We start from the raw sequence: 72,089 nt of genomic DNA, 5'->3' as shown, positions 1-72,089 counted from the left end.
CCATTGAGTAGTTGTAGGGACTAACACTCCTGCCTCAACACATTCTCTTATAGTGTTGGCAATTTCATCTTGCCCACCTGGCACACGATATTGCCTCAAAGTAATTACTTCAGAAGGTTCGGGCAAAGTGATTGGATCCATCTTGATTTTCCCCACTAAGACTGCATTAATGCCTATTTTCCTCACAGCAAATTGGTATTTCCCTTCAGGTAAATTTAAGGTCATACCCTTCAAAATGTCTATTCCAATGATGTATTCAGGAATAGGCACAATAACCACACTATATTCTTTCTTGGGCAACTGTCCAATTTTCATCATCAATTTAACTTGTCTGGCTGATATTTCAGTCCCTCCTAGTCCTGTGATGGTAATAGGAGTTCCATGGCTGAATTTGTCTGGATTCCCATAGATAAGGGTGGCCTCGGCCCCAGTGTCTATCAATGCCCTAGTTACTGTACTTGACCCATTTTTCCAATATATGGTCAAGTTAATGTGAGGTCTGCAATCCAGCTTACGTATTTCCTTAATTTGGCCTGGGGCCTGGCCTGTTTCCTAGTATTCCCTGGCATGTGATTCACTTGGGTAAGAAGGTTCACCATCTGTAGCATTTGCAGGAGCAGTTCTTATTTCCCTGTCTCTCCTGTTATCGAGTCCTTTATCTCGGTACATCCTGTACAATTCATTGGTTGGAATGCCATCTATCATTTCAAAACCTACCCCTGCTCTCAATAGAGCAGTAAACATTTCTTTTCTTGTCACTCCATATTGGCGCCAAGTTTGCTGGCTGTTCACCCTTCTCTCTCGAGGAGATCTATCCCTTCCCCAGTCTCCTAAGTCATGTAACTGTAAAATCTTATTTATCACCTCTGTAAGATGGCTCCCTACTTCCCCAAGTAACAGATTCAAAATTAGTTGTTTATAAGCTGTCCTAATTATTAAATTCCTATGAGGGATTCCTATGGGATCATTGTAATATTTGTCTGCAGTTCCTGTCATAATAGCAGTCTTCATTACCTTCTCCTTTAGTCTCATGATACAATCTTTAAGTGAATACCAGGGTCTGTGCTCAGTGGGCCACATAGAATCATTAGTATATCTCTTATTGCATCCCGCAGCAGCTAATGCCAACAGAGTAGTCCTGCTAGCATCATCTCCTTGCTGATGATGTTCCCTAAAGGCTTGCTGAACTAGAGGATCGTGGCTGATACCTGTGAATCTCATACAGTCCCTCTTATCTACTAATATTCCACTGGCCCCTTGATCACTGAGCCTTACCATCCAAGATATTAATGGTTCTCCTACTCTTTGGCTGAATCTACTCAAAATATCTGTGACCTCTTGTGGTGAGAAATCTTCCTGAAATTCCCTCGTAACTAAATTGCCACCTCGGGTTTCTGTCCTCCTTCTCTCTATGGGACGAACGCTTGTCTGAGTATTTAACCATCTCCCATTCTCTGTGCGAGGGATGTCCTGAACCCTAGTAGCATTTTCTCTCTCAGCCCCTAACATTGTCTCATTTTCCCCCCACTCGCTTCCCCTGCCACCATGGCAAGGACAAAGCAGGCAGTCAGGCTTGGTCTGGGCTAAGTTGGGATGCACTCTTGACTTATTTGGCCTCCTGTTGCTCCTAGCCACATTAATAGAAAAGTTCTCATCTGAGTCAGTGGGTTCTTGAGCAGCAATTTGTTCTCCTGCTATCTGAGATTCCCCTTCTTGCTGTGGGGTAGGAGTGCCCCCATCTCTTTCACTTAATCTTAATCTTTCATATACTAGCCGGTAGGCTGATAACACTATCCAGCTTTGCCTAGATAGTGATGCCCCTGACTGAATCCCAACCTCTTGTAAACACCTTTCCAAATCCTTAGGATCTCCTCTCTGTAGCCTTGGTTCCCAGTTTTCACAGGGTCCGGCTTTTTTAGCCAATTCCTTTGCTAAGGAGGAATAAAATGGATCCTCCCACCCTGGGATATTATCTCTTCCTCTGAAGTTCTTCTGCTTCTGAACAGAGATCTTATATCTAGCGATCCCATCCGCCTCGTCGCCAAATATATTAGGAAGGCAGAATTTATGATTTTAAAGAGAATCTCATATGTGCCTAAAAGGTCCGGAACCGCAGGATATAAGGAATTCTCTAGGCAGAAGGCAGGAGAACTAAAGCATGTATTTACACTCCACAATAACAAGCCCACAAACCAGCGTCCCCATTTTGATATTTTCATCAAAAGCTTCCAGGCCCAATAAGTCCGCCTTACAAGGATAATCAGAAGGCCACAGAGAAGCGAGATGGTATAAGGCAAAATCGTATACATGCTTCCCCTCTACGGTAAGAAGATTACCCACTAGCCTCTAGTCAGCTCTGCTACCGGCAGCTCAGCTTCGGCTGTAGGTGTCTCTGGCTCCAACCGGAAAAGGAAAGGAGGATCTTCAAGCTGTCCTCTCCCCTCTTATAGAGTTTTTGACATCATCAAGCGCCGCCTGAATGACCAGGGCCGATTGGTTCTTGACTTGGCCCCTCCCCCAGCGTAGACCACGTTAACACACCTCCCCTCAGCCAGCGCCATGACTCATCACACAGGAAGCTCTGGTCCTGCCCCGGAAGAGCAAGCCCCAGCGTCCAGGGAAGCTCAACGAGGCAAGCTGAGTCATTCAAAGAAAACGAAGTCCATTCTGGCTACAGACGGTCTTGTGAAACCCATGGACTCCTTCTCAGAAGAATGTTTTTAAATGCAAAACAAAATACAGAGGATTATAAAGGAAACTAAAGGTTAGTGAATATAAAGGTGTAATATTTTTTCCCATCCAAGATCATGGACACCCCTGAAATCTATACATGGACCCAAAGGGGTCCTTGAACCTCAGGTTAAGGAACCTTTCTTCTAAAGGAAAGATACAAATTAGCCATGAAAGAGAGAGTGCACTGACACCAGACCTAATAAAGCTGTTTGGGAAAACAGCATATGAAGTATTCGATGCTATATCTGGATACATTTGTCCAGAAAATTAAATGGTAATTAAGATTCACCAAGTAAACTGAGTATATTGGTTTATGTTTCATCACCTTAAAGGATTATAGAAAGTCAAAGTGGATGAAAACAAAATTGAACTTTATTATTATAATGAAGTTATAAAACAGAGGGAGACAGAGAGGTAGACAGATATAGAGAAAGAGAAGCTCCAAGTATGATTCCATCAACAGTTTATGCCTACTTTCCAAGGTAAGGATAGAGAGGCTCAACAGTAGGTTAGCAACTTGTCAAAGAATACTTCAACCATCACAATTCATGAAACAAAGGAAAATACAAAAATCCCCAGTCACAATTTGTGCTGACAGCAGAAATGGTAGAAAAGCAGGTCAGAGGGTGCTGAGAATCATACAACTTCATATCATCTTAAACATTAGTAGCTGTAGGCACTCTAAATATGAGATAAAATGAAATTATATATGGAAAACGCTTTGCAAGCCTTAATGTGTTATATAAATGCCATAAATCATCATCATTACTACTATTATCCTTGTCAAATGACCAATGAGTAGACATACTCCTGGAGGAGCTGAATTGTTTCAGTCTGGACAGTTTTCATATAAAGAAAATCAGAATGCTTTATGATTGAGAAAGAAAATGGGCTAGTCACAGGACAAGAGTAGGAATAAACAATAATGCTCCATTGGGGAAGGGACTAAGCATTTATAAAACACGTACTATGTGCCAGGCACTGTGCTAAGTACTTTTGACAATTATTATCTCATTCGATCTTCACAACTATCCCCATTTTACAGCTGAGGAAACTGAAGCAAATGGAGGTTAAGTGACTCACTCAGGGTCACGCAGCCACTAAATGTCTGAGACTGGATTTGAACTCAGTCTTTCTGACTTCGGTGCTCTCTATCCACTGTACCACCAGTTACCAATGATATCTTTTTGATGTCAAAAGTACTTCAGGAAGGCTCCCAGTATGTTGAGTAGATTCCCTGAGGTAAATTTAGAGGAGGACACGGAAAGAGAGTTCCAAAAGATGGGTAGGAATGGGTGGGTTGCTAAATGCATCATTGGAAGGACTACTCAAATCACTGAAATCACAGATCTGTTAGAATAGTGGAGAATTAGAGTTAAAATGATAAAATTGAACTTTATCAGGGCTATGGAGAAACATACTTTGCTGGTAGAGGGGTAAATTGATACAATTTGGGGGGAAAGGTAATACGGCATTATATAATAAGAGACACAAATTTGTTTATCAGCCAATCGATAAACATTTATTAAGCACTTACTATGTGCCAAGAGGCAGCTGGGTGGCTTTGCATAGAGAGCTGGGCCTGGAGTCAGGAAGACCTGAGTTCAAATTTGGCTTCAGACACTCACTATCTGTGTGACTGTGAACAAGTCACTTAACCTCTGTTTGCCTTAACCCAGTGGAGAAGGAAATGGCAAATCACTCCTGTATCTTTGCCAGGAAAACCCCATGGACAGTATTGGCATGCTATGGTCCCCAAGATTGGGAAGGAACAGATATAACTAATCGACAACAACTACAATAACATCCCAAGCACTCTACCAATCTATGGAAATACAAAAAGAGGCAAAGGACAGGGCAAAGTCTGCCCTCAAGGAGCTCACAATCTAACAAACTCACATTCTTTAATCTTGTAATCTCACTGTTAGTTAGGGTCATTAGGTGGTATAAATAGGTAAAATGAGGTCAGAGGAGGGAGAAAATATCATGGTGGAGAGTAGTCTTAGTAGAAATAATAGATAAGAAGGACTTGAATTTGACCTTGAAAGACAGGTAGGGTAGCACTAAACCCTATCCACCACCAACTATCCAACCTACTCCAAATACTCCCCCAGTGCATCCAAAATCGTCATTTAAAATTTGTTTGAGCTGGTTTTCCACAACTCTACGTTCCTTATTCTAATATCAGAGGCTTCATCTTCACCTCATCCCCAACTGATTTATAATTAAAATATACACAGTTAAAACTAGTGAATGGACAAAACCCACAAGCTAAGGAAAGCTCCATCCATTTTCCAAGCTAAAAGAGGCTAAGTGTTTTCTGTTCTTTTGAAAATCCCATTAAGACTCTGACAGTTATTGGGGATCCCCAACCTTTGTGATCTGGAGGAGTAAAAATATGACCTTTTGCCTGGCCTGGCAGAAAGAGGGATCTTTTCATTTAGCTTAACCCCTGAAATTTGTTTGAATTTGTTTGACCGTTCTCCAGGGACTAAGGTCTTGGCAGCTGCGCTCTATTGGCATTGCATTCACTTGCCTGACAGCCACCTGCATAGGCCTAGCATGTGTCAACAGTAGCCCGGCTCTTATGGGCTCTAGAGGTGATGACATGGCAAGAAACAGTTTGGAGGCAAACAAGCCAAAAAACAAGTGAATGAATCATTTACTAGGGGCAGAGGGATTTTTAATAGCCTTGGAAGCCAATGTGTAGCTGATGTTGGAAAGTTCTCGCTTGCAGTATCCCTACGGAGACCTCAATGGCTAAAGAAATAAACAAATAAATAGGAAATGGATTTTTCTCTTCTCGGTGCACTGCTCTCTGACTCCCACTTCAGCCTAGAACTGGTTTTTTCTGAAATAGCTGAGCAGGAGATGGAAGTAGTAATTTGATGTGGAACGCCTGTGTGCCCTCTCTCCATGAAGTAGCATTTACCCATCTTTACCCTCAGTTATCCTCAGTCTCAGCCTCATCTAGATCTACCTCTAACACTGTGAGATCCTAAAAGATACTACTTCATTTCAGCCTAGCTCCTAGCTTTGTTTCAAGTAGATCAGGAGTTCCCAAAGTGGGTGATACCATTGCGTGGGGGGCACTGAAACGATGAGGGATGTAGTAGCCTTGGGTGCAATTGGGGAGCATTGAATGAAAATAAGGGGTGGCAGAAGCATAAGGAAAAAAGCAAAGATAAGAAAATTTTGAAAAACTCTCCGGACATGTTTCATCTGTTGTATAACAGAGTTAAAGTAGTAGAGATTACATTATTTTCCAAATAAACACACGAAATGCAACTTATAACTGATCAGTGGTTAAGTCCACCTACAGGTCTTAACAAGCAAGTGTTGGCAGGCAAGCATGTGGGGCATTGTCGGGAAGTCCAGCATGCGTGGGCAGGGATATGTGCATGTAATGACTTGTTTACAATGCAATATTATACAGTTACATGATGCAATATTGCATCATTAAAATTTCAATGCAGAAAAAACTCACAAATTTACAATAAATTATTAAATATAAGATGCATCATTTAAAAAAAATTATATTTTTTAATTGGCACAAATTTTAAAAAAATCATTAAAAGTTAAATATTTCCAGGGGAACACTGAGTAATTTTTTTAGAAGGGGGTAGTGGTAGTCCAAATAAGTCTGGGAACCTCTGAAGTAAATAAAAATGTGCTATAGCATATGACTCTTGTTGTTGAGTTCTTTTCAGTCGTGTCTGACTCTTCGTGACCCCATCTGGGGTTTTCTTGGCAGAGATACTGGAGTGATTTGCCATTTCCTTCTCTAGCTCATTTTCCAGGTGAGGAAACTGAGCTTAAGTGGTTTGCCTAGGGTCACCCAGCTAGGAAGTGTCTGAGGCCAGAATTCAATTCAGGAAGATGAGTCTTCCTGATTCCAGCCCTGGAGCTCTAACCACTGTGCCACCTAGCTGACTCTTTTACTATTCTCATAATCCCCACACTTTTCTCTGAGTTGTGTTAGGACACTACCTTTTTAATCCCTGGAGCTCCCTAGAACAAAGTTCCCAGGATACACTTTTTTCCTTCTCCTTGTGAGTATATTTATTTTTAAAAACTTTTTAAAATAATATTTTATTTTCCCCATTTGCATATAAAAACAAATTTTAATATTCATTTTTTAAAATTTTGAGTTCCAAATTTTCTCCCTCTCTCCTCTCCCTCTCTTTCCCCCTCCCTGAGACAGTAAGCAATTTGATATAGGTTATACATGTACAATCATGCAAAACATATTTCCATATTAGTCATGTTGTATAAGAAAACACAGCCAAAAAAAAACCTATAAAAAAAAGTGAAAAACAGTATGCTTTAATCTGCATTCAAACTCCATCAATTCTTTCTCTGGAGGTGGATACCAGCATAAACTTAGAGAGGATGTCATAGCCAGAGATATGAGCCTTAATTTGATATCCATGAATCAGCCCCATTCATTTTGCAAACTCCAGGATATCATAATAATAGCTAGGATTTATAGAGCTCTTTAAGGTTTGCAAAGTGCCTTTCAAAATAGCATCCAATTTTATCCTCTTAACCCTAGGAGAGAGATGTTATTAATATCCCCATTTTATAGGCATTTTACTGCCCCATCTGAAGAAGATAGAGGTTAAGTGATTTGCCTAGGGAAACACAACTAGGAAGTAGCTAAGACTGGATTTAAACACAGGTCACCCTAACTCCAGGCCCAGCACTCTAACCACTGCATCACCTAGCTGCCTCTTGGCCCTAAATGGTAGAACATTGAGCTGAATCTGATAAGATTGAATTCAGCAGGGATAAAGGTAAGATTTTAAATTGAGTTCCAAAAATCTGTTTCCTAAGTATAATTTGGGGGAGGTATGTTTACACAGCCGTTTGTCTGAAAAAAATATCCGGATGTTTTGATGGACTACAAACTCAACATAAGTCAGCGGTGTGATGGGAGCCAAAAATATTTATGATATCTAGGGCCATACTAAGAAAGCCATAAATAAACAAATAAATAAATAAGTAAAGAAAGAAAGCCATAGCTTCCAGGAATAAAGAGGGGATAGTCCAATCTTTTTTTTTTTTTGGAGGGGGGAAGGCAGGGCAATTGGGGTTAAGTGACTTGCCCAAGGTCACACAGCTAGTACATGTGTCAAGTGTCTGAGGGCAGATTTGAACTCAGGTCCTCCTGACTCCAGGTCTCGTGCTCTACTCACCATGCCACCTAGCTGCCCCTGGGATAGTCCACTCTTACTCTGCCCTACTCAGTCCACACTTTGGAGGGCTGTTATCTGTACCTAGTGCTACAGTTTAGAAAAGTATTAACAAGCTGGAGAGTACCCAGAGGAGGCCAACTAGAAAGTGAAGGGCCTTTAGGCTTGAGTCACGTTATCTTGAGTCCATGGCCTACAATCTATTTCATCTGAGAATCAACCGAAGGAACTAAGGATGGTTAGCCCAGAGAAGACTCATGGAGAATGAGATAGCTGGGTTCAAATATTCAAAGGGTTGTCATTTGAAAGGAGTAGACATTTAGTTTGGGGCTAGAGGGAAGAAGCAAAGAATGGAAATAGAAAAAAAAGGAGAAAGAAAGAAAAAGAAAAAAAGATAGAAAATTTAAGTTTGATGTTAGGAAAAATGTTAGAACTGTCTAAAAGTAAAAGAGGCAGTTTTGGGAGGGAGTAGGTTTCCCCTTATCAGAAATCTTTCAGCAGAGGTCAAAGGTGTCTAATGCCCTGGAAAACGATTTGGAGTTTGAGGAAAGTCTGAACTGTGGCTGTCAGTTTCCCTTACTTTCTAATTAACATACTCTGTTGTATATTTCTATGTAGAAAGACTTAATTCGTGGAAGATTTGTGAAAGCTGTATCTAGGTAATAATGGCAGGAATTTGGAACAAAGAATTGAAGCAGAGGGAAATGTTTAGAAGCAGCTCCACTTGCCTTGTTTGTTTTTTTGGTTTTTTTTTTTTCCTTTGGTTGTTCTTGCCTTCCTCTCTCTCATTTATTTGCATGGTAGCCTCAGAGGATCTTGGGCTGAGGGAAAACCGAGGTGCTTCTTCATGCATAGGTATTATTTAGCAGACACCTCCACAAACAAAAAAAAAAATCATTGTGAGAGCACAGGATCTTAATGGAGTCAAATGAAAGTGACAAGGAATTTCTAATTCTACATCAGATAAAGGCTTGGGACAAAGATATTGCCACTAAATAAGCAGGAAGGAGAGGTTAAAAGCTGTGGGCTCTACTTGGTGACTGAAAAGAGCTTGATCCATTGAGGAAGACTCTCCTTCTGGAGAGAAAGCAGCTAAAATTCGGAAATCAAAAGGTTCTTCTTCTTATGGAAAATAGGTTTGTTTTTTTTTTCTGAGTCTGAAGGAGGGAACAGACGGACTTACCTCCATCACTAAAAGAGCTGGAGATTAGGCTTGTAGGCTGAAAGTTAGCAGAGATAGCAGAGCCCATTCCTCCCCTTTTAGGGAAGTGATCCTATCTCGGCTGAAGACCCCAGCCCTCAGAAGAGGGCCACAACCATGTACCTAGTGGAGCAACAGCTAGCAACAACCACTACCCAAATCCTGTATAGCAGTGCTACATGTCACACAAGATAGCTAGAGAGAAGGCCCAGTGGGAGCAATTAGATGATATCACCAGAAAACACCAGAGGTAGGAATTACCCTTCCACGCTTGTGTACTGGCCACATGTGTGTGGACCCTCCATACATTTACCCGGGCCAGCTAAAATCCCACTTTCTGCAAGAAGCCTTTCCTGACCCCCTTAGGAACTTCCCCTTGAGATTTAACTCCAATTTATCCTGAATCTCTTTTGTTAGTACATGTTGTCGTCATTTCAGTGGTGTCAGCATATTCTTGAGTCCATTTGGGCTTTTCTTGGTACTAGAGTGGTTTGTCAATTCCTTCTCCAGCTTATTTTACAGATGAGGAAACTGAGGCAAACAGGGTTAAGTGACTTGTCCAGAGTCACACAGCTAGTAAGCGTCTGAGGCCGAATTTGAACTGAGGACTCACGGACTCCAGACCTGGCATTCCATCCATTGCGACACCTAACTGCCCTGTTTGTACATGTGTTTGAATTTTATCTCCCTCAATCGATTGTAAATTCCTTGAGAGCCATGACTTCATTTTTGCCTTTCTGTCCTTAGCAGTTAGAATAGTGCCTAGTACACAGTAGGTTCTTTCAAAATGTTTGTTGACATGACTTGACTGGCCACATGCTCCCTTTGTTTGTGCCTTTTCTATATGTGTATCTTGGCCATATGTATTTCTTTTGTGCATGTTCTTCCGTATGCTTTCCTTAGGCATGTCTCACTTATGGTATGTGTTTTGTAGGAAAATGTGCCCCAGTTTTCCTGAGAAAAAAATTCTATTAATACTTTTTTACTATAACATGTCATTAATTTTTATTTATTATTAGTTACTATTATTTGCTTATAAAAAGAAAGGGAAATGTCTTTAAATTAATTGTGTCCCCTGGCTAACTAGTAAAAGCAAACACATAGGTAGGAGCTCTTGAGCTATGGTTTTTCAGTGGATGTGGACCCACGGAGTACCTCGGTCTGGGGTATCTTTTCTGAGTTTTCACATATATAGGAAAGAGGATGTCTGAGGTGCAACAGGGGGCGGTCCCAGGTGCTACATCTGAACTGATAAGCTCTTTTCCTTGGTGAACAAACATCTTTGTTTAAATCTATAATGGCTTAGATGTGGCCAGGGGAAGAGTGTGGGTGCCAGCATTAGGAACCAATATATACTGACAAAAGAATGGAGAAAGGTAATGGAGGATTAGGCATAGCCAAGGGTGTGCTGGTAAATATTTAACAACCAGCTGTGGGGGAGGGGCGGGGGTAGTATTTTCACATATATATGTTATATATATAATCTATATGTACATATACACACATTATACATGTATATGTATACATGTATGTGTGTATACGTGTATGTATATATGTATGTATACATGTGTGTACGAATACTACACACATAAGTTTCACCTGCGTTGCTAACATTTTCTCCATAATTTTCTTAAGTTTAAACAATCAATAAAACAATAAATCAAGTCCAGATTCATAGAATTTGCCTATTTGCCAGGTATAAAGGCTCACACTGAAAACTCCACAATAGGCTCTCACAAACTAGTTCCAAGTTCACCCCCGCACACCTCTGGGCATACCTATTTTCTAACTCAGCGATCTAAGGGGGCTCAGCAACCGACAACGCAAAGGGGACTTAGTGCTTCAGGTTGGAGTTTAGAAATCAATCAAAGTCTAGAAAGTATTAAAGAATAAAGCCAAGCACAAAGTTTACTACACTGATCCAAAGAAAGTACTAGAATTCTTAGGAAGCTGGCCATAATTAGCCCAGCATAAAGTCAAGGACAGAACCCTTTAGAGGACTTCTGTGGAATATTGATTTAGGAGACAAAACTTCAAATTTAAGTTATAGAGACAGTTATCAGGTCCTCTGGTGGAATTTGAGTGGTTGTAAAAAGAGGGAAGAGAAAAAGAGAAAGAAGAATAGAAAGATAATGAATTAGAGCTGCCTGATATACTCTAAAGAGGATTTATTTCTGTGAGAATGGTTGTTTCCGGTGTATAGCAAACTTCGGGATGAACATAAAAATCAACCAATCAATAAACATTTATGAAGCACTTACTATATGCTAAGTGCTGGGGATGTAAAAAGAGGCTAAAGACAGTTCTTGCCTTCAAGAAGTTCACAATCTAATAGGGGAGACAACATGAAAACAACCATATACAGAACAAGCTATATACAGGGTAAATAGGACATTATTAACAGAGGGAAGACACTAGAATTAAGAACGGCTAAGGAAGGCTTCCTGTAAAAGATAGGATTTTAGTTGGGACTTAAAGGAAACTAGGGAGGTCAATAGTGAAAGTGGAGGAGGGAGAATGTTCCAGGTATGGGGAACAGCCAAAGAAAATGCCGAGCACCCAGAGATGGAGAATCTTGTTTGTGGAACAGCCATGAGGCCAGTGTCACTGGATGGAAGCTTACCTGTCAGGGAGTAAGGTGTAACAAGATTGGGAAGTTAGGAAGGTGCTAGGTTATGAAGGGCTTTGAATGCCAAACAGAGCATTTTTTATTTGCACATGGAGGCAGTAGGGAGCTATTGGAGTTTATTGAGTAGGGGAGTGATGTAGTCAGACCTGTGCTTTAGGAAAACCACTTTAGTGGTTGAATGGAGGATGGATTGGAGTAGGGAGAGACTTGAGGCAGGCACAACCTCCAGCAGGCTATTACAGAACTAAATGATCTAAATGCTAGAGCACCGAGGTGAATGCTCTTTCCAAAGCTAGAATTTTAGCCTTCCCTTATTCCTCGGGGTCACCAAGGAAAAGGGACTAGCTTTTAGAGAGTGTACCACACATAGTAAGCGTTTAATAAATCTTTGTTGCTTATTTGATTGACAAAGAATAATCTAAAAAAGTCAAACGATCTCACAGGATGGTGTAATGGGGAAAGCAGTGAATGAGGACAAACTGAAGAAAGACCCTGGCTCCTAATCATTTTGCTTGGCTTTCTAATGTATTGAGTCATTTATATTGCTGTGGTTCTGGGGATCTTAGAACCAAAGGGTGAGGGTGATTCCATTCTGTCCTGATCCACTTTCCAAGCAAAGCATTAGCTTGGTACAAGGTTATGTTAGTGCAGCATGACAGAACCCTCATCTCATAAACAAGAATCATACAAGATAAGAAAGAATGAATGGGTCACTATTTGCACAAGTAAAGAGAGAGCATTGATCTGTCAAAGCAAATAACAGGATAAATAATCTCTCCCAATTCATCTGTTTTGCAAATTTAGATTTTGTATATCTAAGAGTTCTTAAAGTAGGGCACATCTGTACTATGAGCACCCAATTTATACAAGATTTCAATGTTCTGGTAGGTTAAAAAAATAAAGCACAGGTGTTACTATGCTCTGGAACATCGAATAAAAAGACTACTGGGTAGAGAGAGATTGCATATCTCAAAGCCACAGATATTGTTGGCTGTGAGCAAGAGGACAATCTGTCAGGGAAGGCTTCTGGACTCCAAGAAGAGTGGGGGGAGTTGGGGGGTGGCAGGGAGGAACAAGGTGGGAGGGAAAGGGAGAATTGGGGTAAAGGATGAGATTGATGAAGGTTTGGGGGAAGGGAGGGAACCCTCCCTCCCTTCCACCCACTCTCCAGTCATCCCATCTGTTCTCATGCCTAGGGCTTCTCACCCGCAGCTGTGAGACACAGGGCCTGGCAACCAGCCTATGAAACCAAGCAAACAGTCCAACTCTCCCTAAGTCCTCCCCCGCCCCCCACCCCCAAAAGAAAGGCACCTATTCTTTTTAACCATCTCATTGGAAGTGCCCAAATGTATTAACAAGGTGAAATGATCGCCCCCTGCTGGACTCTGGGAAGTCAAACTTGCATGCTATCTTCAAAGTCTTCATATGAAGCCTTCCTGCCCAAATAGGAACTTGTCCTCTTTTCCTTATTACTTCTTTTGAAGCATTCAGTAAACAAACAAACAGACTTTTAGATCTTAAAAGGAGCACTATAGCACAAGAAACTGGGTATCCTAAGACAGCCTTGCAAAGCACATTCAGCTACGAAATCTCTTCTTGGACTACAAGCATTCATTGTCTGGAAGACTCCCTCATTTTTCCCTATAACTCCTTTCAGGTAACCCTGGAGATTGGCTGCAAATTTACCCAGCAAAACCACAGAAATTTGGAAGGGAAGAAGGGAGAGGCAGAATCTACTTAATTTCTCATTAACTTGCTTCCTGATTTCCATGCTTATGTTTTTTTATGGTGCCAATTTTAAAGAGATTTTTATTCTCTAGGGCAATTCCATTTCTGCTTGTTCACAGTACTGATAAAGTTGATTGTTGTCCACTTCTTTCCCTGTGTACACATTCAAGAATCCAGAATGTCTAAGATTTATACAGTAATTCAAATGTAAACAGCCACTGCACCCAGCCATGGCTACAAATTTGGGTCCTCTGATTTTGTGATAAGCTCTGTGTAGTTTTTTGTCTTTTCTGGTGTATTTAGTTAATCTCTTGAATGGGGCAGTTCCACCACCTGGGAATCCATGTCCTCCCGAATGTCCTCTGAACTCTGATTTAGTTTTGTAATGATGGGGTTGCAGATCTTCTCCAGTTCTTTCTGCTGCTACTATTCAAATTCTTCCAACTTAGGAGTTCTTATCTAGCTAGTCGATTATTCCATTACAGTTGTCAAGAGTCTTCTGTTTGTCCTCATCACCTGTTTCATAGGACTCTCTCATATTCCACTGTGGCCTTCATGTTTGTTCAGAGCCATTTTTTACAGGTGTTTGCAGGGATTTGGGAGAGAGCCTAAGCAAGTCCCTGCTTTCCAGCTGCCATCTTGGCTCCACCCTGTCGCCTTCATGTTGAAGGAGTAAGACTCAAGCAAGTTCTTGGAAGATACTTCGTCTTTTAGTTGTCATTGTCAACCTTGTACATGAACTGAGTGTCTCCTTTGTTCAGATTGGTCATTGTCGATGGTGATCTTATTCTCCCTATGTGGGATTTCCCTCAGATAACTGCCCCAGGCTTGGGATGTTTGATCAGAACTGTCATAAGTCTGCTGGCAGTTTCAAAACCCAGGAAAAGAGGTCTGACATCCAAGGGTAACAAATCTTGAAAATTCCTAGATTCACCGAGACAAGATTCTTCTTCCATCGGCTGAACTCAGAGGATAATAGGAAGTAAAATAGGCACAGACTTACAAGAACAGTCCCTCTTAAGAGAGCTTGGAAATCATCTGCAAGGCAGCAACAAAGACAAATCTTAAAGACTTGAGCTGGGAAATAGACTGCAGGAAGAAAATTTTAAGGAATTAAAGTCACTGAAATCAACCATCTTTTCCTGAACACCAACTACATATAAGGTGCCATACTAGGTACTATGGGGAATCCAAAGATGAACAAGATATAACCAGAGAAGAGAATATATGTAGACATCCAGGGTGTCCTAAAAATCTTAGCACCATTTTAAGTTTACCAGCTTAAAACTGCACTATAACTTTTGGGATGCCTTGCTTACATGGTCATTTTCTAAGGATTGTTATACAGACAAAGTATAAAGGATATAATTGCCTCGAGGCTACCAGCCAGTGAGAGGTGCCAGAGAGATTCAGGACACTGGAAGTTCCTTAGATGATTGAAAAGACTCCTACCCCCACCCCATGCCCCACCTCAAGCATTTAAGATCCATGACATCTGAACTTGGCATTGGAAGAGATCAATATAAGACAGATGGACTAGAAGAGCATTCACCTTGCTGACCCACAATGGAGAAGGGGTGGCAGGCAGGGTCAGCAGGGCAGGCAAGGCATACCGGATGATGCCTGGGCACCTATTCTACCTTCCCCTTTCAGATGATCTTGGGTTATAGTTGCAAGTTGTTCGTGATAAAAAACAGAACAAAACAAAAATCGATGAGTTAAAAAGCCCCTGCCCCATTGAAAGCAGACAACAGCTTTTACTTGACACATGCCCAGGGCATACACAGCCCCCTCTGCACCCCCATACTTTCCTGTTAAAGGGGACTTAGCTTCAAACTCACATCCGCACAAAATCATTGGGCAATTTCTTCCAGTTTGGGGAAATAATTGTATTACTTACGAATCTGTCTTCCCCTTTCTATAAATTAAAATTCTCCAGCTGCTAATCCTGGCATGTGGTTCATGGTGACAAGCAGAGAGAGTTTGGAAAAGGGAGCTCCTTCTGCCTTTAAAGAAACAAGAGGATTATTCCTGTTCAGTATGAACTGAAGCTAGAGTGGGAAGGCTCCTGGATGTCCACAAGACAAAGAGAGCATGCAAACCTTAACGGTCATCCCCCAGGCTATTCAGAAGAAGAAGAAGAAAAAAGCTGTATATTAGTATTAAGTTACCCGGACTAGTATCGATACACATTAAGTGATTTCTATGTGCAAAGCAGTGTGCAGCGCTAGAGACAGAAGTAGAAAGTACTCCAAGTCTCTGCTATCAATAAGTATTTGTTGACTGATTGACTGATGTTGAAGGATAACTGAAACATCTGCTTGCTCCATGGGAATCTATGTGTCACTAGAATAGTGTGAAACTACCCAGCATGCGGGTAGACCCAGTGGTGTACCAGGAAATATTTAACTACTGGCTCTCTGGAGAAAAGACTTTAAATTTTCATCTGCATTATTAACATTTTCTCTATTACCTTCTTAAGTTTAGGCAATCAACAAAACAAGAAATCCAGCCCTGATTTGTAGCATTTGCTGATTTCCAAGATATAAATGCTCAATAGGAAAATTTAACAATTGGCTTTCAGTAGCCAGTTTGAGCTGACTCTGGGTTGTCTCCTTTTAGAAGATAGACTAGACTACTATAGGATAGGAAGGCCTGGATAGGTTGTGATTTGTACCATTGGAGGTACATCATGGAGATCATGGATACACTGAAATATACAAAGGAAGAGGGCCATGGGCTGATTTTAAAGCACAAAGGGTGTGGTCTAAACCTCAGGAGAGTTTCTTGATGATTGTTAAATTCTAGAACAGACAACAGAAGTTGTGAATTTCCCCTCTGTAGCAATTGTTCAAGCCATTTGAACAAGGATTTATTAAATGCCTACTAGGTCAAGGGACTGAAGCAGTATGTTATTGTGGAAGGGATGCTGTCAGTCTTCCTTCCTTCCTGCTCTGCCACTAAGTAACAACTGTGTGACCTTGGTCGGCTTCCTTAACTCTCTTAGCCTCCATTTCCTAATGCATAAAATGAAGGGATTGGATTCTCTGATTTCAAAAGTTCTTTTCCCTTCTAATGACCTGTGTCTTCTCTTCCTCTTTCTGTACACTTCTACTCCAAAACAGAAGACGACTTGGAAATGACTAGCAAATGATGCCTCAGCTTATGACCATTCATGGCTAGGAGTTAGAGGAAAGACTTCTGATACTCAGATACACAAATGGAAACAAGAGAGGAGATCCACACCCACTATTTCATCCTTTCTTGGATATGAAGACTCTCTAAAATCACTAAGCCAAATGACCAACTAAACAAAATTGCTGCTATAATAACCACATATTATACTCTGGGTGCATATCCATGTTTTCTAAAACAGTGAGTCATCTTCTTTTCACACCAAGAGAATCATCTAATATTCCATTAGAATCCCTCTGCAAACACACTGAAAAACACAGCCAATGCCCAGATTGTCATCATCCATTCTCAACCAACAGCACCGCCTTCCATCCAGACCCAGCCCTCAAAGCTAGAGGTTCCTTTCTTCCCCTGGCATCCGCTAGTTCTACTCAGGGCCTACTTCCAGTAAATTGATTCCAGATTAATGATCATCCCCATTTGATTTATTAAATTGCTAATGAACCAGGATGCCATATTTGGAAGCTCAACGACTCCAGACCTTTTCTGGTTGGCAAATTTTTCACCACCAGAGAGAATCCAACCCCACCTTCTCCCGTTAATACCCTGAACAGCTGTTTTGCCCCTTTGTCCTGCTGCTGTTCTTAATTTCCTGCTTTCTATTGTTTCTTTGATAAGTGATGAAAGAAGAAAGGGCATTATTTAATTGCTTTTAACCATATCAAACAAGCCAGTGCCTGGGTTATCTCCTCTCCAACCCCTTTATTTTCCTGACTCGGGGTTTTGTTACTTAGTTACAAACCTGGCTTTAGAGAGGAGGCAAGCAGCCCCACTGTCCCCAGGACAGACTGTTCAGTAGGTGGAGAGAGGAGTAATAAGAATAACCATTAGGAGGTCAAACAGGTGACAGGTACATTAGGGCCAGTCGGTGAAAGTGGCTGGCCAAGTCAAATAGCTATTTCTAGGCCCTCTAAGGACAACTCCGTTATCTGGACTAATTGTGGATTTGTCCACCCAAACCTGCATCCCTTTCTAACTCATCTAGTGTCTGCCGTCAGGGTTAAACTATTTCTGTTGTCATCTCTGTCAGAGGTGCTAGGTGGCACAGTGGATAGAGCTGTGGGCTTGGACTCAAGAAGATCAGAGTTCAAATCCAGTCTCAGATTCTTACTAGCTGTGTGACCTTGGGAAAGTCACTTAAACAGCTTTCTTCCTCAGTTTCCTCAACTGTGAAAAACAGGATCCCAATAGCACCTACCTCACCAGGTAGTCATGAGAATCAACTGAGATAATATCTGGAAGCACTAACACAGTGTCTTGCACATAGTAGGTGCTTTATAATACTTATTCCCTTCTCTCCCTCCCCTTCATATACCAACGCTTAGGTGGAATTGACCCCACCATCTTTCTAGACTGGGCTTGATCAATCTGATTCAAAAAAGAGCAGGGGCTATGGCCAACGCATAGAGGGCTGCAAGTCCCAAACAAACAGACCATATGCCATAAGATATTAAATTTAAATTAAAATGAATAAGTTTGGCTATCTACCAAAGTAACCCACCCAAAAGATAATAATAATAGGAGACATGCATAAAGAGCTTTACTTTTTTTCTTTAAAATTATTTATTTATTTTTTAACATTCTTTTCTTTTTAAATTTTGAGTTGCAAATTTTCTCCTTCCTTCCTACCCCTCCCTATCCACTGAGTAGGCAAGCAATATGATATCAATTCTACCTGTGAAATGATGTAAAACATATGTCCGTATTACCCATATTGCCAAAAAAAAAGGCAAGAGAAATAAAGTGAGAAAATCTTGCTTCGATTTGCATTTGGAGTTCATCGGTTCTCTCTTTGGAGGTGGATAGCATTTTTTAATCATAAGTCCTTTGGTATTTTCTTGGTTCATTGTATTGATCAGAATAGCCAAGTCTTTCACAATTGATCATCATTACAACATTGCTATTACTGTGCCCAATGATCTCCCATTTATCCTCACTTCACTTTGGTTCAATTCATATAGGTCTTGCTACGTTTTTCTGAAACCACCTACCTTGTCATTTCTTATAGCACAATAGTACTCCACCACACTCATATGCCACAGCTTGTTCACCATTCCCCAACTGATTAACATCCCTTCAATTTCCAATTCTTTGCCACCACAAACACACCACTAGAAATATTTTTGTACATATGGGACCTTTTCTTTTTCCTTTGATCCCTTTGGGGTACAGACCTACTAGTGGTAGTGCTACATCAAAGGATATGCTTAGTTTTATAACCCTTTGGGCATAGTTCCAAATAGTTCTCCAAAATGGTTGGAACAGTTCACTAATCTACCAACAGTTCATTAGTCTACCTGCTTTCTCTCATCCCTGCCAGCATTTGTCATTTCTGATAGGTGTGAAGTGGTACCTCAGAATTATTTTAATTTGCATTTCTCTAATCAATGGGGATTTTGAGCATTTTTCTTTTTTTCTCTATAGACACAAATTTATTATTTTGTTTTTTTCTTTTAAATAATATTTTATTTTTCTTATTTGCATGCAAAACAATTTTAACTTTATTTTTTTTTAAATTTTGAGTTCCCAATTCTCTTCCTCCCTCCCCTCCTCCATGAAATGGTAAACAATTTGACATTGGTTGTTACATGTGTCTTTTTTTTTAATCTCAGAATTGTCTTTATTTGCATTTCCTCTCCTTATCAGTGATTTGAAGCATTCTTTTATTTTTTTTAGATTAATTAATTAATTTATTTTTAGTTTTCAACATTCATTCACTTTTATAAGATTTTGAGTTCTAAATTTCCCCCTCTCCCTTCCCAAGATGGCATGCAATCTGATATAGGCCATATATGTGTAATCATGTTAAACATATTTCCACATTAGTCATGTTATAAAAGAATAATCAGAAGAAAAGGGAAAAACAAACAAAAAAGAGAGAGAAAATAGCCTGCTTCAGTCAGCATTCAGACTCCATAGCCCTTTTTCTGGATGAGGACAGCATTTTCCATCATGAGTCTTTTGGAATTGTCTTACATCATCGCATTACTGAGAAGAGCTAAGTCTATCAAAGTTGGTTATTGCACAGTGTCGCTATTACTGTGCACAATATTCTCCTGGTTTCGTTGAGCATTTTTTCACATAACTACAAATAGATTTGATTTCTTCTTCTGAAAACTGCCTGTTTATATCCCTTGACCATTGGGGAATGACTCTTATTTTTTGTAAATTTTACTCAGTTCTATATTCAGTATGTATTCCAGAAATGATGCCTTTGTCAGAGAAACTTCCTGTAAAAATTTTTGATATTATTTCATTGTCCATGTTATCTTTTAGCAAAATGTAGTTTTTTTCCTGATTATCTCTTTTAATTAGGTCTATTTTTGCAATTGCTTTGCCTGAGATCATGCATGATTACTACCCCTTCCTTTCTTTAGTTTAGCTGAAGCATATTAGATGCTGCTCCAGTCCTTTATTTTAACTTCTGTGTGTGTCTTTCTGTTTCAAGTGTGTCTCTTGTAAACAACATATTATTGGATTCTGGTTTTAAATCCATTCTGCTATCCACTTGGTGAGCTCATCCCATTCAAATTCACAGTTGATGATTACTAACTGTGTATTTCCCTCCATTCCATTTTCTTCTGTTTCTTTCTCTCTCTTTTTATCCTGTCCCTCATCAAAGTCCATTTTGCTTATAACCATAGCCTCCCTTAATCTCTTCTCCTTTTTATTATCCTCCCCTTTCTCTTATCCTTTCCCCCTCATTTCCCTATTGGGTAAGATAGATTTCTACACACAACTGAGTGTGTCTATATATCCTTCCTTCTTTGAACCAATTCCAATGAGAGCGAGGTTCAAGCATTACCTGCTACACCCCTCTTCCATTTTCCCTTCCACTGTAAAAGTTCTTCCTTTTATGCCTTCTTCATGTAAGAAAAATTTCCCCATTTTACCTCACCCTTCCCCCTTCTCCCAGTGCATCCCTCTTTCTCACCCCTTCATTTTTTTTGGAAATCATTCCAACATAATCAACTTAGATCAATGTCCTCTGTCCATGTAAATTCTTTCTAACTGTCCCAATAATGATAAAGTTCTTTGGAATTACTTGTACCATCTTCCCACTAGGGATGTAAACAGTTTAACTTTATTGAGTCCCTTATAGGTTATTCTGCCATATTTACCTTTTTATGCTTCTCTTGAGCCTTGTGTTTAAATTGTCAAATTTTCTACTCAGCTCTGGTCTTTCATCAGGAATGCTTAGAAGGCCTCTATTTCGTTAAGTATCCGTTTTTCCCACAAAAGATTATATTCAGTTTTACTGGGTAGGCTATTCTTGGTTGTAAACCTAGCTCTTTTGCCTTCTGGAACATCATATTCCAAGCCCTCTGAGTCTTTAAAGTGAAAGTCACTAAATATTATGTGACCCTGACTGTGGCTCCATGATATTTGAACTGTTTCTTTCTGGATGTTTGCAATATGTTCTATTTGACCTGAGAGCTTTGGAATTTGACTATAATTTTCCTGGGAGTTTCCATTTTCGATTCTCTTTCAGGAGGTGATAAGTGGGTTCTTTTGATTTTTATTTTACCCTTTGGATCTAAGATATTATTGGGACAGTGGTCCTTTATAATTTCTAGAAATATGCTGTCTAGGCTCTTTTTTGATCATGGCTTTCAGGTAGTCTAATAATTCTTACATTACCTCTTCTTGATCTATTTTCTGGGTCAGTTGTTTTTCTGATGAAATATTTCACATTTTCTTCTATTTTTTCATTCTTTTGAATTTGTTTTACTGTTTCCTGATGTCTTATGGAGTTGTTAGCTTCCACTTGCCCAATTCTAATTTTTAATGAATTGTTATCTTTGGTGAGATTTTGTATGTGTTTTTCCATTTGGCTGATTATGAATTTTTTTAAAACTTTTTTTCTTAGTAAATATTATTTTATTTTTTCCAATTACATGTAAAGATAGTTTTCAACATTCATTTTTATAAGATTTTGAGTTCCAAATTTTTCTCCCTCCCTTCCTCCCATCCCCCCCTCCTCAAAACAGCAAGCAATCTGATATAGGCTATACATATGCAATCATATTAAACATATTTCCACGTTACTCATGCTGTGAAAAAAGAAACAAAACAAAAGAGAAAATCCAAAAAAAACCAAAAGACAAAAATAAGGTGAAAATTGTATGCTTCAGTCTGCATTCAGACACCATAGTTCTTTCTCTGAATGTGGACAGCATTTTCCATCATGAGTCTTTTGGAATTGTCTTGGATCATTGTATTGCTGAGAAGAGCTAAGTCAGTTATACTTGATCATCACACAATGTTGCTATTACTGCCTACAGTGTTTTGGTTCTGCTCATTTCACTGAACATCAGTTCATGTAAGTCTTTCCAGGTTTTTCTGAAATCTGCCTGCTCATTGTTTCTTATAGAACAATAGTATTCCATTACATTTATATACCACAACTTGTTTAGCCATTCCCCAATTGATAGGCATCCCCTCAATTTCCAATTCTTTGCCACCACAAAAACACTACTATAAATATTTTAGTACGTGTGAGCCCTTTTCCATTTTTTATGATCTCTTTTATGATACCTTTTTTATGATAGTAGTGATATTGTTGGATCAACAGGTATGCACAGTTTAATTGCCCTTTGGGCATAGTTCCAAATTGCTCTCCAGAATGGTTGGCTCAGTTCACAACTCTACCAACAATGTATTAGTGTCCCAATTTTCCCAAATTTTCTCCAACATTTATCATTTTCCTTTTTTGTTATATTAGCCAATATTATAGGTGTGAGGTGGTATTTCAGAGTTGTTTTAGTTTGCATTTCTCTAATCGATAGTGATTTAGAGCATTTTTTCATATGACTATAGATAGCTTTAATTTCTTCATCTGAAAACTGCCTGTTCATATCCTTTGACCATTTATCAATTGGGGAATGACTTGTATTATTATAAATTTGACTCAGATCACTATATATTTGAGAAATGAGGTCTTTATCAGAGATACCTGCTATAGAAAGTTTCCCATCTTTCTGTTTGGCAGTTCTGTTTTTTAAGGAGTTCTTTTCTTCAGTGAATTTTTGTACCTCCTTTTCTGTTTAGTCTATACTGCTTTTTTAAGGAGTTCTTTTCTTCAGTGAATTTTAGTGCTTCTTTTACCAAGCTGTTAATTTTCTTTTCATAATTTTCTCACATCACTCTCATTTCTTTCCTCAATTTTTCCTCTACTACTCTTATCTCTTTCTTTAACTCTTCCAAGAATTTTTGTGGGGTTTGTGTCCAATTACCATTTTTCTTTTTAAGTTTTGCTTATAGTTGTTTTCACATAATTGTCTTCTGAGTTTATGTCTTGGTGTTCCCTATTATGAAAGTAGCTTTTTATGGTCAAGTCTTTTTTTGTTGTTGTTGTTTGCTCATTTTCCCCAGTCTATTTCTTGACTTTGAACTTTATGTTAATGTTGGATTCTGCTCACCTAGGGGTGGGAAGGCACTATCTCACACTTCAGGCTTTTTCATGCTGCTGTTTTCAGAGTTAGCTCTGGGGGGAAGGCAAGTTTTTGAAATGCAAATTTCAAGGTGGTGTAATCTGGGGAGAGGTGTGGTCACTGCTGTCCTGGCCTGTGCTCTGGTCTTTACCCAGGAAGGGTGCCTTTTACTTTTTGACTGACCACAAGTGCTCCTCTCCACCTTGATACTACAACCCAGAAATACAAATGTACAATAGAGTTACCAATCAGCACCAGCTATACCCAGTGCCAGCAAAGGGTCCCTTACAATTTCTTTCTTTCTGCTTGTGTGATTGCCTTCCCATCTCTGGGCTGAGAGCTCCTGAAGCTGCTGCTGCTGCTGCTTCCATTGTTGCTACTACTACCTCTAAAGCTCGCAGACATTGCTGCCAGTGTGTGGGTGTGCTCCAGACAGACCTCCACCCTGGTATTCCAAACTTCTGCCAACCTCCTAAGTTTTCTTAGGCTGGAAAAATTTCTCACCCTGACCTTTTGTGGGCTCTGCTGCTCCAAAATTTAATTTGAGGCATTATTTTCAAGCTATTTGGAGGGGAATGTTGAAAGAGTTCAGCTGGGTTGCTGTCTCTAATCCACTGTCTTCTATAAAGTATTTTAAATTGGAGTAAACCTCCAATGCTCCATCATGGCATGGAATCATCCTTCAATTCTCAAAGGCTATGCTTGCAGAGCACAAGGTCAAATAGGTTCTGCCATGTGAGGAAGGCTTCAAATAGGGCCCTGAGAAGACAGCATCTTTCTGAGGATCAGCCTCAGGAAAACAAAATCATTGATAGGCTGGCCAGCTAGAGATCAAACTGTTTTGGTCATGATCACCATGAAACACAGAAAAATTTTAAAATGGTCTTTAGTGTTGGATCCTTCTATTTAGCAGTGCAGGAAAGAGAGGAGAGGGTGCTAAGAATAAAACAATTTTCAGACCATCAACAAACTTTGATTAGTGGTACTGAAAATGTGAGATCCTTGTCCAATGACCCACAAATATACACACTGCTAGAGGAACTAAAACATAGACTTTTTAATTGATTTTTTAAATTAACAAGTATTTATTTTCTCTCCTTCCAGCTTTTTACTCACCCCTCCCCCCCCCCACCAATGACAAAGAAAAAGAAGACCCTCATGACAAATAGGTATAGTCAAGCAAAATAAATTCCTGCATTGATCACATCCAAAAATGTGTGTCGCTTTCTGTATATTATAACCCATCACTTCTCTGTCAAGAGGTGGGTAGCATTCTTCATCTGTCCTTTGGAACCATGATCAATCGTTGCACTCATCAGAATTCTTAAGCCTTTCAAGTGTCTCTATTTTCAAGAGTATTTCAATTGTCTTTATATTGTTGTACAAATTGTTCTCCTGGTTCTTCTCTTTTCACTCTGCACAATTTTATACAAGTCTCCCCACACTTCTCTGAAATCATTCCTTTCAGCTTCATCTCTTCATTCAACTACAGTACCATCATTTGTTCAGTCATTCCTCAACTGATGGACACCCCCTCCTTAGTTTCCAGTTTTTCCTATCACGAAAAGAGAGACTATAATTCTTTTTGTACCTATGGGACCTTTTCTTCTTTCTTTGATCTCTTTGAGATATAAGCCTTGTAGAGGCATTGATGGGTTAAAGGATCTAATTATACCAATCTTGACGTTTTTCAAATGGAACTAGAAAAAAGAACAAAGTTGCACTTAAATGGAAGGATGGTTAACAGAGGCACAGAGGAGTTAGGAGAGTAAGTATCACGTGACCAAAAGCTTCAAGAAATATTTCACAGGACATTTGGTCATCACATATCATAACATTAATGATAATTATTTGCAAAAAAGCATCATGAAAATAACTGCAGTTTGTGCACCACTCTCAGTAAAGGAGTAGAACAATCCTACGAAAAATTGATAAGATCCTCCCAATGACATGAACGTATACCATGATACTTGGTGACTACAGTGCAAAGGTAGGAAAAGGTGAGGATGGGGAAAACCTACACACACACACACACACACACACACACACACATGTATATGTGTGTACAGACACATATATACATATATAGACACACATACATACACACAATCTATATAGACACACAAATACATACATGCATACAATGTATATATACATACATATATACACTATATATAGAGACACATACACATATACATACACTACACATACATATATACACTATATATCTGCATGTACATATACACATGCTATATTTGTATATATAGTCATATATACACACTATATATACATACATTCACATATATACACCTACTATATGTGTGTGTGTGGAAAAATATGATACAGAAGAAAGAAATGAGAGAGGCCAAAGCCTTATAGACTATACAGAAGTTCCATACTTCTATACAATGGGCATACTTCAAAAAAAGAATTCATAGGTGCTAGACATGGCAAGCACCAATCACAAAGGAAGAAACTGACTACACATTAACAGATAAGGCAAGACATCACAGATGTAGCTACCCCTGAGGCAGCTGCCTCTACCTAGTCAGACCATCTACTTGTCAGAATTTGTAATAAATAAGAAGAAAGAATAGTAATGAGAAAATGATACGGTATATAATTAACACTGGATTGGTTAAATAAGCAATTGAAAATAAAAAATGAGAAATAGAAAATAAGTGATATCAACATCAACCATAACAATTTCATCCAGATTGTTAACGAATCACTACAATAAAGAAACCCAAAGAGCCCCTAAAGCACCTTAGTTAATCAACATTTGAATTAGAGATGGCTGCCGAAAGCAATACTGGAGTATGACATAAACTCATCTGTTAAGTTTTACAAAGAAGGATGATTGATGGTTTGGGGGTAGTATTGTCTTATAAAGCAGAAAGAAGCAGTGGGGGTAGGAGGTGGGAGGAAAGGTAAAACCAGTCTGAAGAAAGCTTGGCAAGTATCCAACTAAGCAAAGTCATCCCAAGGGCATTCAAGGATGAAAATGGAAAGGCGGCTACATACAGACGAAAAATGGAAAAGATTTACAAAAATTATTTCAACAAACTGCTTCCTCCATCAAGGATAGTGAAGCCATGATTCTTGGGCCCTAACATCTCTATTCCTTAGGTCCATATATTAGAAGCAGAAATGGGGCTAATGAGAAACACGACAGTGCAAAGTAACCATATTGGATCAGGCATATATAGAGATCTGTGCTGGAGGCAAAGCAATTCATAAGGATGCTGATATGTCCATTTACAAGATATCTAAAGGAGAAGAAGATACCAAAGGTTTGGGAAAAAATCTCGGACTTCATGGATTCCGAAAATGTGACCAAGAAAATATCAACATCGCTCAGCCTCTAAGCCTACTCTCCGATCTATGCAAAATCCTTACTGGTGTCATTATATTCAACACCTGGCCACATCTTTGCCACCTCACAATTGACCGAGGGATGTAGGGATTCTAAGATCCTATTGTGCTGATTGTTTACTGGTTACAAAAACATCATTCAATTTGGTAGAATAAACCAACTGACAAGACTCTTTAACAATAAAGTGTCTCATATTCATATATCAAGATTTTTCAAGATTCTTTGAAAGATATAACAAGAGCAAACCCATTCAGTAATCCCCTGATAATAAAGATCAGGTGAGGCATAAAACAGGGAGATGTTCAACATCAATAAAGTGCTCAACATTGTGATGGAGCTCCAATGCAGAGTACAGGTCAAGGAGGGATTCCCTGTTGACGGTGTAGTCCTCCAGATGCTCCTGTTTGCATATGTCACTGTGCTGATTGCATGAATTCCACAAACATTACAGAGCCTCCTGGAAGAGATTTTTAACCACTTATAGGACTTTAGTCTATCTATCCACACAGGAAAAACCAAATGGATGAAGATTCCCCAGATTTCAGTGTGAATCTCAATAGACACTCTATAGCATATACACACACATATAAATACACATACATAGAGTGCATATATATATATATACATACATATTTACACACATATATACTCTCTAGCGTATAGATAGGTACTCTTTGTAGTATCTATATAATCTTGGGATATATATGCACATATATACATATACATGCATATCTATGCACACACAAATACATAAATACACTGGTATTACAGGTTCATTAGTTCCATTTTATAGACGAGAGGTTGAGTGATTACATATATCTCTGGGACAGAAAATACAGATGGACAATGAGCTGAGCCCAGACCTGAAAAGGAGTAGGAGCGCAGGCTGGTTTGTTTTCAGAAAATGTTTATAGTACTTTTACCTACCCCAAGAGTCCCATAACAGCAAAGGCCAATCTTTTCAACATAAACATTTTATGACAGTGAAACATGGAGCTCTGCTGCCTCTGAAGACCTAAAGATGTATATCATACTGAGGGCAATGGAAAGATGCATGGTGAGTGTGGGCAGGCCATAACATATAACCAATAAGGAACTCAAAAGAATGACAGGAGCAAAGAATACCATCAAAGAATTGTATGAAAGGAAAAAGGTTGGACTGGTCACATGGTAAGAATAAGGGATAACAAATGGACAGTCAGAGAGTTCCAGTGGTACCTTCTTAGTATCGGGAGAAAGTGAGGAAGGTCTTCAATGTGTTCGATGGAACCCCAGTCATGATTTTTTGGTACATGACAAGAGTCATGAATGATAAGCAAGTATGGATGGGTTATAATATGCATCACTGGAGGGAACTCTGTAATCAATGAGATCAGAGGTACACGTGAATATTTTAAGTATCTCAGTTGATCTTGACAACAGCCTTATGTGAGACTGATACTACAACCATCATTAGTCCCATTTTACAAATGAGGAGGGCAATTAGGTGGCACAGTGGAGAGTGCACTGGGCTTGGAACCAGGAAGACTCATCTTCATGAGTTCAAATCTGGCCTCAGATACTTACTAGCTGTATGACCCTGGACAAGTCACTTAACCCTGTTTGCCTTAGTTTCCTCATCTGTAAAATGAGCTGGAGAAGGAAATGTCAAACCACTCCAGTATCTTGCCAAGAAACCTGCTCCCGGGGCAGCTAGGTGGTGCAGTGAGTAGAGCACTGGCCCTGGAGTCAGAAGGACCTGAGTTCAAATCTGGCCTCAGACACTTGACACACTTATTAGTTGTGTGACCTTAGGCAAGTCATTTAACCCCAACTGCCTGCCTACCCCCCTCCAAAAAAATAAAAAAATTAAAAAACTGTCCCAAAAAAGAGGTCACAAAGAGTTGGAAATGACTGAACAACAACCAAGGCTAGAGAGTTTCAGTGATTTGACCCCGATCACACAGCTAGTAAGAATCAGAGGCAACATTTGAACCCAGTTCTTCCTGGTTCTAAGACCAGCACTCCACTCCACTGTACCAAACTGCCTTGCTGAGACTTAAGGGTAGTAGATCTTTCACTCTTCTGAAGTACAATTGAAGTAAGAACAGCTGTGATCCACTCCATTCTATTGTAAAATTGGATAGTATCTCTTTGGAGGTCAAAGGCTGACTTAAACTTATTTGTCTTATTGATTAGAGGACAGTTTCAAAACTCAATCGAGAAGACTCCAAGGATCTCCATAAGAAGAGAAGGCGGTGACCCAAAAAATGACTGTAAAGAAAGCTAATCTACTTAATTGTATTAGAAGGTATTTAGAGCAATTGCTTTGGACCACATGGTGGAGCTTTATAATGTTTCCTGGGTTGGGGAGGTAGGGTGGAGCAGAAGGGAACCTGCCAGGACAGGGGCAAAACACTGGAGAGCTATCAAGGATTTAAGAAGGAGAATGAAGGTCCACCATGCTGCAGAAGAATTTGACTTGTTCTTCCCAGCCCCGGAGATCAAAATTAGGAATAATAAGCAAGGGGTTGCAGAGGCAGACTTTTGGTTTGATATAAAGGAAAATGCCTAGTCGGCAGAGATGTCCCCAAATGAAATGTGCTGCCCAAGAAGATAGTGAGTTTCTCACTACTAGTGGGGTTCAATAAAGGATGTTTTAGGGGGGATTCTTTTCTTAAAAATTTTTCTAAAATAATATTTTATTTTTCCCAATTACATGTAAAGTCAATTTTAAACTTACAGTTTGAAAATAATTTGAGTTCCAAATTTTCTCCCTCCCTCTATTACCTCCGCCCCTCCCTGAGATGGTAAGCAATTTGACATAGGTTAAACATGTGCAATTATGCAAAACATATTTCCATATTAGGCATAGACCCAAAGGAAAAAAAGTCATGAGAAAAAAAGTGAAAATAGTATGCTTTGATCTGCATTCAAATTCCATCAGTTCTTGCTTTGTAGGTGTATAGCACTTTTCATCATGAGTCCTTTGGAATTGGCTTGGATCATTGTATTTCTGAGAATAGCTAAGTCATTCACAGTTGATCATCATACAATATTGTCGTTACTGTTTACAATGTTCTGGTTCTGCTCACTTCACTTTGCATCAGTTCACGTAAGTCTTTCCGGTTTTTTCTGAAATCAGCCTGCTCATCATATCTTATAGCACAATAGCATTGCTTTACAATCATATGCTACCACTTGTTCAACCATTCCCCAATTGCTGGGCATCCCTAGAGGGGATTCTTTCTCCGATAAGAGTTTGATTAAATGGTCTCCAATGTCCCTAAAAGTTCTGCAATTCTGTAAATGAACTGACCTCTAATGTCATAACACAAGAATGGGGTCTACATGAAGGAATACCAAAGAGTAATACGAATATGTCAAGGCTTTTTTCACTACTCTCAAGGTGGAAAGAATGCTCTCCCATTAGAAAACCAGCTCTCTAGTTAAAAAATATTCCTATGGTGGAAAAGGACAACTCATTAACCTACCTGAGCTTGATGGAAATTTCCCTTAAAAATACCCAACTACCTTTCCTCTGATTCCATGTCACCATGCAACCTTCCATTTCTTTTCTAAGCTTGTCTACTAAGTGAACTTACCATCTTTTTCAGATGACTGATGACAATTGTGCCAAGTATGATCCCTATTGCAATGACAATGAAAAAGAATTTATTAAGTGCCTACTATGTGCCAGGCACCATACTAGGATCTGGGGTAAAAATTCATAAGGGAAATAGTTCCTGCCTTCAAAGACTTATATTTTAATAAAGGGGAGAAACCATATATAGGGGAATGGTGGCCAGGAAAGGGTCTGGTCTTGGTAATCACAGAAATGGTGAGTAAAGTCACTAAGCAGTTCACTGTCACACCCTTTCTGGTAGCAATGCCAATACTGATTTGATTGCTGTTCTCGGAGCAAGATATGGAAAGCAGGGGAGAGAGATACAGGGAAGAGGAATGAGGAAGAGTAGATACAAGTGGCAATTGACATAGATAATAAGAGGTCCAAGCTACACACATGCGAAGCCTACCTGATCTGGAGACCAGTTACATATAGTGGGTTAAGTGAGTTTATATTCACTCATTCCTCAGTCACCACAATTTAGGCCCTGGGCAAAATTGCAAAGATAAGTGAATTAACTCTCTCCAGGCATGGGCTATGGAAGTCTAATCAGAAGGGTGCTGCTCCAGGTAGAAAGAGGGACGCTACAACCAGGCATATGGCAACATACAAAATTCATGATTTGGCATTCAATCAGCCTCTTGTACATTTAATCAGAATGTTTTATCTTTCTGTGTTGAGTGACAAAATCAAGTTCCTAAGCCTGGGGTGGACCTGAGGTAATCCTACCAGGGAGCTGCCTATACAAGACTCTGTGGTCTGAGTGACAGACAGTCTCTTTTCATTGATCATCTTTTAAGTAAAAGAGAGAAGAAGAAGAAGAAGAAGAAGAAGAAGAAGAAGAAGAAGAAGAAGAAGAAGAAGAAGAAGAAGAAGAAGAAGAAGAAGAAGAAGAAGAAGAAGAAGAAGGAGGAGGAGGAGGGAGGAGGAGGAGGAGGAGGAGGAGGAGGAGGAGGAGGAGGAGGAGGAGGAGGAGGAGGAGGAGGAGGAGAAGGAGAAGGAGGAGAAGGAGAAGGAGAAGGAGGAGAAGGAGAAGGAGAAGAAGAAGAAGAAGAAGAAGAAGAAGAAGAAGAAGAAGAAGAAGAAGAAGAAGAAGAAGAAGAAGAGAAGAAGAAGAAGAAGAAAGAAGAAGAGAAGAAGAAGAAGGAGAGAAGGAGAAGGAGAAGAAAGAAGAAGAAAGAGAAGAAGAAGAAGAAGGAGAAGAGAAGAAGAAGAAGAAGAAGAAGAAGAAGAAGAAGAAGAAGAAGAAGAAGAGAAGAAGAAGAAGAAGAAGAAGAAGAAGAAGAAGAAGAAGAAGAAGAAGAAGAAGAAGAAGAAGAAGAAGGAGAAGAAGAAGAAGGAGAAGGAGAAGGAGAAGGAGGAGAAGGAGAAGGAGAAGGAGAAGGAGAAGGAGAAGGAGAAGGAGAAGGAGAAGGAGAAGGAGAAGGAGAAGGAGGAGAAGGAGAAGGAGAAGAAGAAGAAGGAGAAGAAGAAGAAGGAGAAGGAGAAGAAGTAAGGACTGGGAGGATTTCTCTATATTTGCTTACTGGAAAAAAATAACAAGCAAATATATATATGAATGAAGTACCTTTTTGGAGAATTATAGAATTTTAGACTTGAATGGGACATTCTCCTATCCTTTGCAGGAATCCCTGCTACAATTTCTTAAATGAATAGTTCTCCAACCCTTTCTTGAACACTTTGAGTGATAGACAATCCTTACCTATCCTTACCTAATCCTTACCTTCAGCACGAGCAGATTGTTCTGATTGACAGATAATTGTCCCACATCTTAAGCACATCTGTTTCTGTGTAACTTCAACCCACTAGTCCTGGCATAATAGGGATTTGAAAAGCAACTGGCATCCTGGGATTTGTAATTCATAGGAACAAGCATTTCAATTTAGGCCCTGAAATCAATTTGGGATTATTGTGATCTTTGCACAGGAAGGTGGACTCAAGACAGTCTATGAGAATATATGGAAGGAATAGGAACTTAAAGAAATAAGTGAGAAGCTTAATAAGCTGAGTTGGAAAGACTTAAAAAACTGAGTTGGATAAAATCACTAACATAGAGACAGCAGGCGATAGGAGAGACTGAAAGGAGAAAATGAAAGGAGGCCTGAGCTCTGTCTGAGAAAGTAGAGATTGGAGAGTGCCACTGAACAAGGGTAGTCATCTTGGAGGAGAAGACACAAGCTGAAGCTGCCAGCTGTACCCACCTATTCAAGAACCAAGGGAGGAGATAAAGTTAAGATGCCAGAGTAAAGGCAGAGACTTGCCTGAGCTCTCCCAATTTCCTCTCCAAATAACTTTAAAATTATGCCTCAAAATTAGTTCTGGAGTGGCGGAACCAACAAAAGAAGGGGTGTAATAATTTTCCAGCCCAATGCATCTTAAAAGGTTGATAGGAAAAGTGTTTCACTGGGGTGAGATTGGAGCACAGTCCAGAGCAGGCTGCACCCCAGAAAATCAGTAGCAGGCCTTGAGTGTGACTGAATCAGTGGCAGATTCTGGAGCTCTCAGTCCACAGATAGTAAGGGGGTTGGACAAATTGTCAGAAGGAGATTACAAGGGATCTTTTGCTGACCCTGGCTGCAGGACTCTGTTGCAGTGCCCAAAAGAGGATCTGGGTTGGAGTCCCAGAACAAGGAGAAACATTAACACACTAGAAATTGTGGCCAAAGGGAAGTGGGGACCTGGTCACAGTTCCAAGGCAGAAAAGAGTGTTTGTGGTCGATCACAGACCAGAGCACAGGCCAGGAGAGCAGTGACCACACCTCTCTTTAGATTGTAATAACTTGGAAGAACTGACAACTTACAGAACTCCAGAACTAGATATGAAAATAGCAGCATGAAAAAGCCTGAAGCTTGTGACAGCACCACCTCCACCCCAGGAGCAGAGCCCAACTTTAACACAAAGTTACAAGTCAAGAAATAAGCCAGAAAATGAGCAAACGACAACAACCAAAAAAGAAACTGATATAAAAAGTTACTATGATGATAGGGAAGATCAAAACACAAACTCAGAAGACTACAAAGTTAAGACAACAACATCCAAAGTCTAAAGAAAAAAAAATGTGAATTGTTCTAAAGCCCAAAAAGAATTCCTGGAAGAACTAAAAAAGGATTTTAAAAATCAAATAAAAGAGGCAAAGGAAAAATTGGGAAAAGAAATTGAGAGTGATACAAGAAAATCATGAAAAAAAGAGTCTACAGCCTGGTAAATGAGGCACAAAAAATACTGAAGAAAAATAGCATTTTAAAAAACAAAAAGGCCAAATGGGGAAAGAAGAACAAAATTCACTGAAGAAAAGAAATCCTTAAAAAGTGGATTTGGCCAAATGGAAAAGGAGGTACAAAAGCTCATTGAAAAAAATAATTCCTTAAAAATTAGAATTGAGCAAGTGAAAGCTAGTGACTCCATAAGACATTAAGAAACAATAAAACAAAAATTGAAAGAATACAAAAATAGAAGAAAATGTGAAACATCTCATTAGAAAAAACAGTAATCCTGGAAAATAGATTGAGGAGAGATAATTTACAAATCATTGGACTACCTGAAAGCCATGATTAAAAAAAAAAAAGAGCCTTGATAGCATATTTCAAGAAATTATCAAGGAAAACTGCCCTGATATTCTAGAACTTGAGGGTAAAATAGAAATTGAAAGAATCCACTGATCCCAAGAGATGAAAGAGATCACAGAATGAAAACTCACTGGAATGTTATAGCCAAACTCCAGAGCTCTCAGGTCAAGGAGAAAATATTGCAAGGATCCAGAAAGAAACAATTCAAATATCATGGAGCCACAGTCAGGATTGCACAAGATTTAGCAGCTTGTACATTAAAGGACTGGAGGTTTGGAATATGATAGAGTTCAAGGCAGCTAGTATTATAACCAAGAATCACCTACCCAGCCAAACTGAGTATAATTATTCTTCAGGAGAAAAAATGGATATTTAATGAAATAGAAGTCTTTCAAGTATTCCTGATGAAAAGACCAGGGCTGAACAGAAAACTTGACTTTCAAATATAAGACTCAAGAGAAGTATAAAAATGTAAACAGGAAAGACAAATTATAAGGGACTTAATAAGGTTAAACTGTTTACATTCCTACATGGGAAGATAATACTTTTTTAACTTTTGAGAATTCAGTGTACATAGAGGGCACAGGTGTGAGTTGACTCTGATTGGATGGTAGCTGAAAAATAAAATTAAGGGGTGAGAAAGAGGTATACACTAAGAGAAGGAAGAAGGGAGAGGTAGAATTGGGTAAATTATCTCACATAAAAGGGGGACAAAAGAGCTTTTACAGCGGAGAGGAAGATGGGTGGTGGTGGCAGACCTTACTTGAACCTTACTTACCTTGAACCTTACCCTCATTTGGAATTGGCTCAAAGAGGGGATAATTTACACATTCAGTTAAGTGTAGAAATCTATCTTATCCCACAGGGAAGAAGTAGGAAAGGGGGATAAAAGAAGAGGAGGAAACCAATAGAAGGGAGAGCAGATTGCAGGAACTGGTGGTCAGAAGCAAAACACTTTTGAGGAGGGAGAAGCATAAACGGGGAAATAGGATGGAGGAAAATACATAGTAACCATAACTGAAAAAAAATTACAGCAAGTTCCTCTGATAAAGGCCTCATTTCTCAAATATGTAGAGAATTGAGTCAAATGTATGAGCATACAAGTCATCCCCCAACTGATAAATGTTCAAAGGATATGAACGAGCAATTTTCAGAAGAAATCAAAGCTATCTATTGTTATTTGAAAAACTGCTCTAAATCACTATTGATTAGAAAAATGTAAATTAAAATAGCTCTGAGGCTTTTGTGGGTTGGTGGGGAGTGAGGCGGCAGCACCATGAAGGCCTCGGACACTCTGAGAGAGTATAAGGTAGTCGGACACTGCCTGCCTACTCCCAAGAGTTCAGTGCAGTCTCTTTATCGGATGTGGATCTTTGCTCCTAATCATGTTGTAGCAAAGTCTCAATTCTGGTACTTCGTTTCTCAGCTGAAAAAGATGAAAAAGCCTCCTGGAAAAATTGTCTACTGTGGACAGGTCTTTGAAAAGTCCCCTCTTAGGGTGAAAAATTTTGGCATCTGGCTGCGCTATGATTCCAGGAGTGGGACCCACAACATGTACAGGGAGTACAGGGACCTGATCACCACTGGTGCTGTCACTCAGTGCTACCGAGATATGGCAGCCCGTCACTGTGCCCGGGCCCACTCCATCCAGATCATGAAAGTGGAAGAAATTCCTGCCAGCAAGTGCCACCAGCCCACAGTCAAGCAGTTTTATGATTCCAAAATGAAGTTCCCTCTGCCCCACAGAGTTCTGCATCGCCAGCACAAACCACGCTTTACTACCAAGAGGTCCAACACCTTCTTCTAAGTGCAGAGACAAGGAGGCACCTGTTTTATTTGACCTATTTAAATATATTTCTCAATTGGAAAAAAATAAAATAAAATAACTCTGAGGTACCACCTCACATTTATCAGATTGGCTAATGTGCCAGAAAAGGAAAATGACAAATGTTGGAGGGGATGTGGGAAAATTGGGACACTAAAGCACTGTTGGAGTTGTGAGCTGATTTGGAACTCTGCCTAAACTAAAGGGCTATAAAACCATCCATACCCTTTGACCCAGCAATACCACTGGTAGGTCTATATCCCAAAGAGATTAAAAAAGGAAAAAAGACCTATATATACAGAAAATAATTATAGCAGTTCTTTTTGTGGTGGCAAAGAATTGGAGATTAAGGAGATGTCCCAATTGAGGAATGGCTGAACAAGTTGTGGTAGAAAATTGTGATGGAATACTATTGTTCTGTAAGAAATGATGAGCAGGATGGTTTAAAAAAGATTTATATAGACTGATGCAAAGTGAAGCAAGCAGAACCAGGAGAACAATGTACACAGTAACAGCAATATTGCACGATGATCAACCATGAACGACTTAATGATGCTCAGCAATATGATGATCCAAGACAGTTTCAAAGGACTTACAATGAAAAATGCTATCCATCTCCAGAGAAAGAAATCTGAATGCAGATCGAGGCATATTTTTTTAAACTTTATTTTTCTTGTTTTTTTTGACGGGGAGTCTGTTTTTTTCACAACATGACTAATATGGAAATATGTTTTGCATGACTGTATATCAAGTTGCTTGCCTTCTCAATGGGGGGAGGGAGAGTGGGAGAGAATTTAGAAATCAAAATTTTAAAAAATAAACGTTAAAAGTTGTTTTTACATATACTTGGAAAAAATATTAAAAATAAAAAAACACTGAGGGATGTTCCAAAAAAAAATACTATTCTCTCCCTCTGGTAACAACTTTACCTCCCTGTGCCTGTTCAGTAACCTATGCCACGATTTACTCAACTTACTTCTTTTACCTAAACATTTCTTAGTTCTTAAATTTTAGGGGGACTTAAATACAAAGAGACCACTTACTAACTAGAGATAAAGAAAAAATAAAATTAGGGTAGAAAGTACTCTGATAGAATGTTAGGAATTTTCCTAACTGGGGGCTCTGAGCTATTGCAATTTTCTTCTGATATAAACTCCATTAAGTAAAGAAAGGGACCATATGGACCTCTGGGCCATTATATTGCCCCTGGGCTAAAAAGTAAGCTAAATATTCTAGCTGGGCATTTCTGATTAAATTGCCAGAGAAAGGGGACAGGGAAGAGACTGTGGCCAGCTCCTCCTTCCAAAGTCACCCTGATTCCCACAAGAACTGTGCTAATTTTTTTTCCTCTAGAACTCTATAAAACAAGTCTAATCCCTCTCCACTCATCTTAATATTTCAGTTTTTGAGACAATCACTCACTCAATCCTCCACAAAGCAACACATCTTTTTTTTGCTAATAGTCCAGGAAACAACATTAGTTTTATTTATTTTTTCCCCAGGGTCACAACAAGTAGCCATGGATAAACTGTTGGTAGTTATTTACTAAGCTATTTAGAACCAGAATGGTGTAATGCACAGAGCACTGGATTTGGGTCAGAGGACCAATGTTCAAATCCTAGCTTTGCTACTTACTACCTATGTGACCTTGGTGAAGTCACTTAACTTCTTTTGTAGATTCATGGTGATTGAAGCTATTTGAAAAAAAAAAAAAAAAACCTCTGAAGCTACAGGTAGGGGAAGGGAATCAAGAGGAGAGTGGAAGACTCCTGAATCTCATTTGCTCCCACTCATACCAGAAACCAATCTAAGTAGTTATTAGAACAGTAGTCTCTCTAGTTTGGGGGTTCTTAATGTCCATGAACTTTAAAAAAAATTTGGGTAACTTTATTTCAGTATAATTGGTTTCCTTTGTAATCCTATTTATTTTGTTCATTTAATAGCATTATTCTGAGAAGGTGCTCACAAGCTGCCCAAGGGACCATTGGCAAAAAAAGGCTAAGAATCCTTGTACCCTAGGATAGATGCAGAGTCATACTCTTCAGCTCAGCTGTGCTCAGAGTGGAAAGAGCTGCGGAATCAAAAGATTAGTGTTCAAACCCCAGCTCTGCCAGTTATTGACTAAATGACTTTGGGCAGGTACTCCACCTCTAGGTCTCAGTTTCTTCATCTGCAAAATGGAATCTCTAAAATAATCTCTATATTCTCTATCTCACACAAGGATCAGAGGAGACTAGCCAGCTAGCTAGCGATTTGTAAAACTTACTATAACAATAATTGAACTAGAAGATCTCTAATTCCCCTCCCAGGTAAGACATTCTATGGTAATGTTGTTATGAGTACATTGTACCTCAATAGCAAAGACCACTTCTTAAAAATTTTACCCAGTTCCCAACATCCAGCACAGGGCTCTCTAAATGAAAGGAGCTCAATGAACATTAATTACTGATTATGCTTGAAAAGTTGGAACATTTTCCTTCTGCAGCTCTCCTCCTCAAGCTGATTACCCGATTGACTAGGTTATTTGCCCTTGAGTAGCAACACCGAATCAATCATCACTCTATTAGGTGTTAGTTTGACAGTTTTCAAAGCTCTGGAATATCCATTCAAGCCTCATAATGACAACACAAAATCTGCCCTTTTCCCTTCCAAGCATCTGTCTGATATATGTAATTCCACTTATCTGACTGATAGTTAATTTAGGTGAGCCATTTTCAGTCATTTCTGACTCTTTGTGATCCCATTTGGGGTTTTCTTGGCAAAGATACTGGAGCAGTTTGTCATTTCCTTCTGCGGTTCATTTTACAGATGGGGAAAGCAAGGCAAACAGGGTTAAGTGACTTGCCCAGGGTCACAGAGCTAGCAAGTGTCTGAGGACAGATTTGCACTCATGAAGACAAGTCTTCCTGATTTCAAGCCCAGTGCTCAATCCACTTTGCCACTTACCTGCCCTGCACCTATAATTATAGTTCATTACCCCTCCTTCATGCCCATCTTTAGGGCTCAATCAACCTACTTCCAATTAATTTTAAAGTGACAGATTGAACAACAGCATACCAGACAGGATGCTGCAGATTGTAAATCTAGTCTACAATGAAAGCAATATAATCAGGAAGACCTAGGTTCAAATTGAGTCTGACCCTTGCTAGCTGCTTGACATGGGGTGAGTCATTAACCTCCCTAATGCTCATTTTCCTTATTTATAAAATGGAACCCAAAATATATGTGGTCCTTACCTTATAGGATTGTTGTGAGGATCAAATGAGATAATGTATTTAAAGTGCTTTGTACTTTAAAGTCCTGTGTAAATGTCAGTTCTTGTTATTCTTTTTTAAAAAAACTCTTTATTTAGTATTTTTCTGCAGTTCTATGTAAAAACAATTTTAACATTCATTTTTAAAACCTTGAGTTCCAAATTCTCTCCCTTCCTCCAACCCCATTCCCCTCACTAAGAAGGTAAGCAATTCAATGTAGATTATACATGTGAAGTCATGCAAAACCAAATTCCATATTAGTATTGTTGTGAAAGAAAATATAAAGAGAAAAACTCAAGAAAAATAAAGAAAGTTTTAAAAAATGCTTCAATCTGTATTCAGACACTATCAGCTTTTTGCCTGGGAATGGATAACATTTTTCATCATAAGTCCCTCAGAGTTATATTGGATTGCCGAGAATGGCTAAGTCATTCACAGCTGATAATCTTTAGGAATATTGCTGTTATTTGCACATAGTACATTTCACTTTCAATCAGCTCATGTAAGTCCAGGTTTTTCCAAGAGCATCCTACTTATCATTTCTTATAGCACTATAGTTTTCCGTACAATCACATAGCACAATTTGTTCAGTCACTCCCCAGTTGATGGGCACCCTCCCAATTTCCAACTCCCTGCCACCAGAAAAGAGCTGCTATAAATATTTTTGTTCATATAGGTCCTTTTCCCTTCTGGTTTTTTAAAAATCTCTTTTTGGATATAGATCTAGACTGCTAGGTCAACACGTTTTATAGCCCTTTGGACATAGTTCCAAATACTCTAAAGGATGGTTGAATCAGTTCGCAATTTCACCTAGTAACTGTTATTCCAAGGAGGAGACACTCTGCTATCCATTTACCTAATGAACCTTGGGGATATTAACCAGATTTCTTTTTTAATTTCACTAAAATTAGGTGCTGCCGAACTCTTACCTTTTAATATTCTCCCGTACTTTTCCCCAAGAAATGAAGGGGATTCAGAGAAAATATCCAGAGATCAAGAACTTAAGAGTTTGAGATTAAAAAATAAGGAAGCAGCTTTCCGTGAGCCGTCTAAGAAAAGCTGTCTTTTTGCTTTATAGTCATAAGCTACAGTAAGTGGGAAAACAGTGGTTTGGTAGAAGTATCTCCGATTTGATGAATAAAGGAAAGATACAGGAGGTGTATCATCTGTGGAAGGCATATTTGGGCTTGCTGGCAGTGCTTACATTTGGCAATTCCGGAAGATGAAAGTAACCCTAAATCAGTGTACTAAACCCAGGGCAGTACACAGACAAATAATGCAACATTTTTTGACTGATGAGGCCAGCCCTCCAGAGATCTCTGTTTCTCCTAACCCAAATCAGTCAGAAATGTGTTGATTCGGAACCCACCAAACCAAGCAGGTTACTTCAAATCTTGGAGAACTCTAGAGTGGTCCTCTGGCAACTGCTATTGGGGAATCCAGAAATATATTAACTCTTCACCTTCCAGCAGACAGGTCTCCTCATTCGATCACCGACCAGCTAGCTGTTCGGGGGCTTCCCAAGCAGCTTTAGGTTGGTTTCTCTGCTTCTCTGGCCCTCCCCTGCAGGTTCTCCCAAAGGACTGGGAGAGGTGGGCGGAGCGCAGGCTGGTGTGACGCAGCTGTTAGGGGAGAGGGAGGGGTAACGTGGGGAAGGGGTGGGTGAGTCGGGCTTGGAGGGAGAAAGCGATGGAGAGACAGGCGCACAGACACACACCCGCGCACACAGAGACAGAAAGCACCAGCTCCCGGGGTTCCACCATCTGCTCGCAGGGCTGCAGAACGCAGCTGCCTGAGCTCAGTCCGGTGGCCCGCTGGCTGAAGGTGCGAGGTTGAGCAGGTAGGCTACGGCCCCCCCGAACCAGGAGAGTGCGGCGCAGAGAAGGAATTCTCCGCTCCAGTTTACTCCGGGGACCCCTACTTGAAGGAAGAAGGGACCAGAGGAGCGGAGCAAGAGGACGAACTGCACCAGTGGAGCTGGCCAAGCGAAGGTGAAAACATAGCAAAGTGTGCGTTTGTGTGTGTGTGTGTGTGTGCGTGTGTGCTGAATCTGTAGTTGTGTGAGTGCTTTAAAGTGTTAGGATGTGTTGCTTTACATACCTTTGTATTTGTGTTTGTGCGTGTGCGCACAGTATCTGTGGTTGTGTAAGAGTGCCTCGGTCTGTTGCTTTACATATGTGTGTGTGTGTGTGTGTGTGTGTGTGTGCAGGATCTGTGGTTGGGTGAGAATGTTGTGCCTGGGTGTTGTTTTACAGTATACGTTTATATCTCTGTGTGTGTCCATTTGTGTGTGCTCGATCTGTGGTTGTTTGAGTGCATTGGAGGATCTGGGTGTTTTGTCTTGCGTTCGCTTGTATGTGTATGTGTGTGTGTGGGGGGGGTGTTGTGTGTCATTTTTCTTCATTGGGGGCTTCTGTGTAATTGAATAGCTGCGGGGAGCGTATGTGTATGGTCGTAGGTCCTGGTGTGAGACGCGGATTTTGCGTCCGTCTGTGCTGTAGCCGGGTGTGCTCAAGTATGAGTTCGATTGCCTCAGTACGTCGAGAGAATTTCCACCATAGAAGACCTCCTCCCCTGGCCCCCACACAGAGTCCCCATGACCTCCTCCAGATAAGTATTCCGGTGGAATATGCCACAGGTGAAAACTCCTCTCCGAGCCTCCTCTGGGCTCCGAGTAGCTTAGGCGCAGTAGAGTCAGGGAAGGTAACCTGAGCTACTCCAACCCCTACACCAACACACACACACACACACACACACACACACACACACACACACACACACACACACACACACTGCCCTTAGAAATGAGAAGGTTCCTAGGTCCCTTCCAGTTAAGGATGCTATGATACCAGCTATCCCTGCCGGGTTTGGAGATGCTGGAAACTGGGAAGAACGGAGATTGGGAGGAGAGAAGCAGACACCCTTGCAGAAGTCAAAAGCGGGGTTCACCCATGTTGTGTCCCATTCCCCTCTCCTTATCTCGTACCCCCATGTAGCTTTTGCCATAATCGCACCGTCAGTCTGCAGCTACCTCTTTAGCTGGGCTTGCCTTGGTTTCCCCACACTCCCCACTCCTCTTCCTAGGGGATGCACATAAGGTATATTCCTCCTTCATTCTTTCTCCTCCTCTCCTCATCCCCGCCCAGAAAGGAAGCAACCTAAGGGTTAAGAGAAGAAAGAAGGAAGAAAGGAAGAGGTTTTTGTCTACTAATGGGGGGGGGGGAGGAACTCTGTTCTTCCCAGCCACCCTTTTTTCTAGTCAGTGCCGGTCCTGCATTTCCTAGACTTTCTAGTGTCTTTAAGGGAAAGCAACTCTAAAGGTTCCTTAGCCGTTCATCTCTATTTCCCTTTCCCCATCTCCCATGCAGTTTCTCTTGCTCCTAGAGAAGAGAACTGGTTTACTTCGACGCTGCCTTGGGGTGGGAGGTGGAGGTGGAATGATCAGAACACAATCCCCTTACTCTTGGTACAATCCTTGCTGCAGAACCTAGAGGGAGCCACCAGTTATCCATTTTGGTGCCTAAAAAGCCTTACACAACTAAAAAAAATTCTTCCATATATTTCATTTCAATTGAACTAAAAAAAAAAAAAAAGAATTGATTCAGCCACCTACCTTATGTCCAGGTCCACGCTGGATATTGTGAGAGGAAAAAGAGAGAAGTAGAAGGCATTGAATCTGTGTATAAAGGTCTTGAACCCTTCTTGAAAAAGAGTAATGTAGCCCAATGCAAGCTCATTTCTTCTATGTGGGACTTGGGAACTGGATTTCCCATCTCCTTGCCCCTTCACCCCTACATATTAGAAAGACTCTAACCCCTCCCTTACCACTGCAGCCTTCCTCCAATGATTTTTTTCAGTCCATTACAGAAGGAAATGACTAAGGATCTCATACAATTCCTTCTTTTATGAGCTACACCCAACCTGAGACAAGAGTGTACACTTCAGACCCTCTCCTTGCTCTTTCTCTATCACCCCGACCATCCCCCCAGCGGTCTCATTAAGACATTAAAATGGAGTCATTTATGTACATACTCTGAAAAATAAGCTGGAGCCTGGTAGAGCATATTGGTTGTTTAAGCACATTTAGGGATATGACAAATCTGAGCCATAAATTGCAAGGATAGAGAGGAAAAATAAAACCAAACTAAAGGGGCAATAACCCAGGGAAGTAACCCGAGAAAAAAAAGCCATTTTCTTCCAGTTTTTTTTCCCTAAAATCCACTTTTTCATCCTCTTCTTAATTTGATGCAACTTTGAAAAAAAAAGACTCTCCAAAGCACTTTGCAAAAAGGCTCACTGGAAACTCAAACTACCACTCATGAAAATGCAGGGGCAATGAGAGATTAAGGACCAGAGAGATTAAGGAACATTCCTGACATCTCACAATAAAGTGAGGGCAAAAGGGGGAAGCGAATCCAAGTCCACTGGTTTCTAGATTCTGTTTGTGTCCTACCTAAGCTTTCCTAGTTATTCATGAATAAATATATCATTTATGTAAAACTCAAGTCTCAGAAAAACTGCCCAGGCAGGTGAAATTTCACTTCTCTGTACCGTTATCATTGTCTTCTAGGCATGAAAGCAACCTACATGGAAAGTTATTTAATCCCATTCAGAGTCGATGGTCAAGTCCCTAATTTGTCAGCCCGTGAGTAGTTCCTTTTGACTGATCCCACCTCTCACAAGTTGTTGTTCAGTCACTTTTCAGTCCTTTCTGGTTCTTTGTGACCCTATTTGGCAAAGATACTAGAGTGGTTTGCCATTTCTTTCTCTAGCTTATTTGATAGATGAGGCAAACTAAGGTTAAGTGACTTACCCAGGGTTACCCAGCTAGTAAGTGCCTGAGGCTAGATTTGAACTCATGAAGATGAGTCTTCCTGACTTCAGGACCAGCATTCTATCTACTGTGCCACCTAGCTGCCCCACCTCTCACAAGACAGAGTTCCTATTGCTCTTTTTCATTTCACTCCATCTATTATATTACTCTGTGGACTATGACTTGCCCAGGGTGACAGACATAATTCAAACCCAGGTCTCAGCTCTCCAGGCCATATCACACGATCTCTTCAGCATGAAGGCTAGGATTCATGCCTTCTGATTTCCAGTTCATGTCCAGTTCACCACACTAGAAGAGGGGGCATTAGGTGATGTAGTGGATAGAGTTCCTGGGCCTGGAATCAGGAAGACCTGAGTTTAAATCTGGCCTCAGACACTTACTAGCTATATGGCCCTGGGCAAGTCACTTAACTCTGTTTGCCTCAGTTTCCTCATCTGTTAAATGATCTGGCAAACCACTCCAGTATCTTTGCCAAGAAAACTCCAAATGGAGTCTCAAAGAATCAGACATGACCGAAAACAACTGAGGAACAACACACTAAACAAGATAAAGTATTGTAGCATAAAGAGTGCTGGATTTGGAGTCAGAAGGTCTGGGTCCATCTCCTAGTTCTGCCCTTTATTGCCGATGAGACCTTGGGCAAGTCACTTAGAATTTCTAGGCTTTAGTTTCCCTTATTTGTAAGACAAAAAGTTGTGGATGAAATCACTCCTGAGGTTCCAGCCAGTGCTAAATTTATGATCCTATAAATAGAAAAATAAAGACAATGAGATCAATCCCTCCCCCACAAAAAAACAAACCCCAACATACCATTTTTTTAATGTGAAGAAAGCTAAAACATTCATGATAGTTTTATAAGCAGATTCACAGCATAAGCAGGTCTAGAGAAATGCAAACAAACCAAAATAATACATTATTGTTCAATATTTATTATTTAATAGGGTCTCCCAAGTAGACATTCAGGTCAATCTGGTTTTCCTTACTGCAAGAAGGCTGGGACTCTGTGTCCCATCCCCTTCAGAGCAGGGAGTTGACATTTTGTCCAAGTTTTGTGAACTTCTATAGTAAGGGCCCAGTCAGTTGAATCACTTTTTTTTAAGCCATGTCCAATTCTTTGTGGTTTCCTTGACAAAGATACTGGAATGGTTTGCTATTTCCTTCTCCTGCTCATTTTACAGATGAGGAAACTGAGGCAAACAGGGTTAAGTGACTTGCCCAGGGTCACGCAGCTATTATGTGTCTGAGGCCAGATCTGAACTCAGGAAGAGAGGTTTTCTTGACTGTGGGCCCCAGAACTCTATCCACTGTGCCACCTAGTTGCCTGTGGGCCTATTAGCTTCACACAAATAAAAGCACTTTTCCATGATTGTATTATAAAATGGGAAGGGAATGTAGAGGTGGCTCAACAAAACCCCAGCTTCACTATCAACTCAGTCAGTTGTTACCACTGGTAGTTCAGGAGTATTACCTTTATATTCAAGGGATAATTTTTTTTCCTATTGAAGTATCTTGCATAAGTTCTTAGAATAGTGGTACAACTATGTGGCATAAACTTAATAATAATAATAATAGTTAACATTTATATGGCACCTACTATGTTAAGTGCTTTACAAATTTCTCTTATGTGATGCTCACAACAACCCAGGGTGGTGAGGCACTATTATTATCCCCATTTTTTAAAAGAAGAAACTGAGGCACACAGAGACTAATTGACTTGCTTGAGGCCATACAGCTGTAAGTGTCTGAGGATGGATTTAAATTCAGGTCTTTCTGACTGGGTCCAATAGACTATCCACTGCACCAGAAATAAATAGCCATCAGCTGACGGGTCAGTTTTCCTTTTCCCTTCTAGATGCTACGATTTGTCTTTTGCCTCCAGGATCCTCTAAGGTGAAAACTGATTCACTTCAAGTTCTTTGAACTGGTTAGAGGTAGGCCGTTGCTACAGAGCAGCCATGGATCTGGAGCTTGAGCTGCCCAATGGGAGTCGAATATGGTCATCTCCTTTATTTGACCCTAATGGGTCAATGGCATCTGCAAACAACTCAAACAAAACAGAGACATACTATGACCAGACCAGCAATGCCATTCTCACCTTCATCTACTTTTTGGTCTGTATCATTGGGTTGTGTGGTAACACGCTGGTCATTTATGTCATCCTCCGTTACGCCAAGATGAAGACCATCACCAACATCTACATCCTTAACCTGGCCATTGCTGATGAGCTCTTCATGCTGGGTATGCCCTTCCTGGCCATGCAAGTCGCCTTGGTCCATTGGCCCTTTGGCAAGGCCATCTGCCGGGTGGTTATGACTGTGGATGGCATCAACCAGTTCACCAGCATCTTCTGCTTGACTGTCATGAGCATTGATCGCTACCTGGCTGTGGTCCACCCCATTAAGTCAGCCAAGTGGAGGAGACCCCAGACAGCCAAGATGATTAATGTGGCTGTCTGGGGACTCTCCCTGCTGGTCATCTTGCCAATCATGATATATGCTGGGCTCAGGAACAACCAAGGTGGGAGAAGCAGCTGCACCATCAACTGGCCAGGTGAATCTGGGGCATGGTACACAGGGTTCATCATCTACACCTTCATCTTGGGGTTCCTGGTGCCCCTCACAATCATTTGCCTTTGCTACCTGTTTATCATTATCAAGGTCAAGTCCTCTGGAATCCGAGTAGGTTCTTCCAAGAGGAAAAGGTCAGAGAAGAAGGTCACCCGCATGGTATCAATAGTGGTAGCTGTCTTTATCTTCTGCTGGCTCCCCTTCTACATATTTAATGTTTCTTCAGTCTCGGTTGCCATCATGCCCACTCCAGCCCTCAAAGGCATGTTTGACTTTGTAGTGGTACTTACCTATGCCAATAGCTGCGCCAATCCCATTCTATATGCTTTCTTGTCTGACAACTTCAAGAAGAGCTTCCAGAATGTCCTTTGTCTGGTCAAGGCAAGTGGCGCAGATGATGGGGAGAGAAGTGACAGCAAGCAAGACAAGTCCCGACTCAATGAGACCACAGAGACGCAGAGAACTCTCCTCAATGGAGACCTCCAGACCAGCATCTGAACCTTCTCTAAGAACCTCCTATGTTTCTACCCATTGGCTATATTCTTTTCCTCCCATCTACTACAGCCTTTTCCTGGAGAAAGAAGACAGTTGTTCTGAGGGAGTCCTAATGAGAGAACAGTATTTGAACCTACTTGTCTGAGTACATGGTAATGATACACTAAATTAGTTACCTCCGCACTTAAAAGGGAACAATTCAAATGCAGGAAGGCTGTTCAAAGTGTGGATAGAGAGAAAAGGATTTTACTTGGGTATGATTTCCAGGAATGCTGAGACTCATCAAGAAAAGAGATCTGTATCTGTGTGTTTGTCTTTCAAATATGTTATGTGACCACACGTTATTATATGAATATTTGCATCCTACAAATTTATATTCATATTTGTAGCTATTCCCTTTATAGTTATCACCTCAATTCCTTGTGTTTGTGTATACATGCTTCCCATAGATAAGGTATGTAATATAGAGGATATCAAGTGAAGAAATGTACACAGATATGTAACACATTGCTGAGTTCAGGCAAATAATTTTTAAGCCCGAGGAATGGAAAAGCAAAAACTTTTGGAAGAATCAGAACATATGTTCACATGTTCTGTCTGACATACTCCACGGATTATTTATTTATTCAAGTGAACTGAAGCAGTAGTGGTTGTTAATTATTGTATTTATCAAGACAAACCCATCTTTGCTAGAGTACTGTATTTCTCCATCTTAAGTTGCTTTAATTTAGAGAACTGGGAGTGAGGGTGGGGTGGGGGTGGACATTATAAAGCAAATCTTAAAATGGATCAGGATTCTTATGGAGATCGCTTTTATTGTGGAAACTAATAAAAAATAAAGTAAAGAAAAATACACATTAGAAACAATGAAATTGTCACAACAGCCAGAGATGGCAAATTGGTAGATAAATACATAGCGTGTTTATTAAGGGCTATGTGGCCAAGCATGGGAGTCAAAGACACAAACAAGCAAAGCAGTCCATGTTCTCAAAGATCCTACATTCTAATGGGGTAAAACAACCCCCACGGGGTGCTGGAAAGGATGCGGATAGAAGAAAGGCTATGGACACAGTAGCATGGTTTGGAGCTGGTGACCGGGAAATGAGGAACCCGACTGGTTCCAGGCAAGATACAGTAGAATCTCACCTATCAGAGTCCCAGGTAGTTACAGGGATTCATTCTGAGGTTCCTGTGGGCATGATGGTCAGAGTATAGTCAACATGATTTGAGGCTGGTATCTGGGAAGTGATGTGATTTCTTAATGCAAATAAAAGGAAATGGAATCAAAGGTCTCTTCAGAGGAGTTTTTAAAGCACATCATGAAAAGCAAATGATCCTTTTAATACATACTGATGGCTCAGCAGCACTATGTCCATAGGACACCACCCTACACCAGCCAATAGATCAGACTTTACTCTGTATGTGTGTATTTATAGAGGGCAAGGTATCACTTCCACCAGCACCTTTTCCACCAGAAATATGTAGGCCATTTAACCAACCTCATAAAAATTCTAGTCTCTGATATTATCAGTGGTAATTTGTGCCCCTATAATTATGTCTGGCCTTTTCCTCCACAGAGGATAATGAGAATAGACAATGCACACTTCATAGAACATTAATGTCTTCCTGGATGTTAAGAAATATACTTCTAGGTACACATCATCATTTCTGGGAATTATTCAATAAGCGTTTTCTAGGTGTCTTGTTACTCACAGTGAGCACCTGAAAAGACTTTAGCCTAAAAGGGCCTGGGTCTCCCAATGCATTCCTGGCCATCTCCAGTCATCCTAGTGAATATCAGGCCACTGGACCCACATGGCTCTGGAGGAGAAAGTAAGGCTGGTGCTCTTGCACAGCCCTCCCTCACTCAAATCAAAGTCAAATGCAAGTCATGTCATCATTTCCCTGATGTCATGGTCCTCTTTGAGAATGAAGGACAAACGCAACAATCTAGGTGTCTTGTATGTATATGTGGACCCTACCAAATAGAAGCACATTGATTTTATATTAGGCAAGAACTCTCAAAGACCCTCTGTGATTATCTCTTAGGCCCTGAGTTGCCCCTATCTGATGAATATTTCTCACATTTGTCATTTTAAAGATGTTGTTGTTCAGTCAATCAGTTGTGTCTGACTCTTCATGACCCCATGGAGAGAAATATCCATGGGGGTTTCTTGGCAAAGATACTGGAGTGGTTTTCCATTTCATTTTCCAGTGGATCCTTTTGTCAAGCAATCAGAGGTTAAGTGACTTGCCCAGGGTCACAGAGCTAGGTAGGGTCTGAGGCTGGATTTGAACTCAGGTTTTTCTCACTCCAGACCTAGTACTCTACCCACTGAGCCACCAGCTGCCTCAAAAATTAAGACATGGGCACTTTCAAATTGATTCCCTAACTTCCCAAACATTGCACCACCATCCTTTTATCATTTCAAAGTGAATAATCTGCTTTGTGGATGATCTATGGCATAATTTTGATGCAGGGATGGCTTTCCACTATGACTCAATATGCTCCCTGACTGTTTCACTATCTGGCATTAGAATAATGCAAGTTAATTTGAATATTCTCCTTGACTCAACAAAATTAGGAAAGTATAACTGCCTCTTAAAAATTACCATGCATTATAAAACCAAACATAAGTGATTTTTTTTATTATGTGGTTGTTTAGATTACACAGGACACATTAAGTCTCTTCCACAAGCATGGATGAGCCAGGCATGGTGATGAGACTAAGACTGGTGGATCACTTGAGTTCTGGAGTTCTGAGCTTCAGTAGAGCTAAAGCTGATCTGATCTCTGCATTTAATATGGCACCTATTACATGGTGAGCCTCCAGGACATAGGGGCCACCAGGCTGCCTAAGGAGTAGTGAAACAACACATGAAAGCTTCCATGCCAATTAGCAGTGAGATCAGGTCCATGAATGGCCCCTCCACTTGACCTTAGGCAAGATAGAGAGACCCTGGTCTCCAAAAAAAATTACCAAAAAAATGGATGGACGATTTATATAGAGATGGTTTACACCTAAGTACACTAAAAATTTGAGTTTTGATGAAATAGAATGTGGACACATAGCCCAATTTTATAGCCTTTCTTGGCTGGGTGCTATTCTGTGATTCAGGAATCTAGACTGTAGCAAATACAGAAGTCAACTGCCACAGAGTTCACATCATCAATTTGAATTGTCACCAAAACATGCTAAGAATGTATCTGGGAGACAAGAGTATGTGCACAGAGGAAGATGAACAGCCATTAATGGGGGCCAGTAGATCGCAGTACCGTCCACAATGCCAGCAGAATGGAATGCTTGCTGTTTCTTTGGGGTTAGTTGCCCTGTACAGCCCAGCCAGGAACATTAACAGTTTTTTTGGCAGGTGTCCCAGGAAGTAGGCTGCTGTCTACTTACACGTCCCCAAATAGCTCCACTTATCTCCATTCAATCAACAGTGGATTGCTAAACAAGGCAGCCTTGAAAGGAGGCATCGGGAGCTCAGGAAAGGTTCCAATGGACAGTCTCAACCCGACCAAGTTCTGGAGAAACTATAACTTCTGAAGCAGTCCTATTCCCTGCAATGAAGAAAAAGACAGTTGGGATACTTGGGACACTTTCAAGCTGAGTAACCACAGACAGATTCCTTAACCTCCCTAGAGTTATAGTTTCCTAATCTCTAAAATGGGGATAATAATAGCTAACATTTATATAGTGCTTTAGAGTTTGCAAAGTACTTTTATTATCTCGCTTGATCCTTACAACAACCCTAGGAGGTAGGTACTATTATTATAGTCCCAATTTTACAGATGAGTAAACTGAGGTAGACAGCAGTTAAGTAATTTCCTTGTAGTCAGACAGCTAGTAAGTATCTGAGGTCACGTTTGAACTCAGATCTTCTTGGCTCCAAGTCCAGCATCCAATCCGTTGTACCACCTGTACTATCAACCTCACGGGATTATTTCAAGAAAAATGCTTTGAATTATTGAAATATGAATTATTGGTATTATGAGGAGGAATAAGAAGAAGGAACAGAAAATCAGAGCTAATTTGGAATATGTCCAGAGGATCCCAAGCAGGATTGATCTAATTATTTTGGCCTAAATCAGGCTTTGGGCATCAGCGAAATAGTTCTGAGACTCTAGGAGCTGTGAATTCCTTCTGTGCTTTAATCATAATGTCACGTTTTAATTTTTTTCTAGGTTTTTCATGTCCTCCAGTTATATTCTCCTAGGCCACAGCAAAAGAAAAAAAATCAGTATGAAATAGGAACAGAACACCAGTAATTTCCATAAAAGAAAGAAAATGCCCCCTTGAGGCCAATACCAGGAAAACTCAATACCAATGTCGACATATAACTGGCCACTTGGTTAATCCACATTTTTCATCAGAACACCAAATTATCAAGGATCACAAACAGAAATCCCTGCAGAAGGCCACCTTCAGGAACAAACCTAGGCCAGAGGTTAGTCAGAGGTTTTGCTGCTACCAAAAGGAAGCTGAAGTCAAACTCCTATAAGCTATGCCTTGAAGGCTTTTTCAACCAGAAAGTAGGCCATACATGTTCAACTCAACAACTCCTTATTAAGAGTCCACTATGTTTCAGACACTTATGGGTACAATGACAAAAAGTGAAAACAGACCCAGTCCTCAAGGAGCTTATATTAGCTTTTTCAGTAATTTTTTAAAAAGTAGTCACTATTACTTTTTCTGCAGTTCAATGAGCATCCTGGAACAACATTTCAAGGAACGTAGGCTCCCCTTCTCCCCTATTTACCCTCCCCCTAAACCTGTCAGTGACTGAAAGCTGGCAGATATCCAAGGGGAAAAAAAACTAGGTTATCTCAGATGTTATGTATCTGGGTTATGCTTAAGAAGCAGAGGTAAATATTAACCATGGCTTAGTGACAGCAGAATAAAAATCATTATTGATAGCCCTGGGATTAAAAATGAGGATAATAGCATTAAAATGAAATATTACATCTTGATCATTGGGCTCCAGAGGCAATCTGTCTTCCGTTGGAGTATGTTTCCAACAGGAGAGAGATGATAACTGCATCTGATGAACTTTAGGGACTGGAAGAGTTGGGAGAAGGGGGGAGGGGGAATGTAGTAAAGACTATTTTAAAATTTAAAACATTTTTTAAAAGCTGATATTGCATCTGTTGGACTTTGGGTGACTGGGGAGTTGGGAGAAAGGACGGGAGACATGGTAAAGGTTATTTTTTAATTAAAAAAATTTTTTTAATCAAGTAGGTCTGGCATTGCCCAGAAGTTAGTTTCATTTTAATAGTCTTCCTTTTAGAACATGATTGTTATAGGTTTTTTTTTAATTCCTTGTCTGGCTTAGGACATGAGAGGAGACCAGGATCCACTCTGCTTAGAAATCAATGAGTGATTCTGCGTGGAAGGTGGCTCACCTTCGGTTCTTGCTCTATCAATTCAATTCAACCCTCATGTATTGATTGCCTATTATTCCAGGCATCACCTGCTTTAAGTGTAAGGAGAAAACCAAAGTGGGAATAGCATTTCATTTCAAAATGGAAAGGTACCAGATCCTCCTGAAAAGAAGTCAGAATGGAATCTTATCTCATTAATTCAAGCTAGGATGGTTCCAGTTATCCAGTAAGCAGAAGGTGGTGACCAATATGTAGTAGGGTTAGAAGTAAGGAAGGACAAAGAGAAGGCCAAGCCTAAGTACAACCACAGGGTAGCCAGCTGGTATCTGTCAGATATTGACGTTCAAACTGTAAACCTGCTCAGAAAAGGTGTTGACAAAAGGACAAGAGGAGGAACACTGAAGGGGAAATGTAAGGAAGGAGCCTGTTACCATTTACTAAAGCTTCTTTTCCCAAACTCAAAGGATGTCAGAAGACCTATGCGACATGGGGCAAGTTGATTTACCTGAGTTTCCTTCTCTTGTGAAATAAAGGGGTAGATAATATCCAAGGTATCGCCCAGCTTCTTTTCTCTACTTCACAGGCATTCTGTGGGAGATAGGACATCTGTGAGCCAAGATCAATTGCTTTGTTGAAATTTCTCCCCATAAGTCATTTTTAAACACAGTTTCCAAAATTTCTTGCTGTATTTCTAAAACATGGCACAGACCGAAACCTACATCCCAGGATACACAAACAACAGTCTTATAAAAGTCTGCAGCATGACACCAAACTATAGAGCAGTTTGCGGAGAAAGAAAAAAGGGGAAAAAGTTTTCACTTCCTAACAGTTTCACAGCTATATAGAGAAAGTAGAAAGTGCGTAGGACTGAGTGAATATATCTGGAAAATCCCAGTTCTACCACAAATTATGTGACTTTGGGCCACTTACTTCATCTCTTTAGGCCTCACCTTTTTCTTCCTCTGTAAAATAAGGGGGTTTGACTATATAGAATCCCTTCTGGCATTAGGAGACTAGGAGACACCTCCCCCCTTTTCTCTTCCGCTTCCCTGCCCCCAGCACAGGCATCTCTTTTTGTCTATGCCCACACTACTGAAACTCTTCAAAGGATTCATTCAAGGGCTATTAACATAGCTAGTGCTATAATAAAGTTGAGAGATCATAGGGGGAATCTAATTGTCATTTTTTTCTCCTAGGATGGGACCCAACAGGGGTCAATTAGCATCATACAGAATATAATTGTGCCACATACATGGACTGAACACCTAGCTCTAGCCAGCTGCCTTGTAAATGCAAATGCATGATCAAACCGATTCGATGAAAGAGTATGGAGGGAGGGCTGAGTACAAACAATCCCCACTATTGGAAAACCAACTCAAAGCATGTCTTATTCATAGGGTGACTTTTGCACAGGAAGGATAGCACCCCAGTTTCTCAACTGCTAACATAGTAGAAGAGGCAGCATGATTTAGGGAGATAGGGCACTAGGCTTAGAATTAGGAAAACACGGATTCAAATCTGGTCTCCAACATTTATTTGTTATGTAACCACAGCTAAATTTCTTGACCTGTATGTCTCTAAAGCAACTTCCTAGTGCTTATATATGGGTAAAATGTAATCTGTTTTGATAGAGGATATTCTCACATCAAAGGTCTCTAGAAATCAGGACTTTACGTTTCATAGAATATAATGGAAAGGGGAGTGGTTCTAACCTGAGGTAGAATTTTAGCTAAAAATTCTTTTCTCTTTTCCTCTCATTGTCTAAGACTGAGATTGTATTCTTTTTGGAAGCTGTGATGTAATAGTTGATTGACCCTAAAGGCTAATTACAGTTTTCTCCCTCATATACGTGCATAAAGGTACAAACAGGAATTTCTTTGGATTATATTGACTACAAGAGAAACCATTTCTCCACCCCCTCCCTTCCCACTCAGGTTTGTCTAATCAGTTTCTCTCTCTCTCTCTCTCTCTCTCTCTCTCTCTCTCTCTCTCTCTCTCTGTCTCTCTCTCTCTCTCTCTCTCTCTCTCTGGGTCTCTCTCTCTCTGTCTGTCTGTGTCTCTCTCTCTCTCTGTCTCTCTGTCTTTCTCTCTCTCTCTCTCTCTCTCGCTGGAAAAGATAATCAAGAGTGAAGGAAGAAGACAGCATTGTAATTTCTTCTTCCTTTGGTGTAACAGAAACATGGTCTGCAGGGTCCTCTCTGCAGATTTTAATTAAAGTTTGATCCAACCCAGCTGCCACCACGAATCTGGATTACCTTGAGCTTCAAGGAAATAAGGACTGATGGAGTCTTAATTTCTTTGGATTCGCTTCAAATGTTTCTTTACAGGTTAAACTATCTCTTTAATTCTTATCCAAACTCTTCCATAGGTGGGGGATGTTTTATTACTATAGGTTTGCTAGGGTTAGTGGACTACAGCTGCCTTATTTCTTTGTTCTGGATCTTCCTCATGTAGGAGATTAGGAATTTAAGGCCAGTCACACACACACACGCACACCTCTCTGTCTCTCTGTCTCTCTCTGTCTCTCTGTCTCTCTCTGTCTCTGTCTCTCTCTCTGTCTCTCTCTCTCCTTTACATGAAAGGCAAGAAAACTTGTAACCATGGCAACACTGCAAGTAGCCTGAGCTGAGGGGCTGTCTCCACAGCAAAGGAAACTCCAACCCTGACTTTAAGCTAAACTGAATGTTTCTTGTCCAGCCATGTAAAGACAAAGTTTTCTGTGCCCTCAGGAAGGTGATTGTACCATACAAGTAAGCTAGCCTAGAGACTTTTGCAGTGTTGAGAATTGAGGAGCTTTCACCGTTGCCTCTACCATCAGTAATTCAACTCCAAAAAAGCTTCTGGAGTTTGGACTAGGCTGAACATCAATCATAACTGGGGCAGGTCAACCAAGGATTTGCCCTAGGATACTGAAGACACCGGCAGGTCTTCTGCAGAAGAAAAACACTTTAGCACCTAACTGACAAGAAGAGTTGATTAAAGCTGAAAGTTAAGCTTCCTCCTCCCACCCTGGCAGCTCCTGGCTTGCCTGGCACCCATGTAAACTCCTCTATAGCCCAGTCAAGTCCAGGCCAACCCTTCCCCCTATCTTCCCCACTGCCCCTTGCAATTAGAAGGGAGAGATCAATGTTTGGGTTTGATAATGGCCATTGGCCACCATCCCATTGCCCCCTAGGTTACTTTGTATTGTACTAGACATAAAAATTGCAAATCTCTTCTGAATTAAAAAGCCAATAGAAGCATGTTTCAGAGCAGCAGACGCTCTCCATTCAAAACTATACAGTTCTTATGGTTACAGCAAACTGAAGACTTTTAGACTAGGCTCAACAAGTCAGTGATTCTACTTCATGGAAATTCCTTTAGAGTAGTAATTCTCAGCCTTTGGGGAGTGACATGGTACTATGGTAAAGAAAACACCTGACTGGGAGGTGGGAGCTCTGGGTTCCAGTCCTTGATTCTGCCAACCTTTGGGGAAGATACTTCATCCTTCCAGGTCTCAGTTTCCTCATCTGTAAAATGAGAAGGTTTGACTAAGTTCTCTTTCAGTTCTAAAAATCCAGGTTCATGTTATGTGATTTCAGTGTCCCCAATCTGTCTTCTAAAATATTCTGCAACATCTACTTTAAGGACCTAAGTGAATTCAAATGTTTTTTGTTTTGAAATTTTCACAGTGTCCTTCTCAAGAAAATTGGAAATTATCCCAAGCTTTCATAAAATTGGACTAGGAATCACCCCTCCAGAGGCAAAGCCAGCAGGGAGATTGAGGGTAGACCACTTGGTCTGTTCATAAATTGGTCATCTTATTCCCCTCCATCCTGACTACATCATTGATTATCCATACTTAAGTGAGAGAGAGGGTGGGCAGGGGGAAACAGTTCTTGGCACTGCAAACACCCTAACCAATGGTTTCCTATAAATTTAAAACTGGCATTGGAAATCAGCATTTCAGCTACAGTTAAGATTAGATACTAATCTCTGAAGAACGGCAAGTTTCTCCTATTTTGTTGCCAAGGAAATGGATACTATTTGTAACATTATTCTAACAAAAGGAAATAAGAGAAGAGAATGATTTATCAATCTTTATCTTAAGGAATGACAATTTTTTTAAAAAAAAAGTCACTTCTCTAATCAGTAATGCTCTAAGAACACCCATGCCTCTGGTTTCCCTAGCTTCCTTCATCAATTCCTTATTTGTAAAACAAGCTGGAGAAGGAAATGGCAAACCCTTCCAGTATCTTTGTCAAGAAAACGCCAAATGGAGTCATGAAGATTCAGACACAACTGAAATGACTGAACGACAACAGCTTCCTTTCAAGGCTTAGCTCATATCTCCTCTTCTCTCAGAAGCCTTGCCTGGTTGCATTGGTTGTTAGTACTCTCTCCCACAGTAACTTATCACATACATACTTAACTGTTTCAATTGGAAGCTGTGTGGCACAGTCCATAGAGTGCTGGACTTGAAGTAAAGAAGATCTGAGCTCAAATCCAGCTTCAGACATTTACTGGGCTATGTGACCCTGGACAAATCACTTAACATCTTTCAGCCTCAGTTTCCTTGGCTGTAAAAAGGAGATAATAGCACTTACCACATTGGGTTGTTATGAGGATCAAATGACATAGCACATGTGAAGTGCTTTACAAACCTTAAAGTGCCGTATAAACGCTAGCTATCATCATTATCTATGATGCTTAAAAAATTCAAGAGACATAGTTTCTGGGTAATTAATCATTTGTTTATAATGCTAGCATTTTATTAATAAAAGGAATAGTCATTTGATGATCTCTCTTGGACCAAAGACAACCCATGGTGGTGGACTCACAGTTTATATGTCCTTGGAAAAGGGGGTACACCTGAGGGTGGTAATCAACTCTGACTGGTTAACAAGTAATGAGAGAATGAATATTATAATGAGAGGCAGGCTTATTCCAATAAGGATGTGACACTGAACACCCAAATTTTGGTCAGATAGACACCAATTTACATATCACCTTTCTGACAAAAGGGAGTATCCACATTTTCCCAGATTGGTCTGAGTAAACACAATGAACAGGAATTCACCCATTTGCCTAAACTCAGAATTTCTTGACAGGGTAAATCTTTGGCCAAGATTTTCTACATTGGTTGATTTCTAGATGAGGAAACAGAAAAGGAAAAACCTTGGCCCTAATTCAATAATTAGTTTTTAATATATGAAAGAAATAATCATTTCTCTCATATGATTCCCAGAAGAATGTAAAGTCCTTGAAAATAAACTGTGTTTTCATTTAAACCTTTTTTATCTCCAGTGCCTAGTCCTGCTACATAATAAGCAGTTAATATATGCTTGGTTAGATTGGCTCAGATTGACTAGAAAAGAGCAAACACCAGAGCATATCTGTTGGCGTGGCCCTGGCTTGAAGTTGCCTTTTCCTGAAGTCTGAATTTCATTGCTAAGCTATCCATCCATCACTGTCCTAATGTCACCTCCACTATATACACCCCTGGGTTTCTACAAAGCACAGATCAATCACTCTCCAAGAAGACTGAATACCCTGCTCGCATACACACACCCATATTGAACTTCACCTTAGTCCTTTTCTTTAAGTGGTACCATAATTTCCATACAAAAGAAGATAATGAAGAGGTGCTTTCGGGTTTCTTCCTTCCATTAGTCTCTTTGAAGCCTTGATGGGGCTTTCTTTCCCCCATAACCTGTGTTTAAAAGGAGGTCTGGAACCACTTTCAGATGCCCCACTTGCAAAAACAGTTATGTTAAGTAACTGATTATTTTAATATGCAAAGAAGAGGTGAGTACACAGAACAGAATTGGGTTTTGAAATTACGAATAATTGTCGTTTTGGTTTTACCTAGGTTTTCTTCCTGATGTTTTTATGAACGTCTTATCTTTGCATATTTAATGTTCATGTAAAACAGTGCTTATGCTTTCTATGATGCTTCGATGCTCTATGAATGTATGTGTTTATATCTGTCAGTGTGAATAAAGTTATCTGTGCTTGCCTTTGATTACTTACAGAACTTTAGGCTGAAAAGCAAAACAATAAAACTTTCTCTTTATTAGCTTGATTTTTAAAAATAGAAATGTGTTCATTTATAAAAAACTATCAAGAAATCATCTTAGAGTGACTAAGAATAACAGAATAGAACAAGGAGTGAAATTTGTTTAATAAATACATGTTGACTGGCATCTCTGGAGGCACTTTTCATACCATGAATACACCAATGAAATTATAGATCCAGACTGCAAGCCCCTTAAACTCCCCTCCCCAGACATTCGCCTTTAGAAAACGTCATAGAATACAAGGTAATGTAACCACACATACTTTCTTTTTTTTAAATTTTGTTTTATTTTTAATTCATGGAATAAAACAAGCATTTCTATTACATATGGTATGATAAAAATGGTATGATATGGTAAATGGTAAAATATGGTATGATAAAAAATATGGTCAAAAACGATTGCATGTGAAACTGCAAGTTTATTATGTACAACTTGCCGTTCCTTTTACATATATAATAAAGTTATCTAAATTTCTTTTTACTTTCTGTCTTATGTGGAAAACTGAATTGGAAATATTGTTTGTTATTTGTCTATGCTAGCCTTTCAGAAAAGCCCCCTTAAACTTTACCAGCCCACAAAACCATTTCCAGACTGTGAAATACTCCCATACCCTTAACAGTATCTTGCCTTTAATTGGGAGCATACCTAAGGGAGAGAGCAATGTTGCTGAGCTGTCCATTTCAGTTCAATCCTTGCTCATAGTCTGATTTCAAGGAATCCTATATACTTTCTTTCAGACTCTACGGCTCCATTCTAATAAGTGTGGCTGAGCTAAGGGGGGGAAATGGCAAAAGGGAAGGCTATAAAAATTCAATTTAAAGGTATCAATTCTTTGCTGACATTAGTACTAAAAATGAAAATGTCAGGGATTAAAAGACAATCAAAAAGCCCCATGCAAAACAATGAGAAGTAGGAATGAAGGAGAATGCACTTCCAGACTTAAGACAATATTATAAATCAGTAATCATCAAAACTCTTTGGTACTGTTAAAAAAATAGAAATAGAGATAAATGGAACAGACAAAGAAGAGTAAGAAATAACTGAGCTCTATGACTTATTGTGTAATGAAATTGAAAAGAATCCAATAAAAAACCTTTTTCACAGCTAGAGGTGATTATAAAAGATAAAATAGACAGTTTTGATTTCATGAAACAGAAAGTTATTGCACAAACAAAATTAATACAAGTAGGATGAGAAGAAAAGACATGGTGGACTTTGAAAAACAAACTATTTATCAAATGTCTCTGATAAGGGTCTGATAGCCAAGATATATAGACAACAGAAAGATGTGAGACCAAAGCCATCCCCCAGAAGATAAGTGGCTAAAGGGAAGGAATAAATGTTCTCTCAGAATGTTTTCAGTGGCTATCCCCCCCATGCCTGGAGCTCTCTTCCTCCTCAACTCTTATCTCCGGACTTCCCTGGAATGTCTCATCTTCTGCAAAAAAAAAAAAAAAAAGGTCTTTCCTGATCCTCCTTAATGCTAATACCTTCCCTCTGTTGATTATCTCCAATTTATCCTGTACACATTTTGCATATAGTTCTTTACTTGTTGTCTCCCCTCCTCAGACTGTAAGCTTTGATTGTTGACAGCAGAAACTGTCTTGTGCCTTTTTTGTCTCCCCAGCACTTAGCATAGTGGCTTCAACATAGAAGGTGCTTAACAAATGCTAACCGACTGACTGACTCACTAGAGAAAAATCACAAACTATTAACTAGTAAATGAAATATTGCTCAAACCACTAATTGCAAGAAAATTATATTTAGGAAAAAAAACCTATGAGACTTCATCTTGCACCTAGCAAATTGACAAAGATGACAAGAAATGGAAATAGTCAATGCTAAAAGCATTGTGGAAAGATGGGCATGTTAATGCATTGTTGGTGGAACTTCGAGTTGATTCAGCCATTTTAGAAAGCAATTTGGATCATGTGAAGAGAGTGAGTAAAGTGTTTTTACTCTTTGAATCAGAGATCCCATTGCTAGGCACATATCCCATGAAATCAATACCTTCCTCCCTTCTTTGCAGAGGTGGGGGACAGTGGATATGGAACATTATAGAAAATGTCATACTTTCTCAGTGAACTGGTTAATTTTGCTGAACTTCTTTCTTCTTTATTAGAAAAGATGGCTTTTTGGGAAGGGAGGGGTACACTGGGAAATGTAGGTGATTTCAAAACAAAAGACAAAAAAAATCTGGGCTTTTTGAAGCAAAAAAAAAATTTACCACTCTGTGGTATATCATCAATTAATCAATAAACATTCATTAAGCACCTACTATGTTCCAGGCACTGTGCTAAGCTGTCATTCCCATCTTTGTACTTAAACATGAAAAAGAATTTCCATCTATTTATACTAGAAGAGTGTAGGTTTGACTGAATCTTTGTTGCCCAATTGAAAATAAAAAGCAGCAGAAGTGATAGTGCTGCTGTTAACAGTGATCAACAATTCTCCAACCTGGCTAACATCAGACCTTTACTTCTAATCTCCCCCTAGTGGAAAGATTAGGAGGACAGTCAGATGATGAAATAGAGAATGATCTTCATTCAGGGTACAGAAAGCTAAATGAAGGATCATGTCCTTTAACTGGAGACTGTAAACCTGGATGTCCTCCAGAAGCAATTATGAAATACAGAATTTTATTTTTCAGCCATATCTCCCTTAAAACTTGACAGTTCACCCAGGTGTGATGGTATACACCTGTAATATTTGCTATTGAGAGACTGAGGCTGGTGGATTGCTAAAGCTTGGTATAGCATTAAGGCAAGATTCATGACCTTGAGGATGACCATGAACATTCCTGAATGGTTCAGAATCACAAAGAATGAAAACCTCTCTATGTAGAAGGCAGAGGAACCATAACATTTATTTAGACTCCAGAGGATCAAATCTGAGAACCAATACCCCCAATTCGATATAGTAGTAATAATATTCCAAAACCAGTAAGCCTACCTCAACGTAGTAACAAGGAAATTATACTCCCCCCCCCAAAAAAAAACCCAAGGAAATTATTACACAGTATTATAGCAAGGAACCAAGTCATGCTATACCCTTCTCCCCTGCTAGGGCCTTCCTGAAAACAATCACTCACAAATCCTAACTCTCGGCTCAGCACGTTCTCTGCAGCTCTGTCTACTCCGAGTTCCTGCTCCTTCTCCTTGGGCTGAATTCCAGTTCCAGTAGCTCTCTGCAGATTCTGCTCTTTGCCCTCCACAACTCTCTTGTTCTGCACTCTCCACCCTGCAGTCTCTCTCGATGGTGGCTCTCCTTCAATGTCTGCTGCCTCAATGTCTTCTTGATGTCTGCTTCTGAATTCTGCTGTTCTCAGTTCTGGGCTCTCTTTTTATACAGTCCTAGCTGGCATCTGATTGGCTAAAACTCAGTTCTCTGATTGGCTGGATTCATGATTGACTAGAACTCAGTGCACATACCATTGGCTCTGGCCTTAGCAACTCCCCTTGAGGTCCTGAGGGCTTCATGCCCACATTGGCTTAGCACCTAGTAACTAGGGGCTTTAGGCCTACTTACAAACAAAGATATAATCAAGCTTTCCCACCTAGGCTTACCTGAGGCCTATTGAATGTGTGGGGAAGATCTTTGATCATATTAGCACTACACTCTGGAATTCTGTTTTTCTTGGAGGCTTTTGATGTAGGCTTTTTCACTTTGTTGACTTCTTCTGGGGGCGGAGCCAAGATGGCAGCTGGAAAGCAGGGACTAGTGTGAGCTCCCCGCCGAGTCCCTCCAAAAACCTATAAAAAATGACTCTGAACCAATTCTAGAACTGCAGAACCCACAAAACAGCAGAGGGAAGCAGGGCTCCAGCCCAGGACAGCCTGGATGGTCTCTGGGTGAGGTCTATCCCACATGGAGCTGGGAGCTGGGAGCTGGGAGCGGAGCGGAGCAGAGCCCAGCTTGAGCAGCTCGGACCAACCAGACCAGGAGCTGGGCGGAGTGGGCCCTAGTGCCCTGAATCAGTGAGCTGTGGCAGTTACCAGACTTCTCAACCCACAAACACCAAAGACAGTGGAGAAGGTAGTGGGAAAAGCTGCGGGAGTGGAAGGAGTTCGAGGTTCTGCCACCACCCCCGGGGCAGCGGAGGTGGGGCAGCTGCAGCTGCTGTTGCTTCCAGCCACAGGCCCACCTGGTAGGAGGAATTAAGTGGCGGATCAGAGCAGGAGTGCACAGCCTGCTGAAGATCTAAGCCCAGTTCGGGCTGGGGGTTCTTGGGGAAGGAGGAGTGCTGGTGTGGCAGAGCCGACGCATCCCCCCCCAAACGTGAAACATAGAACTCTTTAGTTTACAAGCAGTCATACCCCGCTGAAAAACTCAAGGGTCAAGTTAGCTGGTGGGAATATGGCCAGGCAGCGAAAACACACCCAGATTCAGTCTCAGACTTTGAATTCTTTCTTTGGTGACAAAGAAGACCAAAACATACAGCCTAAAGAAGTCAACAAATTATAAGAGCCTATACCAAAAGCCTCCAAGAAAAACATGAACTGGTCCCAGGCCATGGAAGAGCTCAAAAAGGATTTGGAAAAGCAAGTTAGAGAAGTAGAGGAAAAATTGGGAAGAGAAATGAGAAGGATGTGAAAAAACCATGAAAAAGAAGTCAATGACTTGCTAAAGGAGACCCAAAAAAATACTGAAAAATACACTGAAGAAAACAACACCTTAAAAAACAGACTAATTCAAATGGCAAAAGAGCTCCAAAAAGCCAATGAGGAGAAGAATGCCTTGAAAGGCAGAATTAGCCAAATGGAAAAGGAGGTCCAACAGACCACTGAAGAAAATACTACCTTAAAAATTAGATTGGAGCAAGTGGAAGCTAGTGACTTGATGAGAAATCAAGATTTTATAGAACAGAACCAAAGGAATGAAAAAATGAAAGACAATGTGAAATATCTCCTTGGAAAAACCACTGACCTGGAAAATAGATCCAGGAGAGATAATTTAAAAATTATTGGACTACCTGAAAGCCATGATCAAAAAAAGAGCCTAGATATCATCTTTCAAGAAATTATCAAGGAGAATTGCCCTGATATTCTAGAGCCACAGAGCAAAATAGAAATTGAAAGAATCCACCGATCGGCTCCTCAAATAGATCCCAAAAAGAAATCTCCTAGGAATATTGTTGCCAAATTCCAGAGCTCCCAGATCAAGGAGAAAATACTGCAAGCAGCCAGAAAGAAACAATTTGAGTATTGTGGAAACCCAATCAGAATAACCCAAGATCTGGCAGCTTCTACATTAAGAGATCAAAGGGCTTGGAACACGATATTCCGGAGGTCAATGGAGCTAGGATTAAAACCTAGAATCACGTACCCAGCAAAACTGAGTATCATGCTTCAAGGCAAAATATAGACTTTCAATAAAATAGAGGACTTTCAAGCTTTCTCAGTGAAAATACCAGAGCTGAATAGAAAATTTGACTTTCAAACACAACAATCAAGAGAAGCATGAAAAGGTAAACAAGAAAGAGAAATCATAAGGGACTTACTAAAGTTGAACTGTTTTGTTTACATTCCTACATAGAAAGATGATATCTATGATTCATGAAACCTCAATATCATAGTAGCTGAAAGGAATATGCATATATATATGTTTATGTATATATATATGTTTATGTATATATATATGTTTATGTATATATATATGTGAATGTGCATGTATGTATGTGTATATATATATATATATATATATAGAGAGAGAGAGAGAGAGAGAGAGAGAGAGTGGACACAGGGTGAGTTGAAGATGAAGGGAAGATATCTAAAAGAAATAAAATCAAATTAAGGGATGAGAGAGGAATATATTGAGAGAGAGAGATAGGGAGAGATAGAATGGGGTGGATTATCTCGCATAAAGGTGGCAAGAGGAAGCAGTTCTGTGGGAGGAGGGGAGAGGGCAGGTGAGGGGGGAATGAGTGAATCTTGCTCTCATCAAATTTGGCCTGAGGAGGGAATTCCATACATACTCAATTGGGTATCTTACCCCACAGGAAAGAAGAGGGAAGAAGATAAAAAAGGGAGGGGGGGATGATGGAGGGGAGGGCAGATGGGGGTGGAGATAATCAAAAACAAACACTTTGGAAAGGGACAGGGTCAAGGGAGAAAATTCAATAAACGGGAATGGATTGGGAAGGAGCAAAATATAGTTAGTCTTTCACAACATGAGTATTGTGGAAGGGTTATACATAATGATACTCATGTGGCCTATGTTGAATTGCTTGACTTCTTAGGGAGGGTGGGTGGGAAGGGAAGAGGGGAGAGAATTTGGAACTCAAAGTTTTAAAAACAGATGTTCAAAAACAAAAAAAATGTTTTTGCATGCAACTAGAAAATAAGATACACAGGCAATGGGGCGTAGAAATTTATCTTGCCCTACAAGAAAGGAAGGGAAAAGGGGATGGGAGGGGAGTGGGTTGACAGAAGGGAGGGCTGACTGGGGAACAGGGCAACCAGAATATATGCCATCTTGGAGTGGGGGGGAGGGTAGAAATGGGGAGAAAATTTGTAATTCAAACTCTTGTGAAAATCAATGCTGAAAACTAAATATGTTAAATAAATAAATTTTAAAAAAAGAGAGAAACTGACTTCTTCTGTCTGTATGTTTTGGTCTTCTTTGTCACCAAAGAAAGATTCCAAAGTCTGAGTCTGAATCTGAGTCCGTTTTTGCTGCCTGGCCACGTTCCCAGCCAACTACTTGACCCTTGAGTTTTTCATCAGGGTATGACTGCTTGTAGCGTAGAGTACTTTGTTCCAAGCTTGAGGGGATGCACTGTTGTTTTCAGAGCTATTTCTACACAGCAAGCTCTGCTACACCAGCACTCCTCCTCCCCCAAGAACCGCCAAACTGGACTGCAACTCAGATCTTAAGCAGGCTCTGCACTCCCACTCTGATCCGCCAGTTAATTTCTCCCACCAGGTGGGCCTGGGACTGGAAGCAACTGCAGCCATAGTTCTGTAGCTGCACCACCCCTGCTGCCCCCTGGGGAGGTGGCCAAATTCCAAACTCCTTTCACCCTGTCCCAGAAGCTTATCCCACTAACCTTCTCTGTTGTCTTTGGTGGTTGTGGGTTGAGAAGTCTGGTAACTTCCACAGCTCACTGATTCAGGGCACTAGGGCCTGTTCCGCCAGGCTCCTGGTCTGGTTGGTCTGGGTGCAGCCCATGCTGGGCTCTGCTCTGCTCCCAGCTCCATGCGCGATAGACCTTACCCAGTGACCATCCAGGTTGTCCTGGGCTGGAGCCCTGCTTCCCTCTGCTATTTTGTGGGTTCTGCAGTTCTAGAATTTGTTCAGAGCCATTTTATGGGTGTTTGGAGGGTCTTGGGGGAGAGCCCTAGGCAAGTCCCTGCTTTCCAGCCACCATCTTGGCTCTGCCCCCTACACTCTGGAATTCTGACTTGTTGTTGGGCTAAAGCTCTATTTATTGGAGTGTCTACACTAAGTCCAGAACCAATATGGTGAGAGGCCTTTAGACCTTTAGGCTGCTTAAAGAGGAACAAACCAGCCCCAGTTGGAAAAATAGTAGGTCAAAGTATTTATGGTGATCTGCAAGGGAGAAGGGGAAAGTGGAAAGGAGGAAAAGGGAAAGGAAAGAAGGAAGGGGGAAGGAGGAAGGAGGAAAAAAGGGAGAACAGAGAAGGGAGAAGAGAGAGGGGAAAGGAAAGGAAAAGAAAAGGAAATGAAATAAAAGAAATTAAATTAAATTAAAACTTGGCAGTTTGAAAGATACTTGAGATATGCCTACTTCTGATTATCTAGAAATCATTGGCCTAGGTAGTACCTTAGAGTTTTCCAGAGGGAAATGGGGGGCAGCAATGAATAGCCTGTTGCTGAACTCTAATTCTTTATTGCCCTTAACCTTGACCCTTAGTCACATCACATAGGAAGTTACCACTCCCTAGAGAGTCTACTGAGTGGCCTGGCAGCCTGAGCATTTGTTGGGTCAGATGGGTATCCTGTCTCTTTCTACTAGAATGAAGCTACAATCAAGATGGTTCTTTTCAGATGACAAAACCAATTTCACTATGATACCTTTTGTATCATTGGTGAAATTTTAATGTAACCAAAGACAAGACTCCACTTTTGAGGCTCACATCATAAAAGGTAACTACAGTGGTATGCAAATTACTTGGGACAAGCAATAATTTTGATATGATTTCATTTTGTGATAGTAATGGTCATGCATTCTTTCACTGATAGCAGGCTGACTCATAATATCTGACCTCGATCAGATGAAATCTAATTGAGCTAGTTGCCCCATCTTTAGTTCTCTGTCAGCTGAGTGCTGGATCTCAGACCATATGCATGTGTCATTGATCTCTTATATTCTGTTTTTCAATTATGTAGTTTTTAAGAATAACTGTTACTCGCTTTCTGGGGGGTTGAGCCAAGATGGAGGCTGGAAAGCAGGGACTTGCTTAAGCTCTCCCCCAAGTCCCTCCAAACACCTGTAGAAAATGGCTCTGAACAAATTCTAGAGCTCTCTCTGCAAAGTAGCAGAGGGAAGCAAGTCTCCAGCCCAGGAGAGCCTGGATGGTCACTGGGAAGGATCTGTGGCATGGTGCTGGGATCAGAGTGCAGCCCAGCATGGGCTGCACCAGAACAGACCAGACTGGGAGTCAGCTGGCTGGAACAGCCCTTAGGGCCATGAATCATTGAGCTGTGGCAGTTATCAGACTTCTCAACCCACAAACTCCAAAGAGCAGGTTAGTGGGAAACTGCAGGATAGAGGTGACAGCAGTTCAACCCCATCCCTGGGGGTGGTGGGGGTAGTGCAGGGGTGGCAGTTGCAGCAGCAGGAAGCTCCTGAGGCTGCTTCCAGAGCTCCAGTGTCAGTTGCTTCCGGAGTCCCTGCCTCACACGGTGGGAGGAATCTAGCAACAGATCAGAGCGGGAGTGCAAGGAGCGTTTTGTGGGCACAGAGGCAGGTTCTCTTGCCGTGCCCTGCTTGGATCTGGATTGCAATCCTGATTGGTGGTTCTTGGGGGAGAAGGAGCACTGCTGTGACAGAGCCTGTGGTGACAGTGGAGTAGAAGTAGCTCTGAAAACAGCAGCACTTGGACCCTAAAACTTGGGACAAAGTACTCTGTACAAGCAGTCATACCCTGACAAAAAGTTCAAGGGTCAAGTAGTTGGCTGGAAACACGAACAGGCAGCAAAATGAACTCAGACTCAAACTCAAACTCTAGATTCCTTTTTTGGTGACAAAGAAGATAAAAACATGCAGCCAGAAGAAGTCAACAAAGTCAAAGAGCCTACATCAAAAGCCTCCAAGAAAAAACATGAACTGGTCTCAGGCCATGGAAGAGCTCAAAAAGGATTTGGAAAAGCAATTTAGAGAAGTAAAGGAAAAATTGGGACAAGAAATGAGAGTGATGCAAGAAAACCATGAAAAATGAGTCAACAACTTGCTAAAGGAGACCCAAAAAACACTGAAGAAAATAACACCTTGAAGAATAGACTAACCCAAATGTCAAAAGAGCTCCAAAAAGCCAATGAAGAGAAGAATGCCTTGAAAGGCAGAATTAGCCAAATGGAAAAGGAGGTCCAAAAGATCACTGAAGAAAATACCACCTTAAAAATTAGATTGGAGGAAGTGGAAGCTAGGGACTTTATGAGAAATCAAGATTTTATAAAACAGAACCAAATGAATGAGAAAATGGAAGACAATGTGAAATATCTCATTGGAAAAACCACTGACCTAGAGAATAGATCCAGGAGAGAGAATTTAAAAATTATTGGACTACCTGAAAGCCATGATCAAAAAAAGAGCCTACACATCATCTTTCAAGAAATTATCAAGGAGAACTGCCCTGATATTCTAGAACCAGAGGATAAAATAGAAATGGAAAGAATCCACCCATCACTTCTTGAAAAAGATCCCATAAAGAAAACTCCTAGGAACATTGTTGCCAAATTCCAGAGCTCCCAGATCATGGAGAAAATACTGCAAGCAGCAAGAAAGAAACAATTTTTGAGTATTGGGGAAACACAATCGGGATAATACAAGATCTAGCAGCTTCTACATTAAGGGATCGAAGAACTTGAAATATGATATTCCAGAGGTCAAAGGAGCTAGGATTAAAACCAAGAATCACTTACCCAACAAAACTGAGTGTCATGCTCCAAGGCAAAATATGGATTTTCAATAAAATAGAGGACTTTCAAGCTTTCTCAATGAAAAGACCAGAGCTGAATAGAAAATTTGACTTTCAAATACCAGAATCAAGAGAAGCATGAAAAGATAAACAAGAAAGAGAATTCATAAGGGACTTACTAAAGTTGAACTGTTTTGTTTACATTCCCACATGGAAAGATAATGTGTGTAATTCATGAGACCTTTCTCAGTGTTGGGGTAGTTGAAGGGAATACACATATATATAGACAGAGGGCACAGGGTGAGTTGAATATGAAGGGATATCTAAAAAAATTAAATTAAATTAAGGGATGAGAGAGGAATATATTGAGAGGGGGAGAACGGGAGAGATAGAATGGAGTAAATTATCTCACATAAAAGTGGCAAGAAAAAGCAGTTCTGTTGGAAGGGAAGAGGGGGCAGGTGAGGGGGAATGAGTGAATCTTGCTCTCACCAGATTTGACTTGAGGAGGGAATAACATACACACTCAATTAGGCTTCTTACTCCACAGGAAAGTAAGGGGAAGAGGATAAAAAAGGGGAGATGATAGAACAGAGGGAAAATAGGGGGAGGAGGTAATCAAATGCAAACACTTTTGAAAAGGTATGGGGCCAAGGGAGAAAACTGAATAAAGAGAGACAGTATATGAAGGAAGGAAACATAGTTAGGCTTTCACAACAGGAGTATTGTGGAAATGTTTTACATAATGATACATGTGCGACCTATGTTGAATTGTTTGCCTTCCTGGGGAGGGTGGGTGGGAAGGGAAGAGGGGAGAGAATTTGGAACTCAAAGTTTTTAAAGCAGATGCTCAAAAAAAATTGTTTTTGCATGCAGCTGGGAAACAACATATATAGGGAATGGGGCATAGAAATCTATCCTGCCCTACAAGAAAGTAAGGGGAAAGGGGATGGGGGGGAGTGGGGTAACAGAAGGGAGGGCTGACTGGGGAACAAAGCAATCAGAATATATGCCATCTTGGAATGGGGGGGAAGGTAGAAATGGGGAGAAAATTTGTAACTCAAAATCTTGTGAAAATCAGTGTTGAAAACTAAAATATTAAATTAAAATGATAAAAAAGGAATAACTATTACTCCAAGAAAATGTACAAAGGTTGTAACTCTTAAAATGTACACTTCAATAACTGTTAGAGATATTGCAGCAGCTATTGGTATGAGGAAGTGAAGAATTTCAAGAATCATTAAAACCCACAATGAAATAGGATCAATTCCAACCAAAACACAAAGGAAAGTGCAGTTAAAAGCAAAACAAAATAGTACCTAGAACTGGCAAAGCCTTGCTGCAAAACATTATAATTAATCCTCAGAAAATAAGCAAATGCCTTCAAAGGGAGCTGGGCGCCTAGGAGGATTGTTATTGATTACCTGTACATCTTGACACAGGCTATTTGAGGTTGGAAGAACAGTTAAAAGACCACTGTAAGAGAAAAAATAACCGACAACAGCAGCACCTAACTATTTTTATGAAGAAAAAAGCCTTATTGGGGCAAGACGATTTAAAGACTAGAGCATTAATGATGGGAAAAAATGATTTTTACTGATGAAACTTTATTATTCAAAGATATACAAAAACCATTGTCAGAAGGTCTAGTGAGCCTGTATGAATAGGGCATCTTCATCAGACTGTAAAACATCCACTGTAAACAATGTGTTTTGAGGATTTTTACTCCCAGTTGGCTAGGAAGTCTTATTCTCACCGAGAGAATGATCAACTCTGATAAATATATTAATAGGCTGAGAAGCAGATTTGTTGCTGTTGTTCATTTTCGTCCTGTTTGATCTTTGTGACCTCAGTTGAGGTTTTCTTTGCAAAAATACTAGAGTATTCTTCTCTAGCTTGTATTACAGATGAGGCAACTGAGGCAAACAAGGTTAAGTGACTTGCCGAGGGTCACTCAGCTAAGAAGAGTCTGAGGCCAGATTTGAACTCAGAAAGATGAGTCTTCCTGACTGTAGGCTTGGCAGTATATCCGCCGCACCACCTAGCTGCCTAGAGAAGCACAATTGCTCAGAAATATCGAAATTTCCAAATGGATTTGGAATACTGCAAAATGACCTCATGCCATGCCATATATCACAAAAGAATAAGAAATGTATCCAAGAGACGGAGATAAAAAACCTTTTCACTGGCCTGGGAACTTGGCTCATTTAAACCCCATTCAAAACCTATGGGCTATAACCTTGACTAGACTTGGAATAATGGCCTATTCATCAAAGGTATGCTCAGTATCCAATGTGATAAGGGATTTTTTATGATGAAGAATTAGACAATATGTGTCCAAATCTTGTGACTCCAGTGCCAAATCATGTAAAACAAGTTACTGCAGCAAAAGAAAGGCAGATTGCATCTTTAAAAGTTTTTGTAAAAATATAAAAAGTTGTCAGATGTATCATGTGTCAATAAATGCAATTACTTTATTTTGTCCCAGTTAATTTCCACACTAATATGTTATTACCCCTTCCAACCACCCAAATGTCCTTAAGAAATATGAGTTTAGCAGACAAGCCGGGTTAAGGGTTGGTTTTAGTTTTTTCGTTTGTTTGATTTTTTCTGTTTTCAGAGGCATTTGCCTCAGCTTAGGAAATTACAAATGTGGGAACTCACTCATCCACCAATACATTTAGCTACTACCCCATTTGTGACAATACAAAAGTCCAAAAGAATCACCTGAGGCATTGAGAGATTATGCATCACATAGCCAGTAAGAGTCACAGTCAGTAAGTGACAACCAAGGGTTTGAACCGAGGTCTCAGACTGACACAAGTACTTTTCCACATTTTCATACAGAAGTCATACATATTTTGAGGCCTAATTTGTAGCTACTGAATGCATGCTAATTTATGTAGTGGTTTTGACATCCCAAATAATTCTGGCAAAATTATCCCCTTTCCCATACTGTTTAACTCATGAGGTCAGAAAGCAGAGGGAAAGATCCTTACTGAATATATTCATCTAGGTGCTTTGAGATGCTTGTCAATGGGTGACCTTTAGGTCTGAGAATGATGAACATATTGTCAGATAGTACAGACTAAAAGTTGCTACGGTGCCCGCATCTGCTGTAAACTACACAGCCCCTTTGGGATAAAAACTCTTAAAGTCACATAGTCACAGAGTCATAAAAAGTTAAAACTGATGGGGAATGGCTGAACAAGTTGTGGTATATGAATGTAATGGAATGCTATTGTGCTTATAAGAAAAGATGAGCAAGCAGACTTCAGAAAAACCTAGAAAGACTTATATGAACTGATGCTGAGTGAAGTGAGCAAAACCAGGAGAACATTGTACACAGTAACTGAGACATCAGACAGTATGGCTGTTACTGTGTACAATGGAGTCTGAATGCAGAGCGAAGCAGACTATTTTCTTTTTCTTTCCTTTTTTTTCACTTTTGTTTTTTTTTCCCTTCTCTTTCTCATGGTTTCTCCCATTCATTTTAATTCTTCTATACAACATGACTAATGTAAAAATATGTTTAATAGGAATGCATATGTAGAGCCTGTATCATATTGCAGGCCATCTTGGGGAGGAAGGGGGAGAAAATTTAAAACTTATAGAAGTTAATGTTGAAAACTAAAAATAAATAAATTAACTAATAAAAAAACCCTAAAAAAAAGTTAAAACTGAAAAGCCTTGAAACTCATTTAATTCAACTCTTTCATTTTACAAATGCATCAGGGTGTTAGAAACCAGTTTTTGCCAACTGAAGTAAGGCCCTATTTGAGTCTCTGAGGACATCAAGGCTGTATCTATTTTGGGAATATAAATTCTGCTCTTCCTTCATCCCAAAAGAGCAGAAATGCCATGAAGAGGAGCAAAGTAAGTAAGGGTATGGAAGTTTTGG

At 40.2% G+C, this 72,089-nt stretch overlaps 2 protein-coding genes across 2 annotated transcripts; both read left to right on the top strand.

Moving 5' to 3' along the window:
• The first annotated feature begins 34,941 nt into the window (after positions 1-34,941).
• Positions 34,942-35,472, top strand: LOC118848752 (60S ribosomal protein L18a-like). Its single transcript, XM_036757765.1, has one exon. The coding sequence runs from the start codon at positions 34,942-34,944 to the stop codon at positions 35,470-35,472; it is 531 nt and encodes a 176-aa protein (XP_036613660.1).
• Positions 35,473-40,604: 5,132 nt separating this feature from the next.
• SSTR2 (somatostatin receptor 2) lies at positions 40,605-47,316 on the top strand. The gene is made up of 2 exons (XM_036756692.1): positions 40,605-40,735; positions 45,431-47,316. Exon 2 carries the CDS (start codon positions 45,534-45,536, stop codon positions 46,641-46,643), a length of 1,110 nt encoding a protein of 369 aa, XP_036612587.1. The 5' UTR covers positions 40,605-40,735; positions 45,431-45,533; the 3' UTR covers positions 46,644-47,316.
• The last annotated feature ends 24,773 nt before the right edge of the window (positions 47,317-72,089 follow it).

This window comes from Trichosurus vulpecula, chromosome 4, assembly GCF_011100635.1.
Source record: "Trichosurus vulpecula isolate mTriVul1 chromosome 4, mTriVul1.pri, whole genome shotgun sequence".
NCBI classification, from domain to species: domain Eukaryota; kingdom Metazoa; phylum Chordata; class Mammalia; order Diprotodontia; family Phalangeridae; genus Trichosurus; species Trichosurus vulpecula.
Note: the sequence above shows the minus strand (reverse complement) of the source record. Positions and strands in the feature narration are given on the sequence as shown.

Coding starts and splice junctions, on each gene's coding strand:
- LOC118848752 (XM_036757765.1), top strand. CDS start 34,942: ATGAAGGCCTCGGACACTCTGAGAGAGTATAAGGTAGTCGGACACTGC.
- SSTR2 (XM_036756692.1), top strand. CDS start 45,534: ATGGATCTGGAGCTTGAGCTGCCCAATGGGAGTCGAATATGGTCATCT.